Raw genomic sequence first — 72,089 nt, forward strand, 5'->3', positions numbered from 1 at the left:
ATGGGGCATGTCTGGCCCCTGCATCACTCTGGGCCGATGATGGTTCTAGTCAAGGGAAAGGAAGAGATGGTCTGGGTTTCCTATGGGCTGAAGGAAGATCAGCACCCGGTTTTCCCATGGGATTAGATGGGTCACAGTGCAGGAGAATCATACTTGGGGAAAGGGTCATTGCTCCCATTCCTATTGAAGCAGGCTCGGGCTCTTCCCATGTGTAAGAGAGGGGGGCATCAGTCTCTGCTCTCTTGTCAGGCCACAGCGCCCCCTGGTGTCCACAGAATCATAACGTGTATTTGAATCTAATTAGTACTTCAGAATCAGGTTTTTAAATGCAGAACAACCCACTTACTAGCTTTTGCATGGAAGTGAATAATACACAAGTATGCAAATGGGAAATGGCATGTGCACAAAAATAAAAAGTGGAAAAATCATACTGTCAACCTCTTTTAATAATAAATTAAAAACATAATTTAAGAAGAAGTAAAAATGGTTCCATTAAAAAATGAATAAACAGACCAATTTCCTTAGGAAAAAAAGACAATATTATTAGGAACTATTCCATAAAAAGGCATAAGATGTGGTTAACTGCACAAAATACACTAGCAACTTTCAGAGCTCATAGTTTCATAGTTTCATTTGTTTGCACTTCTCTCTCTCTCTCTCTCTCTCTCTATATATATATATATATATAGTATAATAATATATATATTATTATAGAAAGAAATATATATATTCTTATAGAAAGAAATACATACACTTGATATATAAAATACAGAAAAAGGGGGGTGCCTGGGTGGCTCACTTTGTTGAGTGTCTGACTTTGGCTGAGGTCATGATCTCAAGGCTTGGCTCTTGAGTTTGAGCCCCACATCCCGCTCTGACCTGACAGGTCAGAGCCTGGAGCCTGCTTCAGACTCTGTCTCCCTCTATCTTTGCCCCTCTCGTGCTCACGCTCTGTGTCTCCCTCTGTCATAAAGTAAAATTAAAATTTGTTTTAAAAGTACAGAAAAAAGAAAATTGTAGAATATTATGAAATATTGATGCAAATGTTCTAAATATAAGATATCAATAGTAGGAATCCATTATCAGACTAGAATAGTCATATAAAGTGACTTTACGTGATTTATTGCAAATATAGAGTGGGATTCCGTATTAATAAATCTTCTAAGATAAGGCATCATATTAGTAAATAAACAGATGAAAATCCCATGATCTCAGTAGACCTTGAAAGATTCTTTGAAAAATTGAAAGCAAAGTCCTAATAAAAACCACATAAAATGGAAACAGATAGAAGCATTTATATCGTGATAGCACATTCTCTCCTACACATATAGAACTCACTCCCACAACCAGGGAATTAAATAATGGGGTGGTGGAGGGGAGGACATTTCTACAAGGTGAACAGGCTAATGTGACCTAAACACCATTATCATTCAACATCCTTCTGCAAGTAAGTATTAACAATGCAAGTGAATAACAAAAGTCACTGGTTGGATCTCAGCACGGATGGGAACGGACAGGGACTCATTTCAAAAGACCCAAATGTACGAATCAGCCATAGATACTCTGGATTTTGTGACCCTGTTTCTGCCCTAACGTGACATGGTCACTGTCCTCAGGGTGGCCTGTTTCTGGCACCCAGGAATTTGCGCTCAGTTTGAGAAAATCAGAAAATATCTTGCTCCCCAGGACAGGCTTCAAGGAGAAATTTAAGAGGATGTGGAAAGATTTGTAGACAAATTCTTTGAGGCGGGTGACAGACCTCAGCTGATATCAAACAAAGAAACAGCCGATGGGGCCAAAATGTCATGGCTACACAGCAAGTCCCATTTCTGTGGGGACAGCAGGTTTTTGTCTCACTTCCCCACGGGCCTGGAGCTCTGTGTGAGCTCTCAGACTATCATCCCATGCTGAGCAGTAATAATCAGCCTCGTCCTCAGCCTGGAGCCCAGTGATGGTCAGGGTGCCTGTGCTGCCAGACTTGGAGCCAGAGAATCGTTCAGGAACCCCCGAGGGTCTGCTATCATCCCAAAGGATTATGGTTTTGGGGGTTGTGCCTGGGAGTTGTTGGTACCAGCTCACAAAATTGCTACTGATGTGGGAGCTGCTTCCAGTGCAGGAGATGGTGACCCTCTGGCCCAAGGAACCTGACACCGAGGATGGCTGAGTCAGTACAGACTGGGCCCAGGACCCTGGAAAATGGAGAGACACAGACAGGGTGAAGCAGGGGTCTGGACACAAGAGGGTGGAAGCAGGGCCCACGTGTCCTCCCAGAGCCCCTTTGCCTGTCCCCACATCCAATCACCTGTGCAGTGAGTGAAGAGGGTGAGAAGGACAGGAGACCAGGACATGGTGGAGACCATCACCAGTCCTGTCTGCTGTGCCCCACAGCTGAGTAGACTTCCCCTAATCTCTCCCTTTTTTATCCACTGAGAGAGGGAGGGCCTGTCCATGCAAATGATTCCCCAGTTCTCTGAGCCCTCACTGGACCCGAGTCAGGTGCCTCTGCCCGTGGATGTCAGGGGGTGGGCAGAGGAATGGCTGTGTGGGGCCAGGCTGTGCAGAAGTCACAGTTATGAGTCTCGAGCAGAAGGCACAGGCAGTGCAGGTGACAGGTCTCAGTTCTCATCACTCCTGAACCCTCAGAAATGGGCCCTGTGAGCCCCCTTGTGTCCAGACTCAGAAACATCATTGTGCAAAATGGTAACCAGAGCCCATAAAAGGAGCTCCTGTCCCCCGTTGCTTTGTCCACTGCCCCTTTCCTAGGGCCAGGCCAGGTATCCTTCTGGGTAGCCTCCCATATCCTCAAACCAGACTTTCTGCTCTTGTCAGACTCCTCCAGAAAAGCCAGGCCATGTTCCCCTGTATGTTTCATGGGTCAGGACTGAGGTGGTATTTCTACAAAATGCCACTTAGATCAGAATCATGTCCGGAGCTGTGGTGAGTACCAAAGGACACGTGGCCCCTTCTGTGTAGGATTCTGTGTTCTTTCCTATTATGTGCTTCCTCCCTGGTTTCCAGATCTCTCCTGCTCTGAGGTTCCCACAGGCTGAACAGAAGCTCTCCTTCTGTCCTCAGTGCTGTGGGAAGGAACAACTGTGTGTATTCCTAGGGGCACTGTCCACTAAAAATCTTTGCCATCTGTCACTATGTCTGCTTATTTGAAACAACAGTTCTCCACACAATGTGGTTAGTGATTCCCTCCCAGGATCTGTCCCCCCAGCCCACAGACACAAGTCTGCAGGGGTCCTGTGTGTGGCACTGAACCCAGAGCCCAAGGACAAACCTGCAGGAAGTTCCAAGAGGGAAGGAGTGACCGCAGCAGGTGCTCTGACAGGGATCAAATGACACAGTTTATGTATTAGTCACCACTTAGCCAAGTGTGCACTTTAGAAATGGACAGAAAACATACACAGACACTTCTCTAACGAAGACATCCAGATGGCCAACAGGCACATGGAAAGATGCTCAACGTCGTTCCTCATCAGGGAAATACACATCAAAACCACACTGAGATACCACCTCACACCAGTCAGAGTGGCTGAAATGAACCAATCAGGAGACTATAGATGCTGGAGAGGATGTGGAGACATGGGAACCGTCTTTCACTGAGGGTTGCAAACTGGTGCAGCCACTCTGGAAAACAGTGTGGAGGTTCCTCAAAAAATTAAAAATAGATCTACCTATGACCCAGCAATAGCACTGCTAAGAATTTACCAAAGGGATACAGGAGTGCTGAGGCATAGGGGCACTTGTACCCCAATGTTTATAGCAGCGATTTCAACAATGGCCAAATTACAGAAAGAGCCTAAATATCCACCAAGTACTGAATGGATAAGAAGATGTGGTTTAAGTATACAATGGAATATTACTTGGCAATGAGAAAGAAAGAAATCTGGCCATTTGCAGCAATGTGGATGGAACTGGAGGGTATTAGGCAAAGTGAAATAGGTCAGTCAGAGAAAGACTGATATCATATGTTTTCACTCTTATGTGGATCCTGAGAAACTTAACAGAAGACCATGAGGGAGGAGAAGAAAAAAAAAAGTTTGAGGGAGAGAACTCGAGGGAGAGAGCCAAACCATAAGAGACTCTGAAACACTGAGAATATACTGAGGGTTGATGGGGGGGGGGAGGAAGGGGAAGGTGGGTGATGGGTATTGAGAAGGGCACCTGCTGGGATGAGCACTGGGTGTTGTATGGAAACCAATTTGACAGTAAATTTCATATTGAAAAAAATACAACAAAATAATTTTAAAAAATAAATGGGTGTATGCTTCTGTGTAAAAAAATTCTCTCAGTGACATGATTGACACTCAATGACAATGTTCTTATGAAAATGCAGATAAAATCACTAGGATACTTTTCACAGATCTGTATTTACTACAGAGAAAAATAGATAGAAATTGTGGGAACAATGTGGAAGGGATGCATTCTCTTGGAGGTTGAATAGGAGTCGATAAAGTTTTTCAAAAATCATGTTTTCTTTGTCATTAGTATAGCATGGTGGAATTTTTCTGCAGGTAGGAGAGCCCAGCATGATGTCCAGTGAAATCCCATGAGGGAACTATTTCTATGAATTCCAGAACCATCTCTGTGATGCAATTACCAAGCACTGAGGGAGCTTCCAGGAAAAGCGATTTGGGGTCAGACTTGTCTCTGGGGTGAACACAGCTCTACTTCTGTTCTTTGTGTCCAGCATATTCAGGATAGAAAAAAAGCTCATTCAGAAATCCATGAGTAGAGGAATGAATTTTTAATATCTGAGGCCAAGTGGGCTGAAAACTTTCTGTCAAAGATTCCATATGTGAGTGGTGGAGAGATGGCGATAAGGGGAACTGTGTCCCTGAGGTCACTGTCACTGTGGCCCTTGGTTGGGACAGAAGAATTTTCAGCAGAGATCCAGATTGGTGCAGGTGTTGCTGGGAAGACTGAAGCAGTGATCCCCACATGTCCTCATGTACCTTGAGCTCCGTGGGAGCATCAGTGAAGCTGCTGTTCCAGAATCAATGAACTGATCAGTCTTGGGGGCTGGCTGGATCCCAGAGATTGTCGGGGACTGAGCTACCCATGGAACAGAGAGTCTCCTTGGGATTCCCGAGCATCAGCCTTGTCCCAGGAGAGGAGGTGTTCAGAGCATGTGCTTGTTGCCCTTGTGACAAGACCCCAGTCACACTGGATGTTGCTGGTGTTTCTGATGATGGGGATTCTGCCTCCTGGGATTCTGTCCCTGGTGGTACTGTTTGAGTACATGTTGACTATGATTTCTGGAGAGAAAGAGAAGCTGGGAAACTGAAGAATCTAGGACACTATACATTCAGAGGAGAGATGTGTGTGTGTGTGTGTGTGTGTGTGTGTGTGCATCTGCGTGTGTGTCTGTGTATGTGTAAGATAGACAGAGAAAGAGAGAGAGAGGAGAGAGAGAGAGAATATGCTCCATGTATCCTCAGGAAGTCTTTCCTTCAGAGGCCAACTACGTAGACAAGTGTACCCCTGTCCCTCTAATGTCCTCTCTCCGCTCCTTGAGTGTTGTTCTCCATGCAAATCCATCGCTGGGGCTGGCTCTCTAAAGAGCCTCCTGTGTTCTGGAGCTTGGAGCTAAAGAAGGCTAGTGTCTTGAAGGTCACTTCCCTTGCACAAGGATGGAATTTACACAAGGAAGAGGAATTTGGTGCAGATTAGTTCTGATAGGAATTCCATTGAATCACGAATTTGGATCTTGGGGATGGGTCTTCAGTCCATTTTCACCCCAACAGATACATATCCCGCATGTGTGGGTTCAGGTCTCAGGAAGCACAAGACAGGGGTGACAACACAGTCCCTTCCTCTTGCCCTTCACAGCACAGCCACACCCCACTATGCCTCCAAGGTCCCTGGATGCCTCCTTGGTGGTGACCATGAAAGAGTGCCTTTTTTATTTAGGAAAAAGGCTAATACGTGAGACCTCAATGATTGGAACAAAAATGTGTGGCTGCGTTAGTCTCCTGATGGCGTCGGAAACAAATATTCTCAAAAACAGGAAAATTTGTCATGTCTTGAACTATGTAGCCCATCCTTCCTTTTTTGGCTATGTCAACAGTTACCTTTTGTGGAACCTCAGTAAGTTTGAAGGGGGAAAAGTCATTGTACTAATGGCTTTTGTGGGCAAATACTCAAAAGATGAATGAACCTTCATTTGTCACAAACACAATAATGTTGTCGTCAAATTACAGAGATTTACTGAGACCGGTGAGCATGGAAACTATAAACAGAGATGAGAGCAAGAATCAGATGATGAGGGGATTTCCTGCCAGTCCAATATCTGTGACTTCTCCTCCCTAGAGATGAACCCTAGAGAGAGGAAATTACTGTAAGATTCTACTTCTCTCTGAAATCCTAACATAGAGATGGGGTTGAGACCTGAAGAGCCATGCGGAGAGACTGAAGGCCTGAGGGATGCAGGAGCAGAAGGGAGAAGAGGAGCCTGTGTTGGGAGGGGGAGGGGATGAGGTGAGTCTGAAGACGTTGTGACTCACTTTTTGTCAGATGGGTGAAAGAGAAAATTGTGTCTATGACCAAGGTGCTTATTAACATATCGAGTATAGATGTGTTGTCAGTAACACAAGAGTCACAGTTTACAGCCTGAGATTTGTGGATGAACATGACTATCTAGTTCACTTTGTCCAGTTGAGACAATCGAACTGTGTGATCTTAGAAACTATATAAGAGTCCCTGCGCCCTGGATCCTGACACAGTTTCTGAAATTCTTGTCATTTCCTAAGTGACAAGAGCACTAGAAGCATCTTAGTTCTAATGACATGACTCTGGCTGGGTTTCTGGATGGCTCCTGGATGGGGCTGGTCCCCAGAAAGACCAAGCCTTGATCAGAGCCTGCAATTATTCACCCCCTCATACTTGAGACAGGGAGGGAAGACTGACAGTGCAGTTAATGTCCAATCACGTCTACCCAATTCCTCACTAAAATGCCAAAGTACAGGGTTTGAAGAGCTTCCGGTTTGGTGAACACATCCACTCCCAGAACAGATGCACCTCAACTCCACAGGGACTGAAGCTCTGGTGCTCAAGACGCTCCCAGACCTAGCACTAGGTGTCTCTTCATTACTTGTTTACTTGACCCCTTCATCATATCTTTAATGAGCTGACAATAGGAGTCAGTGTCTCCCTCAGTTCTGTGAGTTGAACTGGCAAATTAATGGAACTCGAGGAGGGAGTCGTGGAAACCTTCGACGTGTAGCCATGTTGGACAGAGGGTACAGGCCATCTACTAGTTGTTGTTGGCATCAAAATGGGGAGCAGCCTCCTGGTGCTGAGCCCTTCCCCTGTGGATCTGACACTATCTCCCCGCAGATAAACTAAGCGTTAAATTCAGTTAAACTGTAGGACACTCACTGTGTATCCCAAAGAATTTCTAGATGTGGGAAAACAGATACAAAACATATAGTTGATGAACATGAGTGTGTGAAGTGAATATTCTGCGAGTAGTAAAGGAGATATGACTAGAGGGAGAGCCAGAGATTTTGGTCGTAAAATACTTGTTCTTGTTAAGTTTCTCCAAACCCAAGGGCATGTGCAGTTGGGCTCCATTCCCTGATTCGCGTGGGATCCTGGGACACATGTGCTGTCTCAGGCAAGAGCATCATCTGTGTGTCAGTCCTTCCTCCTCAAGGACAGCTCTCACCATAGAGGTGTCTCCCCTATTGGAGCCTCCACAGAAGCTTCCCAATAACAGAAGCTCAGATACAAGGTCTGTGGACCCAGGGGTTTTTGACTCACTTTCTCCATATCTGAGTCACTGTGAGTAGCCAAAGCTTCTCCCACTGCCATGAGCTGTAGCACAGGAAGAGTCAGCCTCGTCCTCAGGCTACGGCCCAGAGAGGAGCAGAAGCCCTGCATTGGCCAAGGCATCTTTGGACCCAGAGAAGCGGCTGGAAACCCCAGGGCCCTGGTGCTTATCTGAGTCTGAGTAGAATCTCAGTAGATACGTGGGAAAGGTCCCTAGTTTCTGCTGGTACCAGTATATATGGTAGCCGCCAACACTGTAGCCACTGCTCAGGGTGCAGGTGAGTCTGGCTGTTGTTCCCAGAGATGCAGAGAGGGAGGGTGGCTGAGTAGGACAGGCTGGGACAGGGAACCGGCAAACACAGACACCCTTTACGGATTTGGCTAGAAATGGAAACCAAAATTCAGGATTCTGAGCAGAGGGAGGGTGTTGTGGGGAGCACCCTGTGTCCATATGGCTTGTCCCTACCTGTGCAGTGAAGGAGGAGTAGGAGGAGGAGCAGCGCCCAGGCCATGGTGACAGAACCAAGGTCCCCACACTGGGCTGGGCCGCCCCAGGCCTCCTTTTCTCCTCCACCCTCTGGCACAAGAGGGGCTGTGCAAACAAATGAGGTCCATCCAGTGACTGCCCAGCCCCACCCTGAGCCCTGGTGCTGGAGCTCAGCTCACACCACACACTGGGGATGATGGGGGTGGAACTCCTGCCCGGGGAGCCCTGGGAGGTAGCACCTGCTGCGACACCACAAAGCCTCCAGGTCTGGTCTCCTTTGAGTGATTGGTCCTCGCTGACCAGCTGTGTAGGGACCACAGGGCTGTCCCACAGCGCATCCTATTAATCTCACATGGAAAAAGGAAAAATGAAGAAAAACAACTTGTAAGTGGTACATCTTAGTAAGAATACATTAAATACGTAATTTCTTAGAAGTTACAAAACTGGCTGTCCTAGAAATACATTGAGTGAATAGACCAATATCAATATAAAAATGGAAAATGGCGGGTCGGAGGGAAGATGGCGGCGTAGGAGGACGCTGGGCTCACCGCCCGTACTCCTGATCACTTAGATTCCACCTACACCTGCCTAAATAACACAGAAAACCGCCAGAGAATTATCAGAATGGAGTCTTCGGAGCCAAGCGCAGACGAGAGGCCCAGGGAAGAGGGTAGGAAGGGCGGCGAGGCGGTGCATGCTCCACGGACTGGCGGGAGGGAGCTGGGGTGGAGGGGAGGCTCCCCGGCCAAGCAGAGCCCCCGAGTCTGGCTGACAAAAGCGGAGGGGCCTGACGGACTGTGTTCCAACAGCAAGTGCGACTTAGCGTCTGGGAGGTCATAAGTTAACAGCTCTGCTCAGAAAGCGGGAAGGCTGGAGGACAAAGGGAGGGAGAGCTGCTGAGCCCCCGGGCGACAGAGCTCAGCTTGGCGGGAAACAAAGGCGCTCGCCAGCGCCATCTCCCCCGCCCATCCCCCAGCCAAAATCCCAAAGGGAACCAGTTCCTGCCAGGGAACTTGCTCGCTGCTCCGCGCAAACACCCAACTCTGTGCTTCTGCGGAGCCAAACCTCTGGCAGCGGATCTGACTCCCTCCCGCTGCCACAGGGCCCCTCCTGAAGTGGATCACCTAAGGAGAAGCGAGCTAAGCCTGCCCCTCCTGCCCCCGTGCACCTTGCCTACCCACCCCAGCTAACGCCAGATCCCCAGCACCACAAGCCTGGCAGTGTGCAAGTAGCCCAGATGGGCCACGCCACCCCACAGTGAATCCCGCCCCTAGGAGAGGGGAAGAGAAGGCACACACCAGTCTGACTGTGGCCCCAGCGGTGGGCTGGGGGCAGACATCAGGTCGGACTGCGGCCCCGCCCACCCACTCCAGTTATACACCACAGCACAGGGGAAGTGCCCTGCAGGTCCACACCACTCCAGGGACTATCCAAAATGACCAAACGGAAGAATTCCCCTCAAAAGAATCTCCAGGAAATAACAACAGCTAATGAACTGATCAAAAAGGATTTAAATAATATAACAGAAAGTGAATTTAGAATAATAGTCATAAAATTAATCGCTGGGCTTGAAAACAGTATACAGGACAGCAGAGAATCTCTTGCCACAGAGATCAAGGGACTAAGGAACAGTCACGAGGAGCTGAAAAGCACTTTAAATGAAATGCAAAACAAAATGGAAACGACAACAGCTCAGATTGAAGAGGCAGAGGAGAGAATAGGTGAACTAGAAGATAAAGTTATGGAAAAAGAGGAAGCTGAGAGAAAGAGAGATAAAAAAATCCAGGAGTATGAGGGGAAAATTAGAGAACTAAGTGATACACTAAAAAGAAATAATATATGCATAATTGGTATCCCAGAGGAGGAAGAGAGAGGGAAAGGTACTGAAGGGGTATTTGAAGAAATTATAGCTGAGAACTTCCCTGAACTGGGGAAGGAAAAAGGCATTGAAATCCAAGAGGCACAGAACTCCCTTCAGACGTAACTTGAATCGATCTTCTGCACGACATATCATAGTGAGACTGGCAAAATACAAGGATAAAGAGAAAATTCTGAAAGCAGCAAGGGATAAACGTGCCCTCACATATAAAGGGAGACCTATAAGACTCGTGACTGATCTCTCTTTTGAAACTTGGCAGGCCAGAAAGGCTTGGCACGATATCTTCAGTGTGCTAAACAGAAAAAATATGCAACCGAGAATCCTTTATCCAGCAAGTCTGTCATTTAGAATAGAAGGAGTGATAAAGGTCTTCCCAAACAAACAAAAACTGAAGGAATTTGTCACCACTAAACCAGCCCTATAAGAGATCCTAAGGGGGATCCTGTGAGACAAAGTACCAGAGACATAACTACAAGCATAAAATATACAGACATCACAATGACTCTAAACCCGTATCTTTCTATAATAACACTGAATGTAAATGGATTAAATGCGCCAACCAAAAGACATAGGGTAACAGAATGGATAAAAAAACAAGACCCATCTATTTGCTGTCTACAAGAGACTCATTTTAGATCTGAGGACACCTTTAGATTGAGAGTGAGGGGATGGAGAACTATTTATCATGCTACTGGAAGCCAAAAGAAAGCTGGAGTAACCATACTTATATCAGACAAACTAGACTTTAAATTAAAGGCTGTAACAAGAGATGAAGAAGGGCAATATATAATAATCACAGGGTCTATCCATCAGGAAGAGCTAACAATTATAAATGTCTATGCGCCGAATACTGGAGCCCCCAGATATATAAAACAATTACTCATAAACATAAGCAACCTTATTGATAAGAATGTGGTCATTGCAGGAGAGTTTAACACCCCACTTACAGAAATGGATAGATCATCTAGACACACAGTCAATAAAGAAACAAGGGCCCTGAATGATACATTGGATCAGATGGACTTGACAGATATATTTAGAACTCTGCATCCCAAAGCAACAGAATATACTTTCTTCTCGAGTGCACATGGAACATTCTCCAAGATAGATCATAGACTGGGTCACAAAACAGCCCTTCATAAGTTTACAAGAATTGAAATTATACCATGCATACTTTCAGACCACAATGCTATGAAGCTTGGAATCAACCACAAGAAAAAGTCTGGAAAACCTCCAAAAGCATGGAGGTTAAAGAACACCCTACTAACGAATGAGTGGGTCAACGAGGCAATTAGAGAAGAAATTAAAAAATATATGGAAACAAACGAAAATGAAAATACAACAATCCAAACGCTTTGGGACGCAGCGAAGGCAGTCCCGAGAGGAAAATACATTGCAAACCAGGCCTATCTCAAGAAACAAGAAAAATCCCAAATACAAAATCTAACAGCACACCTAAAGGAAATAGAAACAGAACAGCAAAGGCAGCTTAAGCCCAGCAGAAGAAGAGAAATAATAAAGATCAGAGCAGAAATAAACAATATAGAATCTAAAAAAACTGTAGAGCAGATCAACGAAACCAAGAGTTGGTTTTTTGAAAAAATAAACAAAATTGACAAACCTCTAGCCAGGCTTCTCAAAAAGAAAAGGGAGATGACCCAAATAGATAAAATCATGAATGAAAATGGAATGATTACAACCAATCCCTCAGAGATACAAACAATTATCAGGGAATACTATGAAAAATTATATGCCAACAAATTGGACAACCTGGAAGAAATGGACAAATTCCTAAACACCCACACTCTTCCAAAACTCAATCAGGAGGAAATAGAAAGCTTGAACAGACCCATAACCAGTGAAGAAATTGAATCGTTATCAAAAATCTCCCAACAAATAAGAGTCCAGGACCAGATGGCTTCCCAGGGGAGTTCTACAAGACGTTCAAAGCAGAGATAATGCCTATCCTTCTCAAGCTATTCCAAAAAATAGAAAGGGAAGGAAAACTTCCAGACTCATTCTATGAAGCCAGTATTACTTTGATTCCTAAACCAGACAGAGACCCAGTAAAAAAAGAGAACTACAGGCCAATATCCCTGATGAATATGGATGCAAAAATTCTCAATAAGATACTACAAATAGAATTCAACCGCATATAAAAAGAATTATTCACCATGATCAAGTGGGATTCATTCCTGGGATGCAGGGCTGGTTCAACATTCGCAAATCAATCAACGTGATACATCACATTAACAAAAAAAAAGAGAAGAACCATATGATCCTGTCAATCGATGCAGAAAAGGCCTTTGACAAAATCCAGCACCCTTTCTTAAAAAAAACCCTTGAGAAAGTCGGGATAGAAGGAACATACTTAAAGATCATAAAAGCCATTTATGAAAAGCCCACAGCTAACATCATCCTCAACGGGGAAAAACTGAGAGCCTTTTCCCTGAGATCAGGAACACGACAGGGATGCCCACTCTCACCGCTGTTGTTTAACATAGTGCTGGAAGTTCTAGCATCAGCAATCAGACAACAAAAGGAAATCAAAGGCATCAAAATTGGCAAAGATGAAGTCAAGCTTTCGCTTTTTGCAGATGACATGACATTATACATGGAAAATCCGATAGACTCCATCAAAAGTCTGCTAGAACAGATACATGAATTCAGCAAAGTTGCAGGATACAAAATCAATGTACAGAAATCAGTTGCATTCTTATACATTAACAATGAAGCAACAGAAAGACAAATAAAGAAACTGATCCCATTCACAACTGCACCAAGAAGCATAAAATACCTAGGAATAAATCTAACCAAAGATGTAAAAGATCTGTATGCTGAAAACTATAGAAAGCTTATGAAAGTAATTGAAGAAGATATAAAGAAATGGAAAGACATTCCCTGCTCATGGATTGGAAGAATAAATATTGTCAAAATGTCAATACTACCCAAAGCTATCTACACATTCAATGCAATCCCAATCAAAATTGCACCAGCATTCTTCTCGAAACTAGAACAAGCAATTCTCAAATTCATATGGAACCACAAAAGGGCCCAAATAGCCAAAGTAATTGTGAAGAAGACCAAAGCAGGAGGCATCACAATCCCAGACTTTAGCTTCTACTACAAAGCTGTCATCATCAAGACAGCATGGTATTGGCATAAAAACAGACACATAGACCAATGGAATAGAATAGAAACCCCAGAACTAGACCCACAAACGTATGGCCAACTCATCTTTGACAAAGCAGGAAAGAACATCCAATGGAAAAAAGACAGTCTCTTTAACAAATGGTGCTGGGAGAACTGGACAGCAACATGCAGAAGGTTGAAACTAGACCAGTTTCTCACACCATTCACAAAAATAAACTCAAAATGGATAAAGGACCTGAATGTGAGACAGGAAACCATCAAAACCTTAGAGGAGAAAGCAGGAAAAGACCTCTCTGACCTCAGCCGTAGCAATCTCTTACTCGACACATCCCCAAAGGCAAGGGAATTAAAAACAAAAGCGAATTACTGGGACCTTATGAAGACAAAAAGCTTCTGCACAGCAAAGGAAACAACCAACAAAACTAAAAGGCAACCAACGGAATGGGAAAAGATATTTGCAAATGACATATCGGACAAAGGGCTAGTATCCAAAATCTATAAAGAGCTCACCAAACTCCACACCCGAAAAACAAATAATCCAGTGAAGAAATGGGCAGAAAACATGAATAGACACTTCTCTAAAGAAGACATCCGGATGGCCAACAGGCACATGAAAAGATGTTCAACGTCGCTCCTCATCAGGGAACTACAAATCACAACCACACTCAGATATCACCTCACGCCAGTCAGAGTGGCCAAAATGAACAAATCAGGAGACTATAGATGCTGGAGAGGATGTGGAGAAACGGGAACCCTCTTGCACTGTTGGTGGGAATACAAATTGGTGCAGCCGCTCTGGAAAGCAGTGTGGAGGTTCCTCAGATAATTAAAAATAGACCTACCCTATGACCCAGCAATAGCACTGCTAGGAATTTACCCAAGGGATACAGGAGTACTGATGCATAGGGGCACTTGTACCCCAATGTTTATAGCAGCACTCTCAACAATAGCCAAATTATGGAAAGAGCCTAAATGTCCATCAACTGATGAATGGATAAAGAAATTGTGGTTTATATACACAATGGAATACTACGTGGCAATGAGAAAAAATGAAATATGGCCTTTTGTAGCAACGTGGATGGAACTGGAGAGTGTGATGCTAAGTGAAATAAGCCATACAGAGAAAGACAGATACCATATGGTTTCACTCTTATGTGGATCCTGAGAAACGTAACAGAAACCCATGGGGGAGGGGAAGGAAAAAAAAACGAGGTTAGAGTGAGAGAGAGCCAAAGCATAAGAGACTGTTAAAAACTGAGAACAAACTGAGGGTTGATGGGGGGTGGGAGGGAGGGTAGAGTGGTTGATGGGTATTGAGGAGGGCACCTTTTGGGATGAGCACTGGGTGTTGTATGGAAACCAATTTGACAGTAAATGTCATCTATTAAAAAAATTTAAAAAAATGGAAAATGTTATTACAGAACCACTCCACAGAAATACATTAGGTACAGACGTTTTCACAAGGGACATCTAACAAAACCTCAGAATTTAGATGATTCCAATTTATTTGCTTCATATTTTTTCATAATATAGCACGGTATTGAATATTTCTTACTTCTTTTAAAAACGTTATAAAACTCATAAATACACTTTCAAAATACCTTTCAGAAAAAGGAAAAGAATAGAACAGTATCATGAAATATTGATAGAAATATTGGGTACAAAATATTGACAAGGAGACCTCAATACCATATTTACAAATTGATAGTATCATTAAGTGTGATTGATTCCAATGATACAAATTGGGTTACATAATAAGAAAGAGTTTTATATTATACACCATATTATTACATCAAGAGATATGACCATATTGCCCCAATTGGTCTCAAAAGGGCCTTTCACTAGATTTAACACCATATCCTAATAAAACCCACATAAAACTACAAACAGATACATGTATAATGTGGTAAAACACACACTCTCACACACACGGATGATGTAGTCCTGAGGCCCACATACGGGTTCCTGCAGTAGTGAGGAGACGATTTCCACAAAGATCAAGAACAGGTAAAGGAGATCTTCACTTCTTTTATTTTCAAATTATTCCTCAATAGCTAGAAAATGTAATTAAAAAGCCAAAATCAATGTTTATTATTTAGCATTGATGGCAAAGGACAAGTGGTCATTCTTGAATATCCAGATGGACGTCATGGCCTTAGGTAGGCCTGTGTTGCTTTGGCCGTGATGGCAGAGAACTCCTCAGTGAAGACTAGTCGCTGACTGTGACTAGTGCTGGTGACACTAAGTAACAGAGACAAGATGGGTGGAACAAGGGCAGCAGAGAGAGGTCTTGCCCCACTTGACTGGGTGAAGAGCCCTGTGCAAGGTGTGGGGCAGTGACCCCGGATCTCCCGGATCAGGGTGGGGGGATCTCCCACTTGTCCTGGGTAAGGCCTGCCTTCACCTGTGCAGCGAGTGGGGAGGGTGAGTAGTAGAGAAGCCCAGGTCATGGTAGATACCCAGCTCTATTGTGCAGACTGAGCTCCCCATAGTATATTTATGGCTACAGAAACTTCCATGGGGGTGGACTGGCTGCACTCAAGTGAACCCTTTCTGTCTGTCTGTCCAGATTCCATGCCCGGGGCTTTCACAAGTGGGAGCACACAGAGGAGGCGTTAATGAACTAATACAGCGATAGAGGTGGTCTGGGTGGTGATAATCCCCAGGTCCTGGCAGGTCCTCATCATCTTGTGAGCACACTGATGCCTGAAACCCTGAAGGCCCTGTATGGTGTCCCTGCTGGCAGGTGACAAACAGGATTAGCCAGCCTTTCCCCACATACCCTCAAACACCAAACCATTCCCCCCAAAACAAATATTCCAGTGAAGAAATGGGCAAAAGACATGAATAGACACTTTTCCAAAGAAGACATCCCGACAGTTAAAGACACATGAAAAAAGTTTCTACATCACCCATCATCAAAGAAATACAAATTGAAACCACAATGAGATAGTATCTCACACCAGTCAGAAGGGCTAACATTAACAACTCAGGCAAAAACAGATATTGGCAAGGATGCGGAGAAAAAGGATCTCACTTGCACTGCTGGTGGGAATGCAAACTGGTGCAGTCACTCTCAAAAACAGTATGGAGGTTCCTCAAAAAACTAAAAATGGAACTACCCATGGATGACGGGCATTGAGGAGGGTACTTGTTGGGATGAGCACTGGGTGTTGTATGCAAACCAATTTGACAATAAGTTATATTTTTTTAAAAAGTGAGTGAGAAAAAAGAAAAAAAAAGTACTACCCTACAACCCAGAAATTGCACTACTAGGTATTTGTCCAAGGGATACAAGTGTGCTGTTTCAAAAGGGCACAGCACCCCAATGTTTCTAGCAGCACTATCAACAATAGCCAAAGTATGGAAAGAGTCCAAATGTTCATCGACAGATGAATGGAAAAAGAAGATGTGGTATATATATATACAATGGAGAAGTACTTGGCAATCAAAGGAATGAAATCTTGCCATTTGCAACTATGGGGATGGAACTGGAGGATATTATGCTAAGTGAGATTAGCCAGTCAGAGAAAGTGAAACATCCTATGACTTCACTCATATGAGCAATTTAAGATACAAAACAGATGAACATAAAGGAAGGATAGCAAAAATAATATAAAAACAATGAGGGAGACAAAACATAAGAGACTCTTACATATAGAGGACAAACTGAGGGTTGCTAGGGGTTGTGGGGGAGGCGTGGGCTAAATGGGTAAGAGGCATTAAGGAAGACACTTGTTGGGATGAGCACTGAGTGGTTACATAGGGGATGAATCACTGGAATCTACTCCTGAAATTATTATTGGACTATATGCTAACTAAATTAGATGCAAATAGACGAATAAAGAAATAAATAATACACTAACACAATACACAAAATACAGTAACGGCCCTCAGAGATCATAGTTTCATTTGTCTACAACCTCGTTCCACATTCACAGACAGAAAATGTATACTGTGATAACACAGAGTCTCCCACACATAGAGAACTCAGTCCCACACCCAGAAAATAAAATGAGATGGGGGTGGGGAGGACCCCCACATTTCTACAAGATGAAAAGGCTAACGTGACCTAAACGCCATGTTATTCAACATCTTTCTGTAAGTAGTAGGCAATGCAAGTGAATAAGAAAATCACTGGTTGGTTCTCAGCATTGATGGGAATGGACAGGGATTCATCACAAAAGGCAAAAAAAAATGTGATTTAGTCATATATCCTCTGGGGCTGGTGCTGCAGGGAGAGAAGACATCATCCCAAAGAGCCAAAAGAACAGTTATTTCTACTGAAGACTAATAAAAGGATTACATAGGTCCGGAAACTTCTAGAAATAGGTAAATGGCCAAGGATGGAGACCCTGGCTTCCTCAGAAGTCAGGTGGGAGCTGAGAACACTGGACCTATGACCGTAGTCCATGAACTTAGAGACCTTGTGTCTCAACCTGATGGGCGAGATGAGCTTTCTGTGTCCTTTGAGACACTTTGTCTAGAAAGGGGCTGCTGTGAGTGACGTTGGGGACAGAAAGGAAGGAGGAGCCCTCACTCCCAGGTGGTGCTGCTGCCTGCAGCGAGGCCCATGGTGGCAGCAGCAGGAGCATCAGAAGCAGAAGTCACAGGCTGAACCTGAGCAGCTGCTGGGGCCTCGCCCTCCCAGCAGATGAGAAAGGGGTTCTGCTTTCAGTTTTCATGGGGCTGGGACTCTGTGTGAGCCCACGATGCTGTCCCAGGAGGGGCAGGGACCAGAAGCCTCCTCCTCAGCCCTCAGGCCTCAGCCCAGGGAAGATTGGAAGCCAGGGTTGCTAGACATGGAGCCAAAGAGGGAATCAGGATCCACAATGGATCCAACTATCATAATAGATGAGGATTTAGGGGCAATTAGTGGGAGCTTTTGTTACCAGGACACATAGCGGACACTCCCTATGTGTCCTGACTCAGACAGAGCTGGATTTGTGTCCCTGTTTCTGCTGTGACCTGTCATGGACCCTGTCCTCAGGGCAGCCTGCCTTTGGCACCCAGGAATTTGTGCTCAGTTTGAGAAAATCACACAGTATATTGATCCGAAAGACAGGCTTCAAGGAGGAATTGCAAAGAATGTGGAAAGACTTTGTAGACATATTGCTTGTGGGGGGTCTCAGACCCCAGTTTGTAAGAAACAAACAAAGAAGCACTTGACTTGGCCAAAAGGTCAGAGCTGCACAGGAAGTCCCATTGCTGTGGGGACAGCAGGTTTTTGTCTCACTTCCCCACAGGCCTGGAGCACTGTGTCAGCACCTTGAGTAACGTCAATAGACAAGCAGTAATAATCAGCCTCGTCCTCAGCCTGGAGCCCAGTGATGGTCAAGGAGCCTGAGGTGCCAGACTTGGAGCCAGAAAATCCACCAAAAACCCTGGAGGGACGTTTGTTATTCTCATAGATGAGGAGTTTAGGGGCCTTTCCTGGAAGCTGTTGGTACCAGTTCACACCAACAATACCAATGTTGCTCCTGCTTCCAGTGCAAGAGATGGTGACCTTCTGGCCCAGGGCCCTAGACACTGAGGTTGGCTGAGTCAGCATAGACTGGGCCTAGGAACCTGGAAGGGGAGAGACAAAGAGAGCGTGATGCTGGGGTCTAGAGACCAGAGGAAAAACCAAGGTCCACGTGTCCTCCCTTGACCACTTTCTCCGTTCCTTCATCTAGTCACCTGTGCAGTGAATGAGGAGGGTGAGGAGAAGAGGGTACCAGGCCATGGTGGAGGTCATCACCGACCCTGCCTTCTGTGGATCCACAGCTGAGCAGATCTCCTCTAATCCCTTCCTTCCCCTTTTCATCCTCTGAGAGAAGGAGGGCCCATCCATGCAAATCAGACCAGCAGCTCTCTGACACTTCACTGACCCTGGGTCAAGTCCCTCGGCTTGAGGATGTCAGGTGGGTTGGACGGAGAGGTGGTTTCTGGGGACACCCCAGGAGTGTGGAAGTCACAGTTTGGAGTCCTGAGCAGAGGGCACAGGCATTGTCCAGGTGCAGGTCCCAGCTCTAGTCATGGCCGACCCTCAGAAGCAGGTGATGTCCACCCCCTGGTGTCCAGGCCCAGACACAGCATATGTGACATGGTGAGCAGATCTCATCAGAGTTCCTGCCTTCCCACTGCTCTGTCCACCATCCCCTTCCTTCGGGACAGGCCAGGTGTCCCTTGTGTGGCCTCCGATCCCCTGAGGACACACTGTGCTCTCCTCTGGCTCTACATAGTGAGTCTGTCCACAGCTTCTTTGGCTATTATTGATGGGGCAGCACTGACGTGGTGACTCTTGTACAATCACACAGATGAGGATTAGGGCCACAGAGCGATGGGTCCACATTGACACATGGCCAGTTCTGTGCAGGAGGCCGACTTCTTCCCCCTTCCCTGCTTCCTCTCTGGTCTGAGAATTTTTCTTTCCCAGAAGCTCCCTCAGCACTGAGGACACAGGGAGACCTTTTGTCCAGGTTGTGGGTAGAAGCCCACATTCCTCGTGTGCATTCCTACAGGGTTCCACACTGAAAATCTTTGTCAGCTGTCACTCTTGCCACCTCACATCGCATACTGGGGACGATGGAGGTTGGCTTCACCCCTGGGGAGACCCCTGCAAGGAAGCACCCGTTGAGACAACGCACATGTCCTTGCTCAAGTGGGGACTCTGCCACACCAGAAGGGACGCAGCTGCTGAGTCTCCCTCAGGAAGTACAGGGCCCAGTCCCCAGTCCCGGGTTCCTTTTAGTGAATGGTCCCTACTGAGGCCCTGTGTAGGGACACCATGGCAGTCCCACAGCGCCCCCTCCGCGCTGAAGGGCACACACCCCACTGTGTTTTCACAGCCCTGAAAGCCCAGCGGGTTTCCTCACTTCTGTTTATTCACACATCATTGAGCTGCATCTTGGATAATGTGACCCTATAGTGCTGCCCATGTTCAATGTAGCATTTTTCAGTCTCCAAAGAAGCCCTAGTCCATAGGATTTGGAGGCATTTACCTCAATTAAATGGTAAATTGCCAGTTCTTTGCAGAAGATACTCCAGTCCTTATGTCCCTCCTCTGGCCTACAATTGAGAATAAATATGTTTATCTCGTGAATATTTGAAAACTCCTGTGCTTTAAAGCAATGGAATCCAGCTACTGTCCATTAAATTGAGTATTATGTTAATCTTCTATATTTTTTGGTAATTTCCTTGGCTTACTACCTTAAGAAGAAAAGGGAACACAATGAATTTATATTTGATGAAGTCGTATTTAACAAGTGTCATTTTTTTTTTGTTTTTCTTTTGTTTTTTCATGGGTTATCCTGACAGTGTCTTGTCTAAACTTTTTTATAAAAACCTAGATCCTGAATTTTTTCTCCTTTTATGTTTACAGCTTTATGTTTACAGTTATTTCTATAATCCTTTCAGTAATTTTTTAATATATATAAAAAAGTGAGTTTTAAGTATGATTCATTTCTCTCTCAGGATATCCAACTGTTCTGTGGCTATTTGTCCAAAAGTCCATCCTTTCTCTTCTGAAAGGCTTCTTCAACTTTGTAAAAGAAAAAAAGTGTTTATCCTTCGTTCTGTGCGTCCGTTTCTGGGTTTTATGTTCTGTTACACTGGCCAGTGTGTCTATCCTCTACCCATACCACCCTGACTTGCTAGGACAGGAACTGAATTACACTTTTATACAATTTGGGAAGAACTGGCATATTTACTATAATGAGTCTTCTAATCCATGAACGGAACTTATCTTTCCTTGTTTTAGATCCACTTTGATTACATTTACCAGCATTGTCCAGATTTCGGCACCTGTGGCCTATATTTGTTTTGTTAAATATGCCCCTAAATAGTTCATCGAGTGGTTTTAAGGGTTTTTTTAAATTATTTTCACCTGTTTATTGCTAGTATGTATACATCTATATGATCTTTCTATGTTGATCTTTATTCTAAAATGTTTCCAAAATTATTTATGACTCTTTGAATTTATATATTTGCATACCTAATTGTAGGTTTCTTTGTAGTTTTCCTGTAGGTCATTCTCTCACCTGAAATGGGACAATTGTCTCTTGTTCTTCTTCATCTGAATGCCTCTCATTGTTTGTCTTGCCTTATGGTTCTGACAGACACATCCAGTCCTATGTGGAACAGCAGTGTTGAGATAGGACATGGTAGCCTTGCTCCCTACCCAAGGTGGGAAAGCTTTCACTGCTTCATCTCTGTGTGTGTTCACTGAAGAGAAGGTGTTTTATAGTTTTCTTTACCAAACTGAAGATGTACTCTTCTATATTGTGTTCTCTGAAAACTTTTATCACTCTCATTCATATACTCATTCATTCTTTTCCATGAGCACAAACAGGTCTTGAGCTGTGCAGGAAGTGGAAGAGAATTCATTCTACCTGAGAGAGTGAGGGAGACACTTTGATCGGTCTTTCTTTTTTAATTTTTTTAATGTCTATACATATTTGAGAGAGAGACAGACGGAACACCAGTGGGGGAAGGGCAGAGAGAGAAGAAGACAGAATGGGAAGTAGCCTGGAGGCTCCGAGGTGTCAGCAGAGAGCCCGACATGGGAGTTGAACTCAGTAGCCATGAGATCATGACCTGAACCGAAGTCAGATATTTAACTGTTGGAGCCACCCAGGGGACCCTGGTGTGGGCCCCTGCTGTCCCTGATTGCTGGCCAAAACCACATGGATTATTCCATTCTATCCCACATGCCTTCACACCCCAAAAACATCCTGTCTTCTGTGACAAAACTAGCACCTCAGTTAGAGGCCCGTGGTTTTCTGGACCCTCGTTACTGAGCTGTTCCTGATGGCTGCCAGGTGCTGGGTCCACAGCTCTGGGCTCACCCGTGTGCTTCATACATGTGCCCACAGCACCCCTTTCTTGCCCCGTTACAGGTGACGAAGCACATGAAAGGCAATGTGAGTATCGCGCCTGGGGGAAGGGAAGGCCCTCTTGACTCCTGCCACTTCCACGGCCCACTCCTCACTACTGGGGGAGATCCCTCACCTCAGGGCCCATCACTAGGCTGCAACCTTCTCACCCCCCCCCCACCGCTCCGTTCCCTACAGCAGCCTCCCCAGATCCTAACCCTCCCTCATTGGTTTACATGAGTGGAGGACAGGGTGACCAGAGACCTGGCCCCTGAGGAATGATGTGTCCTCGGCTGGCACAGCATGCAGACAGAAGCCTGGACCGGCCACATCCCACGGTTTGGGAAGGCTGGGGCGCTCCTACTCCCTCTGACCCCAGGTTCCACTGAGGCAGGGTCAGACCCCCGGGCCCTCCCCTGGATTCCTCTTCTGTCTACTGCTTGTGGGAGTAGGGGAGTCCATCAACAAGGACCACAGGGGAAGGGATTGGAAAGAGGCAGCTCTGCCTTGTCAGAAAGACAGAGGTGGCTCCCTGGGACCCACCACTCACCACAGCTCTTCCAGCAGGACCCGAGCCTGGAACCCTGACCTGAGGAGGAGGGGTCTGATGGGGACACAGTCAACAGCCTCTGCCTGGTCCCCTCCTCACGCTCCCCTCTGGCTCCTTGATCATCTATGCAGCACTGAAACATCATCACAGCACATCAGATTCGGGGTTTCCTGTAAACCCCTCCAACGTTCCAGGTCCACCTCACTGTCTCACCCTTGTTGACTCTCCAGAAACATCTTATTTGTGTTGCTATTCATACTTCTTTCTCCTCTTTCTCTCCCAGGACATTTTCAGCAACATGAGGACATAGATTGTCCCTAGCGCACTCACGCTGTATCTAACGAAGGGTCATGCCTGGCACATACTTGGTGTTCACCAGAGGGTGTGCAGGGAGACATCTCTGTACAATCATCTATCCTGATCAAGAAATGTGTTCAAGGAATCTGCCTGCTTCTGACCCAACGGGGACTCAATTCCCAGGACAGCCTGCCCCCAGGTGTGCAGTAAATCCTGCCCAACGGAAGAAAATCAGACAATGTTTTGCAGAGTAGGGTTGGGTTTACGGGCACAATTTGGGAGAACAAGGACACTTTTTCTAGACAAAATTCCCTAGCCTTGTCTAAGACTCCACTATTAGAAGACAGGAACAAAGAAGCAGCTCCGTCGGCCAAGGGGTGTGAGCTGCACAGGAAGTCCCATTGCTGAGGGGACAGCAGGTTTGGGTACCCCTTCCCCACAGGCCTAGAGCAGTGTGTGAGCTTTGAGATTGTGGCCCCACACTGAGCACCAAAAATCAGCCTCATCCTCAGCCTGGAGGCTAGAGATGCTCACGGAGGCCACGTTCCCTGACCTGGAGCCTAAGAATCTGGACAGGACCCCCGCAGGCCGAGCACTGCTACCATAGATGACAACGTTGGGGACACTGCCTGGGAGCTGCTGGTACCAGGACACACCTACAGCCCCAACATTGCTGCTGCTTCCCGTGCAGGAGATGGTAACAGTCTTATTCACAGGCTTGGACACTGCAGATGGCTGAGTCACCACCGACTGGGCCCAGGACTCTGCAAGTCAGAAGAGAGACACGGAGTGAGAGAGAGGGGTCAGTGGACAGGGCCCATACATGATTCCACAGTCCTCTCATCTCCAGCCCTGATCCCAGCCTCCAGCCTCCTGTGCAGTGAGCCAGCAGTGTGAGCAGGAAAGGAGCCCAGGCCATGGTGGACACCCCTGCTCAGCAGTGTGTCCTCAGTGTCCCTCAGCCGGGCTCCCAGAGTCTCTCTTATTGCCTCCAGCAGCCCAAGGGGAGGGAGAGACATTTCATGCAAACCAGCCCCCTCCCCCTGGCTGGCCAGCCCCAGCCTGAACCCTGAAGCTGACCCTTGTCTGGAAATCTCACCCCAGGAGGGGATGGAGCGAAAGCTGTGGGGCCTGACCTGGGGCTCCCCAAGGGCCTGTGAGCACCCAGAGGCTAAGCCACAGTGAGAACCAGAGCCAGGTGGCTCCCAGCTGGGATCACAGCACACAAGGTTCAGAGACAAGCCACAGCGCCCCCTGCTGCCCAAGACCCAGACATGCCCATATATATGGTCTTGCCCACAAAATACTTAAAAACATCAATAGACTTTATGATTTATTGTCACAGAAGAATTCAGTGGAAATTCCAGAGTTCCCAAATACACCAACCCCCTCCACCACCTTATCTTTCCCATCATCCAACTCTAGCCTGAGTGTGGTCACTTGTTATACACCATGAAGCAACACTGACAAGTCATTGTCACCCAAAGTCTATATTTACAACAGCAAAGCTCACTCTTGACGTTGTTCACTCAATAGGTTCAAGAGCTATACGCTGATATATGTCCATTTTAGAACCACAAAGAACACTTCCACTCCCACAGAAAACCACTGTGCTCCAGCTGTGCATCCCTCCCGATGCTCAACCCCTTGCAACCACTGATGCTTTTATTGTCTAAATAGATTTGTCTTTTTGGAGAATGTTACATCCTTGGAGTCACACAGCGTGCAGCCATTACACATTGGCTGCTTTCATTTAGCAACATGCAACAAAATGTCCTCTGTGTCTTTTTATGTCTTGGTGCCTCATATCTTTGTAGCTCTGATCAATATTCTATCTTTGGGGTTTACTTACCTGTCAACTCCTGAAAGCATTTCGGTTGGCTGCTGCCAGGTGTGGGCAGTTATGCATAAAGCCGCTGTCAACATACTTGTGTAGGGTTTTTTTGTACACATTGTTGTTAAATCTTTTAGGTAAATGCAAAGATACATGATCCCTGGATTTTAAAGCATGACAATGATCCTGAGTTTTGTTTCTTTGTTTTTTGTTTTTTGGGTTAAAAATTTTTTTTTCTATTTACATCCAAGTTAGTTAGCAATAATCATGATTTCGGGAGTAGGATCCAGTGGTTCATCCCTATATAGAACAAGTCGTGTTCATCCCCACAAATGTCTTCTTAATGCCCCTTGTCCATTTAGCCTATTCCCCCTCCCACAACACCTCCAGCAACCCTCAGGTTGTTCTCTATTTTAAGAGCCTCTTATGTTTTGTACCCCTCCCTGTTTTTATATTATGTTTGCTTCCCTTCCCTTGTGTTCATCTGTTTTTTATCTTAAATTCCACATATGAGTGAAGTCATATTATATTGGTCTTTTTCTGACTAATTTCGCTTACCATACTACCCTCAAGTTCCAGCAAAGTTTGTTGCAAATGGCAAGAATTCAGAAAATGTTCAGTTTTAAAAGAAATTGCCAAAATCTTTTCCAAAGTAGCTGTACCATCCTGAATTCCCCTGACCAATGAAATAGAGTTCCGTTGCTCCACATCCTGGCCAGACGTTGGTGTCATCCTGGTTTTGATTTTGGCCATTCTAATGGGTATGTAATACTATGTCATTGCTGTGTTTTTGTGCAATTTCTTACTGACATATGACGTTGAACAGCTTTTCTCAAGCTTATTTATATCACGTGAATATCACCTTTGTTGAGATAATCTGCAGTTTTTGGATTGACATTGTTTCCTTACTATTGAGAAGTCTTATATTTTAAATTAAAAAAAAGAAAACCAAATAGTACTCTCCTTAAATCACCTTCCATTTGCAGTAGAAAGGAATACGTATAAAGAAGACTATGCCCCAAATTTCCTCCTTATTGCAATCCTTTGTTGGATGCAAATATATGTCATATGAATTTTGTGACTTCCCTGAAATAAGAAGACATGTATCCAAACGGAGTCTTTACTCCCCCTCACGGATGGTGAACATCCTTCTTGTACCTAAGGGCTCTCAAAACACCCTGAACAGAGCTTCAGGGTAGATGGAAGAGCCATTCTCCAGCCTACATGCTTGTAAGGATCAGACTCTCCCCGTCCCCATCACTTTCTGAGCAGCAGTAACTGCAATGGAGACGTTGTCCACAGAGATGATGGGGGTGACCCTCACAGGGTCATCAGCTACTCAAGACGAAAAATGAATAAAGGTGAAAAGGGAGAACTTTTGTTGTAACACAGCAGCAACGAGTTCATCCCCTGTTATGGTGAGTCTGGGACTGGGAAGGCCTTTTACATTCTGAGAAGGGGTCAGAGGGAAAAATCATGGAACCACCCATCAGTCAGCCAGTGCATGTAGGCTTCCTTTGGAAAAGTTAGTGATCTTGACTATTCCCATTCAACAGGTTTCCTTCTAGTTCTGTCGATTTCTTTCTTCATTCTGCAGAAGCTTTTTATTTTGATGTAGCCCCAATAGTTTATTTTTTCGTTGATTTCCCTTGCCTGAGGAGATACCCCTAGAATAATGTTGTTACAGCCAATGTCAGAGAGATAACTGCCTGTTCTCTCTAGAATTGTTATGGTTTCAGGCCTCACATTCAGGTCGTTAATCCACTTTGTGTTCGTTTTTGTGTATGGGGGAAGAAAGTGGTCTGGTTTCACTCTGTTACATGTAGCTGTCCAGATTTCCCAGCACCATTTGTTGACAAGACTGTCTTTTTCCCATTCCGTATACTTGCCTCCTTTGTCATACATTGATTGGTCATATAATCTTGGACTAATTTCTGGGATTTTTATTCTGTTTCATTTTTTTTGTCTGTTTTTGTGCCATTACCATGCGGTTTCGATTACTATAGTCTTCTAATATAAATGGAAATCTGGAATGGTGATACCTCCAGTTTTGGTTTTCTTTTTCAAGACTGTTTCACTCTTTGGGAACTTTTGTGGTTCCATACAAATTTTAGACTGTTTGTTCTAGTTCTGTGAAAAAGGCTTTTGGCATTTTGATAGGAATTGCCTTAAATCTGTAGATTGATTTGGGTAGTATAAATAATTTAACAATATTTGTTCTACCAATCCATGAGCAGGGATGTTTGTTCATTTCTTGTGTCATCCTCAATTTCTTTCATCAATCCTTTATAGTTTTCATAGTAAAAGTCTTTCACCCCTTCGGTTAAGTTTATTTTTGGGTATCTTATTATTCTCGGTTCAATCTTCAATGAGATTGATTTCTTAATTTCTCTTCCTGTGGCTTCATCATCAGTGTATAGAAATGCAACAGAGTTCTGTACATTGATTTTGTATCCTGTGACGTTACTGAATTTATTTGTCGTTTCTGACAGTTTTTTGGTAGAATCTTTAGAATTTTATATATGTAGGCAGGCCGATCAGAGAAGATGGCCACGTAGGAGGATGCTGGGCTCACCGCGTCCTGCTGATCACTTAGATTCCCCCCACATCTGCCTAAATAACCCAGAAAACCGCCAGAAGGCTAGCAGAATGGACTCTCTGGAGTCAAGCATAGACAAGAGGCCCATGGAAGAGGGTAGGAAGGGTGGAGAGGCAGTGTGCCCTATGCAAACTGGTGAGAGGGAGCTGGGGCGGTGGAGGGGCAGCCAGCCCACCCAGCAAGACAGGGCCCCAGAGTCTGGCTTGCAAATTGGAGGGGCCGGATTCCATGAGTTCTGACAGCCAGCAGGACTTGACATCTAGAATGTTAAAAGTCAACAGCCCTGCTCTCGGCCAGTGGGGAGGGCAGGAAGACACCAAGAGGGAGAGTTGTTGAGCCCCGGCAGACAGAGTTCAGCTCCCGGGGAACAAAGGCTCTGGCCACCGCCATCTCCCTCTCCCATCCCCAGCCGAACCCCTAATGGAACCAGTTCCTGTCACCAAACTTGCTTGGACCGTGCAAACACCCAATGTTGTGCTTCTGTGGATCCATCCCTTTGATGAGTCTGCCTGCTTCCCTCCTGGTGTTGCAGGGACCCTCCTGCAGGGGACCACCGACAGCAAACCGAGCTGAGCCTGTCCCTTCCGCCCTGGCGCACTTTTCGGATGCACCCAGGCTAATACGCCAGATCCCATCTAAGCAACACCACTAGCCTGGCAGTGTGCAAGTAGCCCAGTCAGGGGCCACACCACTCCACAGTGAGTCCTGTCCCTGAGAGAAGGGCAGATAAGGTACACATCAGTCTGACTGTGGCCCCAGGGGTGGGCTGGGGGCAGACATCAGGTCTGACTGTGGCCCTGCCCACCAAACAGGTTACTCCAGACAGCACAGAGGAAGAGCCCTGCAGTTCCACACCACTCCAGGGACTATCCAAAATGATGAAATGGAAGAATTCTCCTCAAAAGAAACTCCAGGTAGGAGCGGTAGCTAACAAATTGATCAAAAACTGTTTCAGCAATATAACGAAACATGAATTTAAAATAATAGTCATAAAATTAATCGCTGGACTTGAAAAAGGTATACAGGACAGCAGAGAATCTATTGCTACAGAGATCAGGGGACTAAGAACCAGTCATGAGGAGCTAAAAAGTGCTATAAATGAGGTGCAAAGTAATATGCAGGTGACCACAGCTCGGAATGAAGAGGCACAGAGGAGAATAGGTGAATTAAAGGATAAAATTATGGAAAAAGAAGAAGCTGAGAAAAAGAGAGATAAAAAAAAAATCCAGGAGTGTGAGGGGGAGAATTAGAGAACTAAGTGATGCAATGAAACACAACAATCTCCGTATAATAGGAATTCCAGAAGAGGAAGAGAGAGAGAAAGGGGCTGAAGGGGTACTTGAACAAAACATAGCTGAGAACTTCCCTGACCTGGGGAAGGAAAAAGGCACTGAAATCCAAGAGGCACAGAGAACTCCCTTCAGACGTAATTTGAATCGATCTTCTGCACGACGTATCATAGCGAAACTGGCAAAATACAAGGATAAAGACAAAATTCTGAAAGTAGCTCGGGATAAACACACTCTAATATATAAAGGGAGTCCAATAAGACTACTGATGGATCTATCTACTGAACCTTGGCAGGCCAGAAAGGAATGGCAGGAAATCTTCAATGTGATGAATAGAAAAATATACAGCTGAGAATCCTTTATCCAGCAAGTCTGTCATTCAGACAAGAAGGAGAGACAAAGGTCTTCCCAAACAAACAAAAGCTGAAGGAATTCATCACCACTAAACCAGCCCTACAAGAGATCCTAAGGGGGATTCTGTGAGCGAAAAGTTGCAAGGACCACAAAGTACCAGACACATCACTCCAAGCATGAAATCTACAGATATCACAATGACTCTAAACCCATATCTTTCTGTAATGACATTGAATGTAAATGGACTAAATGCTCCAACCAAAAGACATAGGGTATCAGAATGGATAGAAAAACAAAACCCATCTATCTGCTGTCTACAAGAAACTCATTTTAGACCTGAGGACACCTTCAGATTGAAAGTGAATGGATGGAGACTATCTGTCATGCCACTGGAAGTCAAAACAAAGCTGGAGTAGCCATGCTTATATCAGACAAACTAGACTTTAAATTAAAGGCTGTAACAAGAGATGAAGAAGGGCATTATATAACAATGACAGGGTCTCTCCATCAGGAAGAGCTAACAATTATAAATGGCCATGCACTGAAGACAGGAGCCCTCAAATATATAAAACAATTCATCACAAACATAAGCAAACTTATATTTTTAAACTTTATTTATTTTTGAGACAGAGAGAGACAGAGCATGTATGGGGGAGGGTCAGAGACAGAGCGAGACACAGAATCTGAAACAGGCTCCAAGCTCTGAGTGGTCAGCACAGAGCCCGACGCGGGGTTCGAACTCACGGACGGCGAGATGACCTGAGCTGAAGTCAGATGCTTAACTGAATGAGCCAACCAAGCGCCCCAAGCAAACTTTTTGATAAGAATGTGGCAGTTGCAGGGGACTTTATTACCCCCCTTACAACAATGGATAGATCATCTAGTCACAGGATCAATAAAGAAACAAGGGCACTGAATGACACACTAGATCAGATGGACTTAACAAATATATTTAGAACTCTGCATCCCAAAGCAACAGAATATACTTTCTACTCAAGTGCACATGGATCATTCTCCAAAATAGATCACATACTGGGTCACAAAATGGCCCTTCATAAGTATAAAAGAATTCAGATCATACCATGCATACTTTCAGACCATAAGGCTATGAAGCTTGAAATCCACCACAGGAAAAATTCTGGAAAACCTCCGAAAGCACGGAGGATAAAGATCACCCTACTAAAGAATCCCTAGGAATAAACCTAACCAAAGACGTACAAGATCTGTATGCTAAAAACTATAGAAAGCTTATGAAGAAAATTGAAGAAGATATAAAGAAATGGGAAAACATTCCATGCTCAGGGACTGGAAGAACAAATATTGTTAAAATGTCAATACTATCCAAAGCTATCCACACATTGAATGCAATCCCAATCACAATTGCACCAGCATTCTTCTCAAAGCTAAAGCAAGCAATCCTAAAATTTGTATGGAACCACAAAAGGCCCCGAATAGCCAAAGTAATTGTGAAGAAGAAGACCAAAGCGGGAGGCATCACAATCCCAGACTTTAGCCTCTACTAAAAAGCTGTAATCATGCAGACAGCATGGTATTGGCATAAAAACAGACACTTAGACCAATGGAATAGAATAGAAACCCCAGAATTAGACCCACAAAAGTATGGCTAACTGATCTTTGACAAAGCAGGAAAGAATATCCAGTGGAAAAAAGACAGTCTCTTTATAAATGCTGGGACAACTGCACAGCAACATGCAGACGGAGGAAACTAAACCACTTTCTTACACCATTCACAAAAACAAACTCAAAATGGATAAAGGACCTGAATGTGAGACAGGAAACCATCAAAACCCTAGAGGAGAAAGCAGGAAAAAACCTCTCTGACCTCAGCCGCAGCAACTTCTTACTTGACACATCCCCAAGGCAAGGGAATTAAAGGCAAAAGTGAACTATTGGGACCGCATCAAGATAAAAAACTTCTGCACAGCAAAGGAAACAATCAACAAAACTAAAAGGCAACCAATGGAATGGGAAAAGATATTTGCAAATGACATATCGAACAAAGGGCTAGTATCCAAAATCTATAAACAGCTCACCAAACTCCACACCCGAAAAACAAATAATCCAGTGAAGAAATGGGCAGAAAACATGAATAGACACTTCTCTAAAGAAGACATCCAGATGGCCAACAGGCACATGGAAAGATGCTCAATGTCGTTCCTCATCAGGGAAATACAAATCAAAACCACACTCAGATACCACCTCACGCCAGTCAGGGTGACTAAAATGAACCAATCAGGAGACTATAGATGCTGGCGAGGATGTGGAGAAACGGGAACCCTTTTGCACTGTTGGTGGGAATGCAAACTGGTGCAGCCACTATGGAAAAGAGTGTGGAGCTTCCTCAAAAAATTAAAAATAGATCGACCCTATGACGCTGCAATAACACTGCTAGGAATTTACCCAAGGGATACAGGAGTGCTGATGCTTAGGGGCACTTGTACCCTAATGTTTATAGCAACACGTTCAACAATAGCCAAATCATGGAAAGAGCCTAAATGTCCATCAACTGATGGATGGATAAAGAAATTGTGGTTTATATACACAGTGGAATATGATGTGGCATGAGAAAGAATAAATTACGGCCTTTTGTAGCCATGTGGATGAAACTGGAGAGAGTTATGCTAAGTGAAATAAGTCATGCAGAGAAAGACAGATACCATATGTTTTCATTCTTAGGTGGATCCTGAGAAACTTAACAGAAACCCATGGGGGAGGGGAAGAAAAAAAAAGAGGTTAGAGAGGGAGGGAGCCAAAACATAAGAGACTCTTAAAAATTGAGAACAAACTGAGGGTTGATGGGGGTGAGAGGGAGGAGAGGGTGGGTGATGGGTATTGAGGAGGGCACCTGTTGTGATTGGCACTGGATGGTGTATGGAAACCAACTTGACCATAAATTTCATATTTAAAAAAATACATAAAATAATATTTGACATGTAAAAAAAAAGTCATTTGAGGCTGAAATCTTTAAGGGCAGAATGACTTTTCCTGGGGCTTCTGCCTGGCTCAGTAGGTTAAGTGTCCGACTTTCCCTCAGGTCACACTCACTGTTCATGACTTTGAGCCCCGCTTCAGGTTCTGTGCTGACAGCTCAGAGCCTGGAACCGGTTTCAGATTCTGTGTCTCCCTCTGTCTGCCCCTCCCTTGTTCATGCTCTCCCTCTCTCTCTGTCTCTCTCTCAAAAAATAAATAAACATTAACAAATTCTTTGAAAAATGAATGACTTCTCTTACATCCTAGAGTGATTCCTAGGAAGTAAACTCTTCTTTAATGACCCTGTGTTTTTCCTGCAATGCACCCCACATTACTGTGGCAACAGACAGGAGATGACGGTATAGGTTCATGAACTAATTAGTGGAAGGGGAGGAAGGAAAAAGGGAAGAGTGGAATTTGGGAAAAGAAATGACCCTAGACCTGGAGATATAACATGACATTAATGAATAGAGAAAGAACATCAAGGATGGACACTGGCAAAGAGTGTTCCAAGTGTGGGAAAAACAGGAGAGTTCATTTCTGACACTTTTTTTTAAACTTTTTTAAATGTTTATTTATTTTTGAGAGAGAGAGAGAGCAAGGGAGGGGCAGAGAGAGGGAGACAGAATCCCAGGCAGGCTCCATGCTGTCAGCACAGAGCTTGACGTGGGGCTTGAACCCATGAACCATGAGATCATGACCTGAGCCAAAACCAAGAGTTGGACGCCTAAATAACTGAGCCACCCAGGCGCCCCTTCTGACTCTTAATAGTAAGCTTTGTGTCTTTCAGAGGAAGAGTCACAGTGACATTGGAATCAGGCAGACGGTGATCTGACTCCCTGTGACCAGGACCCTGGGAAGTGGGGACATTCAGCAATGACACAGAGGTGACTGAGGGAGCCTGAGAGCAGGAGTAGCCCCATATGGAGTGTGTGGAATAAAAGGAGTGGTTCCTGTCCTGGCCCCTGAGTCTGTTCCTCACCCGACAGAGTGAGAGCAAAAGAAAAGGTCTCTGGTGCGTGGTGGTCTAGAAATGGTCACCATTAAAGTTTCTGGAAAACTTTGTACCTTCTAGCAACCTCTGGGAATAAGAGGCCATCAGAGTAGGAATATGTTTTCTGCTTTCTACTTCTCATGGGACTGTTTGCATTTCAGGTCAGAACCTCGTGCCTCTGAGGGTGTGTTGGGCTGCAGTTGATCTGATGCAGGGGCATCTGAATGGTCTGGGGGCTGAGCTGTAGTTTTATGAGACATAAAGACCCTGGCCTGTGTCCCCTGTGCAGATGGTCCATAGTCCGTGCTCTGAACTGAACAACACGGAGGATGGAGGGAAGATGATACAGGCGGCTGGGACTTCTTTGGCAAAGCTTCCATCATTTTCTTCTACCTGGACCCCAACTCTCCCAACTACATGGTTAGTCAGTGAGTCCAGGTCCCACCAGACAGTCACTGTGTTACCCAAAGCAATAGGTGTCCCTTCCCTGGTTGCCATGATGGTGTCAGGGCAGAGGGTGGGGTGGCTTGATCCAGTCATCCTCAAATCTGGGGTTTCTTACCAGTGGGTCCATAAAGGCCAGTCTCTGTCATCCAGACGTTATGTTGTGAGGACATTACCTGGGACTGCAGACACATTTTCCCCATGTGGGAAATCAGTGTGAGACAGAATACATTTGGTTTATGTGTCCTCTTTCTTGCCCAAGACGGTGTCATCTCTCTGAGCATGGGGACCCTCCCTGTCATTTCTGTACTGTGATCTGAGCCCCGAGCCCACATAGGTCATGTAGTGAGGGTTCTCTCAATGCCACGCATGTAGAGCATGTGGATAGTTGACTATCCTGAGTCAGATACAGCTATGCTCTGTGTCGCTGGTTCTGTCCTGGTGCTTTGATATGGACTGAACTGTGTCCCCGTAGATTCCTATATGGAAACCCACACTGTGACTTCATAGACTTTATAGAAGAGGTAGACACAGCATGGGTGAGCACACGTGGAAATGCCACGTGAGGACCCAGGACAAATGTAACCATTTGCAAGCCAAGGAGAGAGACCTCAGGGGACATCAAACCTGCCACCACCTTGAACTTGGACATTTAGCCTCCAAAAGTGTGAGAAAATAAGTATCTTTTGATTTGCTCACCCACTGGGTGGTATTATGTTATGGCAGCCCCAGCAGGCAGGCACAATCCTCAAGGACTCTGTCCCCAGGGCAACCGGCCACAGCATCCAGGAATTTCTGCTCAGTTCACGTCAAACAGAAAATGTGCTCCTACAAGGACAGGGTTTGGTGTCTCAATTGAGAGGACAAGGACACATACTCCAGAGAAAGTTCACTGGTTTGGGTTTCAGACTTCCGTTTTAGGGAAGCAGCTGCGTTGGCAGATGGTGGGGGCTGCACATGGAAAGTGCATCACTGTGGGGACAGCAGGTTTTTGTCTCACTTCCCCACGGGCCTGAAGCACTGTGTCAGTACGTTGAATAATGTCAGCAGACAGGCAGTAATAATCAGCCTCGTCCTCAGCCTGGAGCCCAGTGATGGTCAGGGTGCCTGTGCTGCCAGACTTGGAGCCAGAGAACCGATCAGAGACCCTGAGGGTCGATTGCTATTACGATAGATGAGGAGTTTGGGAGCAGTTCCTGAGAGTTGTTGGTACCAGTTTACATAATTGCCACCGATGTTGGAGCTGCTTCCAGTGCAGGAGATGGTGACCCTCTGGCCCAAGGAGCCTGACACCGAGGGTGGCTGAGTCAGTACAGACTGGGCCCAGGACCCTGGAAAATGAAGAGATACAGACAGGGTAAAGCCGGGGTCTGGACACAAGAGGGTGGAAGCAGGGCCCACGTGTCCTCCCAGAGCCCCTTCCCCTGTCCCCACATCCAATCACCTGTGTAGTGAGCAAGGAGGGTGAGAAGGACCGGAGACCAAGCCATGGTGGAGACCATCACCGATCCTGTCTTCTGTGCCCCACAGCTGAGCAGACCTCCCCTAATCTGTCCCTTTTCATCCACTGAGAGAGGGCGGGCCTGTCCATGCAAATGATACCCCAGCTCTCTGACCCCTCACTGAACCCGAGTTAGGTGCCTCCGCCCGTGGATGTCAGGGGGTGGGCAGAGGAATGGCTGCGTGGGGCCAGGCTGTGCAGAAGTCACAGTTGAGTCTCGAGCAGAAGGCACAGGCAGTGCAGGTGGCAGGTCTCAGGTCTCATCACCCCTGAACCCTCAGAAATGGGCCCTGTGAGCCCCCTTGTGTCCAGACTCAGAAACATCATTGTGGAAAATGGTAACCAGAGCCCATAAAAGGAGCTCCTGTCCCCCGTTGCTTTGTCCACTGCCCCTTTCCTAGGGCCAGGCCAGGTATCCTCCTGGGTAGCCTCCCATATCCTCAAACCAGACTTTCTGCTCTTGTCAGACTCCTCCAGAAAAGCCAGGCCATGTTTCCCTGTATGTTTCATGGGTCAGGACTGAGGTGGTATTTCTACAAAAATGCCACTTAGATCAGAGTCATGTCCGGAGCTGTGACGAGTACCAAAGGACACGTGGCCCCTTCTGTGTAGGATTCTGTGTTCTTTCCTATTATGTGCTTCCTCCCTGGTTTCCAGATCTCTCCTGCTCTGAGGTTCCCACAGGCTGAACAGAAGCTCTCCTTCTGTCCTCAGTGCTGTGGGAAGGAACAACTGTGTGTATTCCTAGGGGCACTGTCCACTAAAAATCTTTGCCATCTGTCACTATGTCTGCTTATTTGAGACAACAGTTCTCCACACACTGTGGTTAGTGATTCCCTCCCAGGATCTGTCCCCCCAGCACACAGACACAAGTCTGCAGGGGTCCTGTGTGTGGCACTGAACCCAGAGCCCAAGGACAAACCTGCAGGAAGTTCCAAGAGGGAAGGAGTCACCGCAGCAGTTGCTCTGACAGGGTTCCAGTGACACTGTTTATGTGTTAGTCACCACTTAGCCAATTGTGCACTTTAGAAATGGACAGAAAACATGAACAGACACTTGTCTAACGAAGACATCCAGATGGCCAACAGGCACATGGACGATGGTTAAAATCACTCCTCACCAGGGAAATACAAAGCAAAACCCCACTGAGATACCACCTCACACCAGTCAGAGTGGCTGAAATGAACCAATCAGGAGACTATAGATGCTGGAGAGGATGTGGAGAAACAGGAATCCTCCTGCACTGAGGGTTGCAAACTGGTGCAGCCGGTCTGGAAAACAGTGGGGAGGTTCCTCAAAAAATTAAAAATAGATCTACCCTATGACCCAGCAATAGCACTGCTAAGAATTTACCCAAGGGATACAGGAGTGCTGATGCATAGGGGCATTTGTACCCCAATGTTTATAGCAGCACTTTCAACAATAGCCAAATATGGAAAGAGCCTAAATGTCCACCAACTGCTGAATGGATAAAGAAGATGTGGTTTATATATACAATGGAGTACTACTTGTCAACGAGAAAGAATGAAATCTGGCCATTTGCAGCAATGTGGATGGAACTGGAGGGTATTATGTAAAGGGAAATACTTTAGTGTATGTATGAAATACTTTAGTGTATGTATGAAATACATAAAGCGTAAAGTCAGTCAGAGAAAGACAGATATCATCTGTTTTCACTCTTATGTGGATCCTGAGAATTGTAACAGAAGACCATGGGGGAGGGGAAGGAAAAAAAGAAGTTCGAGAGGGAGAGAGCCAAATCATAAGAGACTCTTCAAAACTGAGAATAAACTGAGGGTTGATGGGAGGCTGGGAGGAAGGAGAGGATAGGTGATGGGTATTGAGGAGGGCACCTGTTGGAATGAGTACTGGGTGTTGATGGAAACCAATCTGAAAATAATTTTCATATTAAAAATAATAATAATAATAATAATAATAATAATAAAATAAATGGGCATGTGCTTCTGTATACAAAATTTCTCTCAGTAACATAGATTGAAACATTCTTGAAATTGGTTGAAATGTTCTTATGAAAATGCAGATAGAATCACTAGATTGTATTTATCTATTACAAATCACAGATCTGTATTTATTGCAGAGAAAAATAAATAGAAATTGTGGGAACAATGGAGAAAGGAATCCCTTTGTTGGAAGTTGAAGGAGTCGATAAAGTGTTTCGAAAATCATGTTTTCTTTGTCATTAGTATAGCATGGTGGAAATTTTCTGCAAGTAGGAGAGCCCGACATGATGCTCAGTGAAATCCCATGAGGGGCCTATTTCTATGAATTCCAGAACCATCTCTATAATGCAATTACCAAACACTGAGAGAGCTTCCAGGAAAGAGCGATTTGGGGTCAGACTTGTCTCTGGTGTGAACACAGCTCTACCTCTGTTCTTTGTGTCCAGCATATTCAGGATAGAAAAAAGCTCATTCACACATCCATGAGTAGAGGAATGAACTTCTATCATCTGAGGCCAACGGGGCTGAAAACTTTCTGTCAGAGGTTCCATATGTGAGTGGTGGAGAGATGGCAATAAGGGGAACTGTGTCCCTGAGGTCACTGTCACTGTGGCCCTTGATTGGGACAGAAGAATTTTCAGCAGATGTCCAGAATGGTGCAGGTGTCATTGGGAAGACTGAAGCAGTGACAGCCCCGTTCTGAGAGCATGCACAGATTTTGTCGCGTGTCCTCATGTACCTTGAGCTCCCTGGGAGCACCAGTGAAGCTGCTGTCCCAGAATCAATGAACTGATCAGCCTTGGGGGTTGGCTGGATCCCAGAGATTGTTGGGGACTGAGCTGCCCATGGGGACAAAGAGTCTCCTTTGGATTCCCAAGCATCTGCCTTGTCCCAGGAGAGCAGGTGTTCAGAGCGTGTGCTGGTTGCACTTGTGACAGGACCCCAGTCACACTGGATGTTGCTGGTGTTTCCTGATGATGGGGATTCTGCCTCCTGGGATTCTGATCCTGGGAGTACTGGTTGAGTACATGTTGACCATGATTTCTGGAGACAAAGGGAAGCTAGGAAACTGAAGACTCTAGGACACTATACACTCAAAGGAGAGTTGTGTGTGTGTGTGTGTGCGTATGTTTGTGTCTATCTGCGTGTGTGTCTGTGTTTGTGTAAGACAGAGAAAGAGAGGGAGAGAGACAGAGAAACAGAGAGAGAAAGAGAGAATATGCTCCATGTATCCTCAGGAAGTCTTTCCTTCAGAGGCCAACTATGTAGACAAGTGTACCCCTGTCCCTCTAAGGTCCTCTCTCCGCTCCCTGAGTGTGGTTCTCCACGCAAATCCATCACTGGGGCTGGCTCTTTAAAGAGCCTCCTGTGTTCTGGAGCTAAAGAAGGCTAGTGTCTTGAAGGTCACTTCCCTTGCACAAGGATGGAATGTACACAAGGGTGAGGAATTTGGTGCAGATTAGTTCTGATAGGAATTCCATTGAATCATGAATTTGGACCTTGGGGATGGGTCTTCAGTCCATTTTCACCCCAACAGATACATATCCCACATGTGTGGGTTCAGGTCTCAGGAAGCACAAGACAGGGGTGACAACACAGTCCCTTCCTCTTGCCCTTCACAGCACAGCCACCCTCCACTGTGCCCCCAAGGTCCCTGGATGCCTCCTTGGCAGTGACCATGAAAGAGTGCCTTTTTTATTTAGGAAAAAGGCTATTGCATGAGACTTCAATGATTGGAACAAATGTGTGGCTGCGTTAGTCTCCTGATGGCGTCGGAAACAAATATTCTCAAAAACAGGAAAATTTGTCATGTCTTGAACTATGTAGCCTATCCTTCCTTTGTTGGCTAGATCAACAGTTACCTTTTGTGGAACCTCAGTAAGTTTGAAGGGGGAAAAGTCATTGTACTAATGGCTTTTGTGGGCAAATACTCAAAGGCTGAATGAACCTTCATTTGTCACAAACACAATAATGTTGTTGTCATATTACAGAGATTTACTGAGACCGGTGAGCATGGAAACTATAAGCAGAGATGAGAGCAAGAATCAGATGATGAGGGAATTTCCTGCCAGTCCAATATCTGTCACTTCTCCTCCTTAGAGATGAACCCTAGAGAGTGGAAATTACTGTAAGATTTTACTTCTCTCTGAAATCCTAACATAGAGATGGGGTTCAGACCTGAAGAGCCATGGGGAGAGACTAAAGGCCTGAGGGAGGCAGGAGCAGAAGGGAGAAGAGGAGCCTGTGTTGGGAGGGGGAGGGGGTGAGGTGAGTCTGAAGAAGTTGTGACTCACTTTTTGTCAGATGGGTGAAAGAGAAAATTGTGTCTATGACCAAAGTGCTTATTAACATATCGAGTATGGATGTGTCGTCAGTAACACAAGAGTCACAGTTTACAGCCTGAGATTTGTGGATGAACATGACTGTCTAGTTCACCTTGTCCAGTTGAGACAATACTACTGTGTGATCTTAGAAACTATATAGGAGTCCCTGCACCCTGGATCCTGACACAGAGTTTCTGAAATTCTTGTCATTTCCTAAGTGACAAGAGCACTAGAAGCATCTTAGTTCTAATGACGTGACTCTGGGTGGGCTCCTGGATGGCTCCTGGGTGGGGCTGGTCACCAGAAAGACCAAGCCTTGATCAGAGCCTGCGAATATTCACCCCCTCATACTTGAGACAGGGAGGGAAGACTGACAGTGCAGTTAATGTCCAATCACGTCTACCCGAATCCTCAATAAAAATGCCAAAGTACAGGGTTTGAAGAGCTTCCGGTTTGGCGAACACATCCACTCTCAGAACGGATGCACCTCAACTGCACGGGGACCGAAGATCTGGTGCTCGAGACGCTCCCAGACTTGACACTAGGTGTCTCTTCATTACTTGTTCACCTGTCCCCTTCATATCTTTAATGAGCTGACAAAAGGAGTCAGTGTCTCCCTGAGTTCTGTGAGTTGATCTGGCACCTTAATGGACCTGAGGAGGGAGTCGTGGGAACCTTTGACGTGTAGCCATGTTGGACAGAGGGTGCCGGCAATCTACTAGTTGTTGGTGGCATCAAAATGGGGAGCAGCCTCCTGGTGCTGAGCCCTTCACCTGTGGATCTGACACTATCTCTGAGCAGATAAACTAAGCCTTAAATTCAGGTAAATTGTAGGACACTCACCGTGTGTCCCACAGTATTTCTAGATATGGGAAAACAGATACAAAACGTATAATTGGTGAACATGAGTGTGTGAAGTGAATATTTTGTGAGTAGTAAAGGAGATATAACTAGAGGGAGAGACAGAGATTTTGGTCGTAAAATAGTTGTTCTTGTTACTTTTCTCCAGACCCCGGGGCATGTGCAGTTGGGCTCCATTCCCTGATTCGCCTGGGCTCTTGGGACACGTGTGCTGTCTCAGGCAAGAGGATCATCTGTGTGTCCGTCCTTCCTCCTCAAGGACAGCTGTCACCATAGAGGACTCTCCCCTACAGGAGCCTCCACAGAAGCTTCCCAATAACAGAGGCTCAGACACAAGGTCTGTGGACCCAGGGGTTTTTGTCTCACTTTCTCCGTATCTGAGTCACTGTGAGTAGCCAAAGCTGCTCCCACTGCCATGACCTGTAGCACAGGAAGAGTCAGCCTCATCCTCAGGCTGTGGCCCAGAGAGGAGCAGAAGCCCTGCATTGGCCAAGGCATCTTTGGACCCAGAGAAGTGGCTGGGGATCCCAGGGCCCTGGTGCTTAGTTGAGTCTGAGTAGTAGTACAGGAGATAGAGGAGGGCTCAGTGGCTTCTGCTGGAACCAATGTATGTAATAACTGCCAACACTGAAGCCACTGCTCAAGGTGCAGATGTCTGGCAATTGTTCCCAGAGATGCAGACAGGGAGAGCGGCTGGGTCAGCACAGGCTGGGAGATACCTGTGGATCTCCCAGGGAGATACCCTTTGGGGATGCAGCTGGAAATGGTAACCAAAATTCAGGATTCTGAGCAGAGGTGGAGTGATTTGGGGACCACCCTGTGAGCATAAGGCCTGTCCCTACCTGGGCAGTGAGGGAGGACCAGGAGGAAGAGCAGAGTCCAGGCCATGGTGACACAACCCCTGCTCCCCACACTGGGCTGGGCCGCCCCAGGCCTCCTTTTCTCCTCCACCCTCTGGCACAGGAGGGGCTGTGCATGCAAATGAGGTCCATCCAGTGCCTGCCCAGCCCCTCCCTGAGCCCTGGTGCTGGAGCTCAGCTCACACCACACACTGGGGAGGATGGGGGTGGAACTCCTGCCCGGGGAAGCCCTGGGAGGTAGCACCTGCTGCGACACCACAAAGCCTCAAGGTCTGGTCTCCTTTGAGTGACTGGTCCTCGCTGACCAGCTGTGTAGGGACCACAGGGCTGTCCCACAGCGCATCCTGTTAATCTCACATCGAAAAATGAAAAATGAATAAAAAGAACTTGTAAGTGGTACATCTTAAAGAATACATTAAATACATAGTTTCTTAGAAGTTACAAAATTGGCTGTCCTAGAAATACATTGACTGAATAGACCAGTTCCAATAAAAACATGGAAAAGGGTATTATAGAAGCACTCCACAGAAATACATTAGGTACAGACGTTTTCACAAGGGACATCTAACAAAACTTCAGAATTTAGACGATTCCACTTATTTACTTCATATGTTTTCATAATTTAACACGGTATTGAATATCTCTTACTTCTTTTAAAAATGTTATAAAACTCATAAATACACCTTCAAAATAGCTTTTACAAAAAGGAAAATAGTAGAATAGTATCATGAAATATTGATAGACTTGTTGGGTACAAAATATTAACAAAGAGACCTCAATACCATATTAATAAATTGAAATACTATCATTAAGTGTGATTTTTTCCAATTATACAAATTGGGTTACATAATAAGAAAGAGTTTTATATTACACACCATATTATTACCTCATGAGATATGACCATATTGCCCCAATTGGTCCTAAAAGGGCCTTTCACCACATTTAACACCATATCCTAATAACACCCACATAAAAATACAATCAGATACATCTATAATATGGTAAAACACACACTCTCGCACACACGGATGATGTAGTCCTAAGGCCCACATCTTACTTCCTGCCGTAGTGAGGAGACGATTTCCACAAAGATCAAGAATAGGTAAAGGAGACCTTAACTTCTATTATTTTTAAATTATTCCTCAATAGTTAGGAAATGTAATTAAAAAGTCAAAATCAATGATTAATACTTAGCATTGATGGCAAAAGACAAGTGGTCATTCTTGAATATCCAGATGGACGTCATGGCCTTAGGTAGGCCTGTGTTGCTTTGGCCGTGATGGCAGAGATCTCCTCAGTGAGGACTAGTCGCTGACTGCGACTAGTACTGGTGACACTAAGTAACAGAGACAAGATGGGTGGAACAAGGGCAGCAGAGAGAGGTCTTGTCCCACTTGACTGGGTGAAGAGCTCTGTGCAAGGTGTGGGCAGTGACCCTGGATCTGAAGTGATTATTTCCTCTCACTCTGGCTGCATTCTACATGAAGTCAGTCATCACATTTATGGGGCTTCTGCCCCAGACCCACAATAGTACATATTGCAGAGGTTTTCAGTGCAGAAACTGGGGCCCTTGGCTCAAGTGACCCGTTCACCAACAGATGGATTCTGAGTCTGATGTCACTGCACCTGCTCCTTGATGAGCTGAGGAAAGGGCAGGTCCTGTGTGATCTCAGGGACTCCTTTTGTAAAATCTGGCAAAGGCTTCCTGTTTAAAGGTTTGAAGGAGAGACTCCAGGACATGGTGGAGACCCCACAGAGCTCTGTCTTCTGAGGTTCCATGCAGGGATTCTGCCCACAAGCTCTCTTATCTTCTGGGCAGACTCTCCTGAGAGCCCACTTCCTCCTTGGAAATACATTCTAGCTGGTCATTGTCTATCAGCCTCAAACGTACAAGATGCCATAGAGAAAAAGGACATGATCCACATTTGACTCTATGTGGTAAAGCATCCAGATCCAGGAGGTCACAGAGCAATAGGAGCTCACAGGTGGAAGCTGGTCACACATCAGTGAGGATACAGTTTGCCTCCTGCCCCTCCCACCAGCTGAGTGGTGTCCCAGTTGTCTGGCTCAGCCCCTCCACTCTGCAGGCCCCTGCCACACTGCTCCCCTGTTGCCCTCAGCACCATGTCCTCCGGCTGCTGTGGTCCCCTCTACACTCCAAGCAGAATGTTCATTTAGGCAGCAGTCTTACTGACGTCATGACCCAAGAGAGTGGAGTAAGAAAGGGGCTTTCTAGGTCTCTTAATGGAATGATGACACTCTCGCATTTGGAAATGTATCTCAGTGGAAAACTCTGATTTATTTCAAGATGTCCATCTCTGCCCAAAATATCCCTGGAACGCACAGTGTGTCTTGTGTTTGCAGGCACTGCATGTGGTAAATGTAAAGACGGTGAAGGGGTGTCATTGGGGCACATATGGAGACAGTGCCCAAGTTCATGTGGGGTGTGCATGGAAATTTGGGACAAAGAACTTCCAACAGAACTGTGGTACATACGGTGGGGACTATATGGTGAGTCAAGTGGTGTCCCTGCAGAGAGCTGGGGGACCCGTAGGTCAGAGGTCAGGGCATGTGCCAAGGCCAGAAAAAGAGAGGAGGCTGGTTGCAGGTGACTCTAGTGAATATCCACTCAGAGCCAAACTGATGGACCAATGTGCACATGAATCCAACATCTCCAAATGGAATTGGAAGGGAAACTCGGAAAATAAACATACCTACACGAAACCCTGAAATGGTTTTTACTCATTGTGAAAGCACATATATTGATATGCCACAATTATAGTCACAACAATGCAACCCATGTTTACTTGCTAATTCTACAGGACCAGCCTGTAGACACTTCCATGGGGGTGGAATTTCTGCACTCAAGTGAACCCTTGCTGTCTGTCTATCCAGCTTCCCTGCCCAGGGCTTTCACAAGTGGGAGCACACAGAGGAGGAGTTAATGAACTAACCCAGAGATACAGGTGGTCTGGGTGCTGATGATCCCCAGGCCCTGGCAGGTCAACATCGTCTAGTGAGCACATTGATGCCTGAAACCCTGGAGGCCCTGAATGGTGTCCCTGATAGCAGGGGACAAACAGGATTGTCCCAGCCTTTCCCACATGCCCTCAAACACCAAACCATCCCCCCAAAAAACAAATATTCCAGTGAAGAAATGGGCAAAAGACATGAATAGACACTTTTCCAAAGAAGACATCCAGATGGTTAAAGACACATGAAAAAAGGTTCTACATCACCCGTCATCAAAGAAATACAAACTAAAACCACAATGAGACATCATCTCACACCAGCCAGAATGGCTAAGATTAACAACTCAGGCAAAAACAGATATTGGCAAGGATGCAGAGGAAAAGGATCTCAGTTGCACTGCTGGTGGGAATGCAAACTGGCACAGTAACTCTCAAAAACCGTATGGCGGTTCCTCAAAAAACTAAAAATGGAACTACCCATGGATGATAGGCATTGAGGAGGGCACTTGTTGGGATGAGCACTGGGTATTGTATGTACAGAAAAGAAAAAGTACTACCCTACAACCCAGAAATTGCACTACTAGGTATTTGTCCAAGGGATACAAGTGTGCTGTTTCAAAGGGGCACAGGCACCCCAATGTTTCTAGCAGCACTATCAACAATAGCCAAAGTATGGAAAGAGTCCAAATGTTCATTGACAGATGAATGGATGAAGAAGATGTGATATATATATATATATATATATATATATATATATACACACATACACAATGGAGTATTCCTTGGCAATCAAAAGAATGAAGTCTTGCCTTTTGCAACCATGTGGATGAAACTAGAGTGTAGTATGCTAAGTGAAATTAGCCAGGGAGAGAAAGAGAAATATTATATGACTTCACTCATATGAGCAATTTAAGATACAAAATAGATGAACATAAGGGAAGGGTAGCAAAATTAATATAAAACAAAGAGGGAGACAAACCATAAGAGACTCTTACATATAGAGAACAAACTGAGGGTTGCTGGCGGGGTTGTGGGGGGGTGTGGGCTAAATGGGTAAGAGGCATTAAGGAAGACACTTGTTGGAATGAGCACTGGGTGTTATACATAGGGGATGAATCACTGGAATCTACTCCTGAAATTATTATTGGATTATACGGTAACTAATTTAGATGCAAATAGACAAATAAATAAGTAAATAATAATACACTAGCAAAATACACAAAATACGGTAACAGCCTTCAGAGATCATAGTTTCAGTTGTCTACAACCCCCTCCGCATTCACAGACAGAAAATGTATACTGAGATAACACACAGTCTCCCACACACATAGAACTCAGTCCCACACCCAGAAAATTAGATAATGAGATGAGGGTGGGGAGGATATTTCAACAAGATGAAAAGGCTAAAGTGACCTAAACACCATTAATATTCACCATCTTTCTGTAAGTGTTAGGCAATGCAAGTGAATAAGAAAAACCACTGCTTGGATCTCAGCATTGATGGGAATGGACAGGGATTCATTTCAAAAGGCAAAAAAAAAATTGTGATTTAGTCATATATACTCTGGAGCTGGTGCTGCAGTGAGAGAAGACATCATCCCAAAGAGCCAAAAGAACAGTTATTTCTACTGAAGACTAATAAGAGGATTACATAGGTCTGGAAACTTCTAGAAATAGGTAAATGGCAAAGGATGGAGACCCTGGCTTCCTCAGAAGTCAGGTGGGAGCTGAGAACACTGGACCTACGACCCCCCGTCCATGAACTTAGAGAGCTTGTGTCACAACCTGATGGGCGAGATGAGCTTTCTGTGTGCTTTGAGAACTTTTGTCTAGGAAGGGGCTGCTGCCAGTGTCTTTGGGGACAGAAGGGAAGGAGGAGCCCTCACTCCCAGGTGGTGCTGCTGCCTGCAGCGAGGCCCATGGTGGCAGCAGCAGGAGCATCAGAAGCAGAAGTCACAGACTGAACCTGAGCAGCTGCTGGGGTCTCGCCCTCCCAGCAGATGAGAAAGGGGTTCTGCTTTCAGTTTTCATGGGGCTGGGACTCTGTGTGAGCCCACGATGCTGTCCCAGGAGGGGCAGGGACCAGAAGCCTCCTCCTCAGCCCTCAGCCCTTAGCCCAGGGAAGATCTGGGAGCCAGAGTTGCTAAACATGGAGCCAAAGAGGGAATCTGGATCCACAATGGATCCAACTATCATAATAGATGAGGATTTAGGGGCAATTAGTGGGAGCTTTTGTTACCAGGACACATAGCGGACACTCCCGATGTGTCCTGACTCAGACAGAGCTGGATTTGTCCCTGTTTCTGCTGTGACCTGTCATGGACCCTGTCCTCAGGGAAGCCAGCCTTTGGCATCCAGGAATGTGCTCAGTTTGAGAAAATCACACAGTATATTGATCCGAAAGACAGGCTTCAAGGAGGAATTGCAAAGAATGTGGAAAGACTTTGTAGACATATTGCTTGTGAAGGGTCTCAGACCCCAGCTTGCACAAAAAAACAAAGAAGCACTTGACTTGGCCAAAAAGTCAGAGCTACACAGGAAGTCCCATTGCTGTGGGGACAGCAGGTTTTTGTCTCACTTCCCCACAGGCCTGGAGCACTGTGTCAGCACCTTGAGTAACGTCAACAGACAGGCAGTAATAATCAGCCTCGTCCTCAGCCTCGAGCCCAGTGATGGTCAAGGAGCCTGTGTTGCCAGACGTGGAGCCAGAAAATCTGTCAGGGACCCCTGAGAGTCGATCGCTACTACCATACATGAGGAGTTTAGGGGCCTTTCCTGGAAGCTGTTGGTACCAGTTCACACCAGCAATACCGATGTTGCTCCTGCTTCCAGTACAAGAGATGGTGACCTTCTGGCCCAGGCCCCCAGACACTGAGGGCGGCTGAGTCAGCACAGACTGGGCCCAGGAACCTGGAAGGGGAGAGACATAGAGAGGGGGATGCTGGGATCTAGACACCAGAGGAGAATCCAAGGCCCACGTGTCCTCCCTGGACCACTTCCTCTGTTCCCTCATCTAGTCACCTGTGCAGTGGATGAGAAGGGTGAGGAGAAGAGGGAACCAGGCCATGGTGGAGGTCATCACCGACCCTGCCTTCTGTGGATTCACAGCTGAGCAGATCTCCTCTAATCCCTTCCTTCCCCTTTTCATCCTCTGAGAGAAGGAGGGCCCATCCATGCAAATCAGACCAGCAGCTCTCTGACACTTCACTGACCCTGGGTCAAGTCCCTCTGCCTGAGGATGTCAGGTGGGTTGGACGGGGAGGTGGTCTCTGGGGCCATGCCAGGAGAGGGGAGGTCACAGTTTGGAGTCCTGAGCAGAGGACACAGGCATTGTCCAGGTGCAGGTCCCAGCTCTGATCATGGCCGACCCTCAGAAGCAGGTGACGACCACCCCCTGGTGTCCAGGCCCAGACACAGCATATGTGACATGGTGAGCAGATCTCATCAGAGTTCCTGCCTTCCCACTGCTCTGTCCACCATCCCCTTCCTTCGGGACAGGCCAGGTGTCCCCTGTGTGGCCTCCGATCCCCTGAGGACACACTGTGCTCTCCTCTGGCTCTGCATAGTGAGTCTGTCCACAGCTTCCTTGGCTATTATTGACGGGGCAGGACTGACTTGGTGACTCTTGTACAACCACACAGATGAGGATCAGGGCCACAGAGCGATGGGTCCACATTGACACATGGCCAGTTCTGTGCAGGAGGCCAATTTCTTCCCCCTTCCCTGCTTCCTCTCTGGTCTGAGAGTTTTCCTTTCCCAGAAGCTCCCTCAGACCTGAGGACACAGGGAGACCTTTTGTCCAGGTTGTGGGTAGAAGCCCACATTCCTCGTGTGCATTCCTACAGGGTTCCACACTGAAAATCTTTGTCAGCTGTCACTCTTGCCACCTCACATCGCATACTGGGGATGATGGAGGTTGGCTTCACCCCTGGGGAGACCCCTGCAAGGAAGCACCCGTTGAGACAACGCACATGTCCTTGCTCAAGTGAGGACTCTGCCACACCAGAAGGGACACAGCTGCTGAGTCTCCCTCAGGAAGTAGAGGGCCCAGTCCCTAGTCCCAGGTTCCTTTTAGTGAATGGTCCCCACTGAGGCCCTGTGTAGGGAGACAGGGCAGTCCCACAGCGCCCCCTCCGCGTTGAAGTGCACACACCCCACTGTGTCCCACAACCCTGAGAGCCCAGGGGGTTTCCTCGCTTCTATTTATTCACACATCATTGAGCTGAACCTTGGATAATGTGATCCTGTAGTGCTGCCCGTGATCAAGGTAGCATTTTTCACTCTCCAAAGAAGCCCTAGTCCATAGGATTTGGAAGCTTTTACCTCAATTAAATGGTAAGTTGCCAGTTCTTTGCAGAAGATACTCCAGACCTCATGTCCCTCTTCTGGCCTACAATTGAGAATATGTCTATCTCGTGAATGTTTGAAAACTCCTGTACATTAAAGCAATGGATTCCAGCCTCTGTCATTGGAATTGAGTATTATGTTAATCTTCTATATTTTTAGGTATTTTCCTTGGCTTACTACATTAAAAAGAAAAGGAAATAACAATGAATTTATATTTGATGAAGTCCTACTTAGCAAGTGTCATTTTTTGTTTTTCTTGTTTTGTTTTTTCATGGGTTAGCCTGACAGTGTCTTATTTAAACATTTTTATGGAAACCCTAGATCCTGAATATTTTCTCCTTTATTATGTTTGTAGCTTTATGTTTTACAGTCATGTCTATAATCCTTTTAGTGATTTTTTAATATATATAAAGTCAGTTTTAAGTATGATTCATTTCTCTCTCAGTATATCCAATTTTTCTGTGGCCATTTGTCCAAAAGTCCATCCTTTCTCCTCTGAAAGGCTTCTTCTACTTTGTAAAAGAAAAAAAGTGTTTATCCTTCATTCTGTGGGTCCATTTCTGGGTTTTATGTTCTGTTATCTTAGCCAATGTGTCTATCCTCTATTCATACCACCCTCACTTGCTAGGACAGGAACTGAATTACACTTTTATACAATTTGGGAAGAACTGGCATATTTATTATAATGAGTCTTCTAATCCATGAACGGAACTTATCTTTCCTTGTTTTAGATCCACTTTGATTACATTTACCAGCATTGTCCAGATTTCAGCACCTGTGGCCTATGCTTGTTTTGTTAAATATGCCCCTAAATAGTTCATCGAGTGGTTTTAAGGTTTTTTTTATTTTAACCTGTTTATTGCTGGTATGTATACATCTATATGATCTTTCTATGTTGATCTTTATTCTAAAGTGTTTCCAAAATTATTTATGACTCTTTGAATTTATATATTTGCATACTTAATTGTAGCTTCCTTTGTAGTTTTCCTGTAGGTCATTCTCTCACATGAAATGGGACAATTGTCTCTTGTTCTTCTTTATCTGAATGCCTCTCATTGTTTGTCTTGCCTTATGGTTCTGACAGACACATCCAGTCCTATGTGGAACAGCAGTGTTGAGATAGGACATGGTGGCCTTGCTCCCTACCCGAGGTGGGAAAGCTTTCAGTGCTTCATCTCTGTGTGTGTTCACCAAAGGGAAGGTGTTTTATAGTTTTCTTTACCAAACTGAAGATGTAATCTTCTATATTGTGTTCTCTGAAAACTTTTATCACTCTCATTCATATACCCATTCATTCCTTTCCATGAGCACAAATAGGTCTTGAGCTGTGCAGGAAGTGGAAGAGAATTCATTCTACCTGAGAGAGTGAGGGAGACGCTTTCATCGGTCTTTCTTTTTTAATTTTTTTAATGTTTATACATATTTGAGAGAGAGACAGATGGAACCCAAGTGAGGGAAGGGCAGAGAGAGAGGAAGACAGAATGGGAAGCAGGCTGGAGGCTCCGAGGTGTCAGCAGAGAGCCCGACATGGGAGTTGAACTCAGTAGCCATGAGATCATGACCTGAACCGAAGTCAGATATTTAACTGACAGAGCCACCCAGGGGCCCTTCAGCTGTCATTTAATACTTTGGCTATTATCGCAACTGATTTATTTCTACTTCTCCTTTGGTGTCAAGGAGACAAGGCAGGAGGCCTGGTGAGACAGATACCACTCCCTCTTGTCCAATATGAGGGTGGGTGAGAGGATACTTATGACATGGAAGAAATGGCATTTTCTTTCTCCCTTTTCTTGCTGGTTTCTTCACTTCCTTAGACTCCCTGCCCTCCTCACTTTCTTAAAATCCTGGGTCATCATTACCATGATCACAATCCATCCCACATACCCCTCGAGGTTTAGTCCCACCCACCTCACTGACCACCCACCCCCTCAAATCCACATACTGCTCCCTCTCCAGCTGAGTCCCCCAGCTGACTGGCTGCAGGTGCACATGGCCGTGATGGCTGCTCCCGCTGTGAATGTATGAGACTCTCTCCAGGGCATCCCAAGTCAGACACCCTGTGATCCTTCATTTCTCACATTCCTCTCTGTAGTCCATTGTTAGGGCTGTCCTTATCTACAGTGCACAGTCAGACTTCTTCAATCTCCTTGAAGTGAGAAAGTATCTTCCACCCAGACTCCACACTGGAAAATAGAAGCTAGAATGTAAGTTTCATGGCGTCACCCACTAATTGTTAACAGGCTCATGTTTTGTTTTCTTATTGACAACAAAAGAAGATGTTCACTGTGGGGCATAAGCGTAGGAGTCTCCTGGGCTTACACCAAGGGGCTAACAGGGCATAAAGAAATACAACGCCATAGAATGCTCACAACTGAGTGCTGGAAGCCGAGCTCTCCCAGCCTGAGTGGCAGACCCCGGGCTGTGGACGGATTGGTGACTGCAGGGCGGCCCGCCGACAGTGAAGCTTCTTGTACTCCTGCTTTTATGTAACTTGGCCTTAAAAGTACCTGGGGTATTGTCTGTTGGGGAATTGCGCTCGGCAGGCCCTCTGGGAAAAGAACCATTAGGGAAGAAATTAAGGTTCCGCAAGAAATTGTCTGGCCTTATGGTTAGCCTTTGCCATCCCCTATGGAGACTCCTCTACTTGCAGGAAGGATAGCCTCATGCGTTTGCCAGCAAAGAGGGCCTGTAAGGAGAGACATACGGATCTGAAAGCCTCACTCCGGCAACTAAGGAGTGTATCTCTGGGCACAGGTGACTTCAACCCCTAGGCCCACCTGGCCCCCCGGAGGCATTCCAGATGATGGCTGAACCTAGTTGGTTAAGCTACAGAATGGTTCATTGGTTCCTAGGTGCATTGTCTCACTGAGAATGTATGAGGCATGGGTTTCTAAGGCTTTTTCAGCCCCTTTCTGGCACCTCGGACCGAGGCAAACACATTGTTCTTCTGGCTTCACGTGGTTAGGAGGTCATGTCCCTATAACTGTTCCAATTGAGATGTTAAGAAATGGAGGGCCTTTCACGAGAACAGCAAAGCAAATCCTTTGTAGATTATAGACAAATGCAGATGCATAATGGAATAATGTAAGAAATTAATTTATAATCAAAGGGTATGCGGGAAAGTTAGGGCAAAATCACCATGTTATTTCTTAAAGGTTGTTTACACATAGGAACATTTTCAAAATTAGGTAATGTTAGAAAAACATAGTTGACGTATGCCACAAAGAAATCACTAGGATATGTAATGCCACATTTACTGCAATAAATTGGCCAGCTCAACACACTGCTGTTGTCTGTGTCCATTTTTATTTTTTGTTTCTACTTTAGTTTTTTATTTTATTTCTGTTTTATTTTCACTTTTTCGCCAATGCCGTTCATCCTTCGGGAACCCCTGGATCTCCTGAAGCTGCACTCCGGCAACTGAGTTTGGGCAAACCAGATTGGCACCCCAAGACTAGGGGGATGTAAAGGCATCCCAAGAATAGGGAGGTGCAAAGGCACCCCAGAATAGAAAGGGGTTGCAGAGCCCCCAGAATAGAGAGGGAGGGGAAAAGTCCTAAAATAAGAACAGGCACAAAGTCTCCCCATACAAAGGTATATGAGGTAAGCCAGATTAGGCCTTCAGGGCAGAAGCACTCTCCAACTTAGTACTATAGCAGAAAAGCTGCTTTCACTGGAGGAAAGGACCAAATTAGATAAACAGGTAAATTGAGCTACAAATAGCTACAGCTATTTTCACTGCAGGCAAAGCATCCCAGAGCAGAGATGGTTAACAAAAGAAAAGGTGCCTTGTTAACCCTGAGGTTGTTCCCCCTGTCTGCCTTACCCCTTAGGCTGGCTCAGATAAACAGACATGGTGCCGGTGCCATTAACAACCATGGTAACAACCATCTGTCCATCTGCCCGGTAACAGGATTTTGTTGTATATTGACCAAAACCCCAAACACTGTATATCTTCAAAATCCCTTTTCCCTCACGTCCCCAAGTGAATGTTCACAATTTCCTTGTCTCTTTGTGCACGCCCATCAAATCTGTAAGCCTTCCGATCTTGATAAACACAGGGCAAGGGCCCTTATTTGGGGCTCTTGTCTTTTCCTGGACATTAGCCATCTCTCGCTTTTCATCCAGCATCCCGCTCTCTTGTTCGACAAGAGAGAATTCTAGACGTAGAGTCTCGACAGTTCACCATTTCAAATATGCTTTCACATTCTTCGGGACAGTTTACAATTCCCTTAATATATACATTTCACACATCTCAGCGTAACAGCTCTCCCTCTGGTCTCTCCGGTGAACTTGTTTCAAGCATAGTCTCTCTTTGTGCGCTGACCTAAGACCCTTGATCTGCAACAGAACTACCCTACTTTCTTGCGATTTGCAGGCCACTGTCCCTGAGGAAGGAGTGAAGGACTGACATTTCCCAGAGGTGAAGGCCTGACCACATTTGGAGCAGCTGCCAATGATGTCACCAGATCTGGCACTGCCAGGCTCATGTCCACAGAGAACTAGCCACGTGGACACTTGCTTCTCCCCCATGAAGAGCCGCCACGATTCCCTGCACCTTCCCGTACGAAAGTATAGGACTTCTCCGAGACAGAGAACATGATCTTTGAGACATTTGTCCACATCTCCCCAGGCTGCTGGCTTCCTGAGGAAGTACCCATTCCTTTCCCATCATCCCTTGTCTCTCAAGTATTGAATGAATTTCTAGTGGCAAACAGCAGAGCCTGAATTTGGAACCAGCTCTCTGTTCAATAATATTAGCATCTTGACATTGTTGGCAATATGATAAGAATCCTTTTTGTTTTTAGCATATAACAAGGTCTCATTATTACTGAAATTATTATTGAAATAATTAATACAAACTTTATTTTACACATGTCTCATGACTTTCCTGAATTACCTTATTAGGGCCATATTTTTTAATGTTTATGTATTTTTTCAGAGAGAGAGCGCGAGAGGGCAGGGTTGAGGCAGAGAGAGATGGGATGAAGGATCCAAAGCAGGCTCCTTGCTGACAGCAGACAGGTGGACTTGGGAATTGAAATCACAAACCAGGAGATCATGACATGAGCTGAGGTCAGACATTTAACTGACTAAGCCACACAGGACTGCTTGTTAGCACAATGTTTTTAAACTAAATACCCTGAGCCATCTGAAAGCAGAACTGAAGGGGTCCCCAGGTGGGAAAAAAATCTCTGTATATAAAGAGGAGACAGCTTTCCTGCCCCAAGAGCACTCATTTGAGGCCCCCAGCTATTTTCTGTGGTCTGTGCCCTGCAGGTTCTACTTGCCCAGCACCCATACCGAGCACTTTCCTGGGAGGAAAAGAAAAAAGAAATGCAACAAGGTCAGGAGTTCAGGGTTTGAGGAGAACAAAGGGGATGCCAACCTACCAGTATCCACCAGGCCAGGAAATAGCCTGAGTGCTTCAGAGACAGTGACCCAGAGGAAAAGTCCCAGTGCAGGAACAAAAGTAAACTTTTCCCTAAAGCATATGCTTGAGTTGTTTTTGCAAGATTGAAACCTTGCCCCACAGGTTAATGAGGTTAAAACAGTCACCAGCAGGACCCCACTGACACTCCTTCTTTTCACAGGAAGTTCATCTATTTCAGAGGCAAACAGCAGAAAGAGCCTGGGAGCCTAGACCAGTTTTATCACCTGCAACAGCTCCACCAGTGTAGGTGGAACAGGGAGTGTCCTCCAGGGACCTCTGCCTCTTTATAATGTTAAGTCTCTGCCCCAAGAGGAGGACAAGCTTCATTAACCTACCACATGATGGGGACACAAGCTCTTGTTCTCCATATTCCTGCACAACCTCATGCCCACTCTTGCATAAGATGACAAAACTCCATTTTCTGGGTATCCATCCTAACCCTGAACAAAAGGAACCCACTCGCCTCCACTCAGGGAGTCACAGCTTTGATAATTCTTGTCCCTGATCCCCATATCTGTGGCAAATAAAGTTTCCTTTGTGTGACAGCATCTGCTGAAGCCTCTGCCTGTACCTCACCAAGGAGTGAACTCAAAGTAGCTCCAACACTTCTAAGTAATATATTTCATCCCTTAACTTGGAAACCTGCCTTCTTCTCTCTACTCTCTACCTGTGGTTTTAGTGACATTTAAGTCTATTAATAAGAAATTTCAGACAAATATTAAGTAACAGTTTTCTTAAAATTATCTTTGTCTGCTCATTTTCACCCTTTAGATCAAAGTAAGTTAGAAAAAAATGAAATAATTTTAAAGGTATCTGTTGTTAAGAATCCCTGGTGGCCTCGTGCCCAGGCTCACACCACAAATCATGAGCGTCAGTGGAAAGAGAAGTCAGTTCCCAAAAAGGCTGGGTGACAGAAGGGGAAAGCTAGCCGTGGATCTGAACCACCATCACTCGAAAAAGCCCCTGAGAGTGAAGACACAGGACAGCAAGTGGAGAGACCCAAGCCCTGACCACAGGACGGGCATCCAGGGCGAGCAATAGTGAAACAGGAGGTCTCAGATGCAGTGCTGTGGGCAGATGGGAGAGAAAGCCAAGTCAGGAGGGATGCTCTGGAAACATCTCACGAAGGAAAAAGAGTGGGGAGGAGACATGTAGAGTCTGCCAGGCATGAGGGAATGGGAAAAAGAGAAAGGCCACAGAGCCCACACCCCACCACAAGGAAAGGAAAAATGTATGAGACAAAAACTTGAAATATGGACCGTAACACATAATATTATTCTTCATAATAATAAACAACACCGGCTAAACTATTGAACAAAGTTGCAGTATGCAGAAATCTACAAAATAAAAAATGAAAATGGGGGACAATAGCCATCAGAAAATAAACGTTTTAAAAAAGAATCTGTGATTACACACCATCATGGAAAATAATTATTTTATTTCGACAGTCTCTATTAAAATTGCAGCCATCTAGATAGATCCGCGTGTCCTCGGCACAAGATGAACACGTCTCTAGAGGAAACGATGAAACGTTCCCTATATTTAAATATGGTGCCAGTGATGTTCCTACAACAATGCACATGCTGATGACACTGAATGGTGCGCTTCCGGGGACACGTGGTCTGTGACTCGGCCCCTGTGAAATGTGCACAACAGGAAAATCACTGCAGACAGAAAGGAATTTTTGGCTCCAAAGGGCTGAGCGCAGGGGGGCCATGGACTCATTGCTGGGGGGTCAGGGATTTTTTCTGCAGGTGATGGAAATGTTGTCAATTTGATCCTGATGATGTTTCCCAAACTCAGGAAACATACTACAGACCACTGAATCGTACCATTTAAATGACTGCACTTTATGCCTGTAAATTATCTTAAGAGATTTGTCTTATTTTCAGAAGAAAACAACATGAGGTGAAGCTACTGTCACTGACTCTTCATAGTTGTTCTGTGCTCAGAGAGTCAGACCCTCAGACCCTCTGGGGTGTCCACGGTCTCCCTGTTTATTTGTCACTGGCATTGACCATGGGAAACTGGAGCACATTGCTGTATCATTTGCCCACGGGCTTAGAGCACTGTCAGTAATGACTAGCCTCGTCCTCAGGCCGCAGGCCCGAGATGATCAGAGAGGCCTTGTTCTCGAGAACCCAGCTGGGATCCTGGAGGGCCTAGTGCTTCTGAGCATCTCAACTTTGGGGACACGGTGGGGAATCTGTGGGTACCAGCACACATAATACGACCCAACATTGTTGCTGATTCCAGTGCAGGTGAGGGTGACCTTCTAGCCCACAGACCCTGATGAAGAGGCTTCCTGTGTCAACACAGACAGTGCCCAGGACCCAGCAACACAGCAGTGGAGACACAGGTCAGTATCAGGTTATTACTCACAGTGTGTTCTCAAAATGGGGAAAACAAGCAACTTAGGGGTCCTCGGAAGCAATTCTTCCGCTTTCCACAGCCAGTAACCTGAGCAGAGAGCAAGGAAGGTGAGGAGGGGAGGGGTCCAGGCCAGGGTGGAGATACCCCAGGCTGTGGTCCTGAGCCCTCAAGGGAGAGACCTGCACAAAGCCTCTCTTATCCTCTCCCTTCCTGGAAGAGAGAGAGGAAGCCTTCTTGTAAATCTCTCCCTCCCCTGGGACTGAATGTGGTGACAGCTGAGTGTGGGGTGGGACTTGGGAAACTCCTCTAGGCACAGTTTTGCAGGGGACCCAAGGCAGGGCTCCAGGCCTGGGTGCTCAGCTGGGGCCCCTGCCCCCACATACACCCCTCAGGGACAGGCCCACACCGCCCCCTGCTGTCTCAGTGTCCAGCCACACCCATGACTGGAAGGGACATCCTGGAGCTGTGAGAGAGAGACCAGGGCACTAAGGACTTCAGTCAGCCTGGCATACTGTCCACCCCCACACAAGGGTCAGATCTTCTCCTCCCTCAGGGCTTCTTCCTGTGCTGCAGGTGCCACCACACCTCAGTCCTTGCTGCAGTCACAGGGCCTCCTCAGCATGAATTACCCTGGGCTCCTCCCACTACTTAGAGACTTGTGTTGTTGGGGCCAAGACTCGTGGACCGCTCGGGGATGATGTTTCTGCCCAGTGAACACAAGAGCCGAGAGCATGCACGCCCCTCCACAGCCTCTTTTGGGAGCCCTGAGGGGACAGCCCAGTTTTCTCATCTCACTTCCCATTCTGGCGGGCCAGTCCCCATTACCCTCTGCACTGACCTCGATGAGGTAGATCAATGACGGTGCATGGCTATAGATCATGTGAGTATATTCTATCTCTATCATCTATCAAACTTTGTATTACCTATAATTGGTATGGTGTCGGCCCAAAAAGAGACACATATATCAATGCTCCAGATTCAAAAGGCCAGAAATAGGGTGGCTCAGTCGGTTGGGTGTCAGACTCTTGATTTCAGTTCGGGTCATGATCTTCACTTCTGTGATTGAGCCCTGAGCCGGGTTCTGAGCCTGCTTGGGATTCTCTGTCCCTCTCTCTCTGCTCCTTCTTCTCTCTCTCCCTCTCTCTCTCTTTCTCTTAAAATAAATAAATAAAGCTAAAAGTACCCAAATAATATAAATAAAAAGACCAGAAATAAGTGCAAGTTCCCCTTGACAAGCACAGAGAATGTAGACTGAAAATGAGGCCTTTCCTCAGTCTGTGGAGGAGAGCACACATGGATTTTGCAAGGAATTCAGACAAGAATAAGCATGAATCATATAGCAGATGCCTCATAGGAGGACCTCGGTCCTCAAGGATGTTCCCTGATACATTTTAGGAAAGAAAGCTGGAGTTTCTGGACCCCCTGTAGCAGGCACACGGATCCCCGTGCCATGGGCTGCAGCGTGCACCCACGTGGTCATTCCGGGGTAATAAGCACAGCCTAACGAACGATCCCACCTGGGTCAGGCCACATCCGCAAAGAGCCCCCATGGGAGCTGCCCTCTGCCCTCTGCTTCTTCCTGCATTGTCATGAGCTCCTGGGGCTCTGGCTTCTCTGTACACCCAGCTGACCCATTCCCTTCCTGGGTGCACAGTTACTGTTTGGGATGATAAAAAGCTTTGAGAAATGGAGAGTCGTGATGGTCACCCAACATGGCGAATATATTTCATATCTCTGAATTGCACAAGAAAGTGATGAAAAGAGTAAATTTCCTGTTGTGTGTATTTTCATAATTAAAAATTACTAGATGAAAATCCAACTTATGTTAAGGAAGTTGCACTCACACCAATCTCTTTCCCATCTTTATATGTGTTACCCTATTCTAACTCATCCTCATCACTAAAAATTGACAGGGATTTTATTATCTTTTTCCTGTAGGTTCCACATGTAAATGAGATAAAAAAAGCATTTGCCTTTCTGTGTAGGCCTTATTTCTCTCAGGGTCATGTCCTGCAGGTTCGTCCATGTTGTCACAAATGACAAGACGTTCTCCTGGAAAGGCTTATGGGATCGACTTCCTTTATGCAACATAGCACCCCGCAGCCCCTCTACTGCATGGATCATGGACAACCCCGATGCGGCAGGAGAGGAGAGGAAGACACAGTCCATTCTTCTGGGCTGCAGAAACCAGCCACATGCTGCCCATGGGCCCTGATGGTGTCAGCTGTAGGGAAGTCACGTCAGTGAAATCTCCCAAGCAGACTAAAAATTTTGCTGCACTGGTGGCACTCCCACCTGTTCCTCACAAGCCCCATGGAGAAGTTTGCTGACTGGCACACACAGTTTCTCCCAGGGGCAGTCACCCTCTCCCGACATCACAAATGAAGGGCAGGTACCCAGCCAGTGGGCCAGGCCAGCTCTGCCCCTGTGATTCTTAGTGTCTCCTCACTGGGACACAGAGCTACTCAGTCAGCCCTGAACACAGGAGCCTGGAGGGAAGGGAGGGCCTCTGCTCTCACCCCTGGAGGAACACAGGCCATGCTGTGGAGGACTGTCTGCCGCGGGCACGGTCTGTAGACTCTGACCAGAAACCTAAGGCAAGTTGATGGACCCTTGTGAAGAGAAAAAAAGCCAAATCCACAGGCTCTAATTTTTACGTGTGAACCACTAGGCAAAATTTCTGCATCATTATAACTTTTCTGTTGTCTTTGGTTTGCTTTATTGTTGTTGTCATTTTTCTTTCTTTTTTTTTCTTTTTTTCGTAGAGTTCACACAGCTTTGATAGGAAACTGGGAAGAAGGACATTCAGATCCAGTAGCTACACCCAAGTACAGTAATTGTGCATTCAAGTTATATTAGACTTCAGAGAATCAGAGTACAGTGGTCTAAGCAGGCTGGGTATTTGTCCCACTTCCCCATGTGTCTGTGTCACTGTGACCAGCACTACTAGGCCAGATTGCACAGTAATAGTCAGCCTCGTCCTCAGGCTGCAGCCCAGAGATGAGCAAAAGCCCTGCATTGGCTGAGGCATCTTTGGACCCGGAGAAGCGGCTGGGGATCCCGGGGCCCCGATGCTTATCTGAGGCTGAGTAGTAGTACAGCAGATACCGGGGAGGGCTCCGTGCCATCTGCTGGAACCAGTATATGTTATAGCTTCCAACACTGATGTCACTGCTCAGAGTGCAAGTGAGTCTGGCTGTTGTTCCCAGAGATGCAGAGAGGGAGGCTGGCTGAGTCACAACAGGCCGGGACAGGGAACCTGCAAACACAGACACAGCAGAGGGAAGAGAAGGAACAACGCAAGTGGGATTAGGGAGCTGAGCCACAAGGGTTTCACTCTGGCTGTAGGCCCACCCTGGGACACTGGGTCCCGTCCCTACCTGTGCAGTGGCAGAGGAGCACGACGAGGACAGGGATCCAGGCCATGGTGACACACGCCCTTCCTACACCACAGAGTCGGGGCTGGGCTGCCCTGGGCCTCTCTTATCCCCAGTCCACAGAGATCAAAAGGAGGGGCTGCTCATGCAAATGGGACCCACCTCTCCTGCTCGCTCCTGTGCACTTAGAGGTCTGCAGCCCGTTGACAGGAAGACTATGTGATGCACTAGTTTCCCCCTGGGTGGGCCTGGAAGAAGCAGCTGTTGGGACCACACACAGGCCCAGGTTCAGGGACTCCTTTAGGAGCAGAGAAGTCACCTGCCCTGTCCCCACTGGAAACAAGGGGTCCAGTCCTGGGGCTTTCTACTCTGGAGGGCTACTCAGCAGGGAGCCCCCTTCCTGTAGAAAGCCACAGACCTTGTCACCTGCCCCCTGCTGGTGTCTGGGTGAACCTCTCCTTTCCCAATGCAGGCTTCCCTGGTGCCTGTGTTTCCACCACCTGAGAGTGACCCTCCAGGGAAAGAGAAAGGTCCTGCTCTATATCAGGCATCATCCATGGATGGGGTCTGATGAGAGGGACACATGCAATCCTGACTCAGTACAACCTGTGAACTTTATGGAGCTGAGGACAAGACACACAGGAGAGGGAAGAGAAACCATCTGTCCCAGTGGTACAACTCAGGCGATGCATGCTGGCTCTGGGTGCCGGATGTGGACAGGAGCTCACCTAGGGGACACACACTCACACAGGAGGACACGTAATGTGGGCATGCCGGGTCCCTCCTGAGCAGGGGAGACAAGACACAGCAAACCCTGATGAGGGTGCTGCAGGTGGGGGGACAGAGCAGGGCTGGGCATCCAGCAGGGACCACTGCAAGGCCATCTTGTGACCTCACCTCCGTGTTCTGGGAGACTTGCAATCCTGTCTGTGCAAATCATCAAGAGCACCTGCTAGACACAAGGAGAGGGAACCTGCCAGCTGAGGAATTGGGGTAGCACCCGCACACTCTGTTGGACACGGGATGCACAGTGACCCAGGGCCTGGAGCTGGGGTCTGGGTCCCTGCCCCTCATCCCCCCTATTCACTGCTGCAGACTCTTCACAGTGGATTCTGACACTAACACATATGCATGGAAGTTTCACCCATGTGTTTTGTGGCCTGATTACTCATGTCTTTCTCCTGCGTCCTATTCCATGTGTGGACATACAGATATTGTTTAACCATTCTAAAGGGTGCGTTGGTCACTTTCGAGTCTTGGCAATCATAAACAAGACAGCAACAAACATTTAGGTGCATATTCTAGTTGCACACAAGAACCTCATTTAGAGTAATCCGTAGGACTGTTCTTTTTGCATTATATCCTTAAGGCTTTGTTTGCCGTGGAAGACACTGCCAAGGAATCTTCCCAAGTGATGGGGCTTTTCGCACTCCCACCAGCAGTGAATGAGAGTTCCTGCTGCCCCACATCCTCGGTAGTATTGCTGCTGTCACTGTATTGAACTTTAGCCATGGTCACGGGAGGCCTCTGGTACATCCTTGTTCAATTTGTAATACCACAATGACATATGAAGTTGGAAATCACTTTGCATGTGTAATAGTCATTTTGTCTATCTTCCTTGTTAAGGGATCTGTTCAGATCTGCTCATTGGGAAGGCACTGCCCAGCACCAGGGAATTCAGGAGTTCAGCAGAGCTCTATGTCAGCAAAAAGGGAGAAAGTGAGTATGGAGTCTGACACAGGACTCGATCCCAACACCTTGGGATCATGACCTGAGCTGAAATAAAAGGGTTGGATGCTCAACCAACTGAGCCACCCAGGTGACCCTCAACAGTTTATTTTTAAGTAACATCTGAACCTAAAGTGGGGCTTGAACTCATGAACCCAAGGTCAAGAGTTGCATGCTCTAACCACTGAGACAGCCAGGCTCTCCTTCACTGAGTCATTTGTAACTCTGAACAAGCTAGTTTGCCTTCAAAAACATGAACACAGGGTGAATAAGGATCACTCTGAAGATATAACTGAAGGAAGGGATATGGCACTCTCAGATCATCTTATTCCCAGACAACAAATAATTTTTTGGAAGATCTGACAACAAAAGTCACTCCTGGAACCTCTTGACAGGGGATGCCACCAGGTCTAGAGAGTGGAGGGAGATTTTCTCTCACTTCCCTATGGATCTAAAGCACTGTGTAAGCATTGGTACTATCTTGGCATATAGGACACTAAGAGTCACTTCCTTGCACACGAGATTCCAGAGACGTCAGAACATATGCATTGGTCAAAACATCTTTGGATCCAGAAAACGACAGGGCACTGGGATCTCTGGTGTGGTATTTGACCCTGCCTTGAATCGCAGGAGATATCACGGAGGGTTCCATGGCTTCTACTGGCACCATTATGCATATTTCTTAAAACAACAATGATGTCACTTCTTAGGGTGAAAATGAGTCTATTTGATTCTTCAGAGATGCGGAGAAGGAGGGTGTCTGAGTCAGCACAAGCTGGCAGAAAGAACTTGCAAACACAGACACTCATGGGTGATGGGGCAGGGATGGAGGTGAAGCTGCTTGGAGGTCTGATCCAAAGGTGTGGACATAGGCTCAGAGGCTGCTTTGGGTCACCGAGGACCGTCCTTACCTGTGTAGTAAGAAGAGAACACAAGGAGAAGAGGTTACACCATGGTGGTCACAGTCCTACTGAGAACCCATGGCTAGAGCTAGGCTGTCCCAGGCATTTCTTATCTCCTTCAGTGGCTCTGGGAGATGCGGTTGTACTTAGGGTTGCATTTTCTTTCTTGATAGTATCTTTGGGTGTACAAAAATAGGAACTTTTGAGAAGCCCAATTGATGATCATCCCCCCCTTTTTTGGGTGTTTCTTATGATATCCTATGTGAAGAATCTCTTGCCAAGCTCAAAAATCATGGGGATTTCCTTCTTGTTTTCTTCTAAGATCTTTATAGTTTTAGCTCTAAAATTTAGATCTTTGATCCATTTTACATCCATTTTTGTTTATAGTGTGTGGTAAGAGTCTAACTTCATACTTTTGTGTGTGGATATCTAGTTGGCCCAGCACCATTGGTTGGAGAGACCTTTTTTTTTCAGAGTATATTCTCTGAGCACCCTTTTGAAAATCAATTGACCATAGATGAATGATTCATTTCTGGCCTCTGAGATATGTTTTACTTATCCCTATGTCTATCCTTAGGCGGGTACCACATTCATGTTGACTATAGCTTCATAAGTGAGTTTTAGTGAGTTTTGAAATCTAAAAAAAATTTTTTTAATGTTTATATATTTTTGAGAGAGAGAGAGATGGACACGGAGTGCAAGCAGGGAAGGAGCGGAGATACAGGGACACACAGAATCTGAAGCAGGCTCCAGGCTCCGAGCTTTCAGCACAGAGCCCAATGTGGGGCTCGAACTCATGTGAGAACATGACCTGAGCAGAAGTTGGATGCCAAACCAACTGAGCCACGCAGGTGCCCCAGTGAGTTTTGAAAACTAGAATTGTCAGTCCTGAAAATGTGTTCTTCTTCAGGATTTTTTGCATGTTCTGAGTCCCTGTAATTCCACAGAAATTTTAAGATCATCTTTTCTTAGAGTGCAAAATAGGCATGTGGGCATTTGATAGGGATCGCATTTAATCTACTAATTGCTACAGAGAGTATAGCTTCTTAACAATTGTAATTCTTTATGTTTTGTAAGGTAAATAAGATAAAATAGTAAAACATTTAAGTATGAACCATCTGTTTATCTACTTTTGTCTTAGTACAGAAAAACTATAAAGATAAATGTGGGGCCATTAGTAAACTTGGGTTGTTATTTATTTAAATATTTTATTATGTTTCTAGAAATTGTGAAAGGCAGTCATAAATTTGCTAATCTAAAGAATACTGGCATAGCAAACAGTTCACAGTTGCTTCCTATTTAATTTTCACTAGAAAACTAAGGTCTCTAGAGTTAGGAATTCTAATAAATATAACTTAGGCTACTAAAAACAATTAGGAAAACACCTATGTGCTCCGGGAAAGTAAGACATGTGTTTTTTGAGGGGAAAAGTATGAAAAAAGGGAATACATTTTGTGTTGAAGGAAAAGAAAAATAATATTGTCCTAACATGAGTCCGGTTATTCAAAGAATCCTTAGATCGAGATCTAAATGTATAAAAGAAAGCTGTAGTAGGATTTTGGAAAAGAAACCTGGAAAATAATTTTAAGTGTGGTCAGTACTGGTTAAATTTTAAAGATATTCAGTAAATAAATGAGGTTTCATATCAAAATACATGGAAGAAAAATCAAAATTGTGTTTTCTCTGGGTTAAAAGGTCAAAATTTTCTTGAACTATTGGTCTGCTCTTATTAAAAATGGAAACAAAAGGTTTACTCACTTTTAACCTTATCTGCCTAGAATACAAGCACTCTGTTTTACCAAAATACTTCCTATGCTTATCAGAAATATCATTCATTGAAAACAAATTATTTATAATATTTCAGAAGTCTTACATGTTGCTTATAACTAGGTAACTTTCTCTACTTGCCTTTAAAATGTGTTTGTGTTGTGTGTCACAGGAATAAACACATTTTCTTGTCAATTGCATCGTAATGAACTCTACTCACGTCTTTGGCCATGACCACTTTTACGGCTTCTCATGTACAGTGACCATGTTACTCCCATGCTCCTGCAATGTGTTTCATCGTCAAGGATATTCATGGAGAGGACTTTTGACAACCTTCCTTTACAACATGTTTAGGTTCTGTGTCCTCTCTCTTCTCCCAGACACTGTCAACTCCCTGAACATGGGGACCCTTCCTGTCATGTCCACAGGGACCCACATCCATAGAGTCATTTGTGGCACACCCTAGGTGTTCAGGAAGTGCTATGGATGCACATTATCTGGGCAGCACTGTATCAACACTCAGACATACCTGGACTCTTTGTTCCTGGCTCTGTCCTGACCTGTCATGGGCTCAGTCGCCAGGGCAGCTGGCCCCTGATGCCCAGGAATTTCTCCTCGGTAGGAGAATCTCCTACAATGTCTTCCAACCGGGGACAGGCTTGGGGGCCTGAAGTTAATAGAATATGGATTATTTGCTAACCAAAGTTCCTTGACATTGTTCTCACACTACAGTTTACCCCAAACAAAGGAAGCAGCTGACTTGACCAAAGGGAGGGCTGCAAGAGGACCCCCGTTGCTGGGGAAACAGCAGATTTTTGTCTCACTTCCCCAAAGGACTGGGCACTGCATAAGCAATGAGTTTCTTGTCCCACGCTGAGCCGTGATCATCAGCCTCGTCGTCCGCCTGGAGCCCAGGGATGGTCAAGGAGCCTGTATTGCCAGACTTGGAGCCAGAGAACCGGTCTGGGACCCCCGAAGGCCAAGTGTTCTCATGGAGAATGGCTTTAAGGGTCATTCCTGGGAGCTGTTGGTACCAAAACACACAATAACCGGCCCCAGTGTTGGCTGGGCTTCCAGTGCAGGAAATGGTGAGCGTCTGGCCCAGGGACCCAGACACTGAAGATGGCTGAGTCAGCACAGACTGGGCCAAGGACCCTGGAAGAAGAAGAGATAGAGAGGGTGAGGCTGGGGTCTAGAGACAAGAGGAGGAAGCAGGGCCCCTTCCCCTGTCTCTGCACCCAGTCACCTGTGCAGTGAGTAAGTACGATGAAGAAGAGAGAGACCCAGGCCATGGTGGAGGCCCGTTCCTCATGACTGCTCCTGCCCTCTGTGACCCCACAGCTGAGCAGACCTTCCCTAACCCCTCCTTCCCCTCTTCATCCTCTGAGAGAGGGAGGGACCATCCATGCATGAGACCCCCAGCTCTCTGACCCTTCACAGGCCCCGGTTGGTCCCTCATCCTGAGGAGGTCAGGGGTGGGCAGGGCAGGGGCTGTGTGGGGCCAGGGGGTGGGGAGGTCCCAGATGGGAGCCCTGAGCTGAAGGCAAAGGCAGTGCCAGGTGGCAGATTCAAGTCTCAATAACCCTGACCCCTCAGAACCAGGCCCTGAGTGACCCCTAGTGTCCAGTCACAGACACGCCATTGTGTGACATGGTGACCAGAGCCCATCAGAGAGACAGCTCCAGCCTCCCCACTGCTCCCTTGCTCCTTCATGGTCAAGACTGAGCCGGTATCTCTGGGACACACTCCTTTGAGATCATGATCAAGTTCAGAACAGTGACAGGACTCCATGGACAGGTGTTCCCTTCTGTCCAGGAGGCTGGCCATTCCTCTTATGGGATTCCTCCCTGGTTTCCGGAACTCCCCTTCCACTCGTGTTCACACAGCCCTGAGGACTTGGGGAGCACTCCTTTCCGGGTTGTGTAGAAGCCCTCGTGTCTGTTCCTAGAAGGGTTAAGTCCTAAAAGCCTCGGTCATCTGTCACTATTTCCACCAGCTTAGAAAACAGTCCTCAACACACTGTGGGCACGGAATCCCTCCTATTATCTGTTCTGTAAACACATAGACCCAACTCTGCAAGAGCCCTGCCAAGTGAGGCTGTGTGTGGCATTGACCTCAGAGCACAAAGGGCAAACCTGCAGGGAGTTCTGGGAGGGAAGGAGTGACAGCTGCAGGTGTTCTGACAGGGACCTCCTTGCAGACTTCATGTGTTAATCACCTATTAGACAACTGTTACCTTAAAACGAATGTGTGTCATTTTTTCCAAAAACTCAGCTCCGAAAGAGTGATTTAAACTCAGTGACAGTTTCAATGGGAAGGTACAGGTTCAATTGCGAGTGTGTTTCCCCGGACCCATGTTTATTGCAGACAGAATATGATTTAAAATAGTGGTTGCCAAATATGTGAAAACATAACGGAAAATACGTGACATTTAGTTCTTGGTTGAATAGGGGCCAATACCTTGCTTAAATCACTTGATTCATTATTGTTATTACTATTATTATTATTTTAATAACAATTCTGCATATTAGGGCTGGTCTAACAGGTAAAGTAGGAAAGCCCAACATGGTTCCCGGGGAAACATCATGAGGAACCTGTTCCAGTGAACTTCACACTGATCTCGCTGGTGGAATGAACAAACACAGAGTTTGCTGCATGGAATGCTAAGGGGTCAGACTCCTCTCAGGGTGGGTAAAGCAATAGTTACTGTGTCTTGTGTTCACCGTGTTCAGGATAGAAAAATTGCTCAGTCAGCCGCCGCTGATTAGAGGAATGAATTGCCACTAGCTAAGACCAATTTGACCCAGAAAATTCTTTCAAAGATCCCATATAGATGCCAGCTGAGGTGGAGATAAGGGGCACTGTGTCTCTGAGGTCACAGGCCCTGTAGCCCTGAGATGTTTCAGCAGATTGAGACAGACGTTTCAGCAGAGGCTTATCCTGGCTGGAGGTGTCTCTGGAGTGTCTGAGGGTGACAGTCCAGCCCTGAGAGGATGCAGAGTGTGCCTCGTGTCCCCGTGGACCTTGAGCTCCAAGGGAGCAGCACTGAGGCTGCTGTCCCAGAATCAATGCACTGATCAGCTTCAGGTGCTACCTGGAGCCCAGACATGGTTGGGGGCTCAGCCGCCCATGGGGACAGAGACTCACCCAGGGATCCCTGCGCATCAGCCTCATCCCAGGAGAGTAGGTGTTCAAAGCAAGTCCTGCCCTGGTGTTAGGACTCCTGTGACACTCACTGTCACTGGGCTTCCTGCTCATGGGGATTCTGTTTCCTCGATTGTGACGCTGATGAAGGCTGGGTGAGCACAGGTTGACAATGACTCCTGGGGAGACAGAGGAACCTGGAAAGTGTCAAGTCCAGGACACTACACACTAGCTCATGCTGGACAAAGCAGGAAAGAGTATCCAATGGGAAGAAGTGTCTTCCACAAATGGTGTGGAGTAAACTGGACAGCAACGTGCAGAAGAACGACTGCACCACTTTCTTATACCATAATCAAAAATGAACTCAACATGGATGAAAGACCCATGGGTGAGATGGGGAACCGTCAAAATCCAAGAGAAGCACGCAGACAGCAACCTTTTGACCTCAGCCATAGCAAATTCTTACTGGAACTGCAGGACACAAGGGCGGGCCTCCCCTCGATAAGCCACTGGGCATGAAGTTTTTTTATTTATTACTTTTTAAAAATGTTTGCGTGTTTACTTACTTTTGAGACAGAGAGCAACAGAGCATCGGTGGGGGAGGGGCAGAGAGAGAGGGAGACACAGAATCTGAAGCAGCTTCCAGGCTCCAAACTGTCAGCACAGAGCCCCACGCAGGGCTCCATCCCACAAACCATGAGACCATGACGGGAGCAGAAATTAGACGCTTAACAGACAGAGCCACCCAGGCATCCTGGCATGACGGTCATTTTGAGTTAAAAAGCAGTGAATGCCCGTACACTCAGGAAAAGCTCTTCATGTCTCTTCAACTGACTAAAAGTTCAGTGGTAGCACCTGTTCTGGGAAGACAGCTGGCACCACAGACAACTGCCCCAGGATATGGATGGGGTGGGGCAGATGGGGCAAAGGGGCAGCAAAGCCTGTTTAGTCACAGTCCTCTGTGTCCCATCGTTTCCCAGGGGCCCTGCACATATTGTTTATGAAACATATACTCTACTCTTCTTCTTCTGTCTGTGAAGTGTATTTCTTTGCATTGAATACTAGACCCCTACCTCATCCATGTAATTCAGAAAAACATAGACCTCATTTTTGCCTGGGTGTCTTTTGAATTTCTAGGTCTATGTTGATTCTCATATGTTCTCTATTAAATTTCTTGTGTGTCACTTCAAACTCCTCAAGGACAGATCTCACCATAGAGGACTCTCCCCTATAGGAGCCTCCACAGAAGCTTCTCAATAAAAGAGGCTCAGAGACAAGGAGTGTGGACCCAGGGTGTTTTGGTCTCACTTCCTCGTTATCTGAGACACTGTGAGTAACCAAAGCTGCTCCCACTGCCATAACCTGTAGCACAGTAATAGTCAGCCTCGTCCTCAGGCTGCGGCCCAGAGATGAGCAGAAGCCCTGCATTGGCCGAGGCATCTTTGGACCCGGAGAAGCGGCTGGGGACCCCAGGGCCCTGGTGCTTATTTGAGTCTGAGTAGAACCTCAGTAGATACCGGGGAGAGGTCCCTTGTTTCTGCTGGTACCAGTATATGTGGTAGCCGCCAATGTTGTAGCCACTGCTCAGGGTGCAGGTGAGTCTGGCTGTTGTTCCCGGAGATGCAGACAGGGAGGACGGCTGGGTCAGCACAGGCTGGGATAGGGAACCTGCAAACACAGACACTCATCACTGATGGAACCTGAAATGCAGGCAAAATGTCCCAGGATGCTGAGCATGGCAAGCACCCTTTGAGATCCCCCTGTGTCCCTGAGGCCAGCCCCTACCTGTCCATTGAGACAGAAGCATGAGGACTAGAAGAGTCCAAGCCATGATGACATAGACCGTAGTACCTACACTGGGCTGGGCTGCCCCGGGCCTCCTTTTCTCCTCCACCCTCTGCCACAGGAGGAGCTGTCCATGCAAATGAAGTCCATCTAGTGACTGCCCAGCCCCTCTCTGAACCCTGGTGCTTCAGCCCAGCTGACGGACACACCCTGGGGACGATGGAGGTTGGCTTCACCACTGGGGAGACCCCTGGGAGGAAGCACCTGCATGCACAACGCACAGGTTCCTGTTCAGGGGACCTTACCACAGCAGAAGGGACACGTGCCGACTTCCCATCAGGGAGCCCAGAGCCCAGTCCCCAGGCCCAGGCTCTGAGCAGTTGTGAAGACACCACAGGGTACTCCCACAGCGCCCCCTCTTGGCTGACAGGCACATACCTCACTGTGTCCAACAGCCCTGAGAGCCCAGCTGGTTTCCTCAGCTCCGTTTGTTCACACATCCTTGAGCTGAATCATGGCCAACGTGATCCCATAGTACCGCCTGTGATGACTGCAGTATTTTGCACTCTTAGAAGGAGTCCTGGTCTCTGTGAGATGCAAACATTACCTCCCGTTAGTGGTAAATTGTTGACATCTGGCAGAAGATGCTTCAGACATCATATGCCTGCACTGGTGTGCGAGGTAGCATCTTTAAACCTTGGGAATGTTTTTCAGCTCCTATGCAATGTAGCGATGGATGCCAACGAGTGCCCAATAAATTGGGGTTTTGTTTTAATCTGCGATTTTTTCGCTCATTTATTGGCTAAGTGATTTATCAAGGAAAGGGAAAACAATGAATTTATCTTTGATGAAGTCCAATGTATCAGGTTTTTTATGGCTTGTGCTAATGGGGTCTTATCTAAACATGTTTATACAAACCCTAGAGCCTGACGACTTTTTCCATTTTTATGTTTTCAACTGTATACTTTACAGTATGTCAATAATCCTTTTAGTGAATTTTTTTATGAAGTCAGAGTTTTCGGTGAGATTCATTTCTCTCGATGGATATCCAGTGGTTCTGTGGACATTTGTTCAAAGGCCATCCTTCCTCCTCTGAAAGGCTTCTGCAACCTTGTCAATAAGGTTTTGTTATCCATAAGTATTTCTTATCCATGCTTTTGTGAGTTTGGTTCTGAGTTTTCTGTTCTGTTACATTGGCCACTGTGTCTACCTTCCATCCACACCACTCTGTCTTGTGATAGGAATTGAATTACACTTCTCTACAAGTTGGGAAGAATTGTCATCTCTACTATATTGACTCTTCTAATCCTTAAACACAACATATCCCTCCACGGTTTTGGATCCATTTTGATCACATTTCCCAGCATTGTCGAGATTTCAGCATCTATGTCCTGTACATGTTTTGTTAAATATTCACCCAAATACTTCATCATGGAGTGGTTTGAAGTGTTATTCTTACATTGTTTTTCACAAGTTTATTGCTCATACAGACGCAACTAAATGATCTTTCTACGTTGATCTTGTGTTCTGCCACCTTCCCGAAATTGCTTATTACCCTTTGAATTCATATATTTACATACATATTCATAGGTCCCTTTGTATTTTTCCCGTATATCATCCTCTGGCCTGAAAGTAGGGACAATTGGCTCTTGTTCTCCTTAGTCTGTATGCCTCTCATTGTTTGACTTGCCTTATGCTTTGGTCAGGCACATCCAGTCCTATGGCTAACAGCAGTGTTGAGACTGGACATGATGACCTTGGTTGCCACCTTGGGGGAAAAGCTTTCAGAGCTTCACCTCAGTTTGTGTTAGCTGTGGTGTTTCATCATTTTCTTTATCAAGCTGAGGATGTGCTCCTCTATTTTCATTCTCTGAGAAATGTTGTCTTTTTCATTCATTCATTCATTCATTCATGCATTCTCATTCTTTGTCATGAATAGGTTTTGCATTGTGTGAAATGCTTTTTCTGTATTGATTGATAAGACCAGGTTTTTTTTAAATAATTTTTAAAATTCAGTGTATTCATTTATTTATTTAGAGAGAGAATGATAGCTTGAGCTGGGGAGGGGGAGAGAGAAGAGGAGAGAAAGGATCTCAAGCAGGTTCCATGTTGTCAGCGTGGAGCCCCATGGAGCACTTGACCTCAGGAACCCTGAGATCATGACCTGAGCTGAAATCAAGAGTCCTATGCTTAACTGAGCCAAATTGGTGCCCCAGGGTTTTTTCTTATTTAGCCTGTTAATATTGGAGATTACATTGACTGATTGTTTAATATAAAACTGGCCTTGCATCCCCACAATACACCCCATTTCATCATTGTGTGTATTTCTTGTGATACATGTATATAACTGAATACTGTTTTTTTAATATTTTCTTTGAAATAGTTTTCTGCTTATTTGTGTGACATATTCCACTTTTTGTCTGTTTTGTGCTAGGGTGCTATTGACACCAACTACTGAATGACAATTTTAGAAAGAATGATTTCTGGGGCACCAGGTGGCACAGCGTACTATTCATGATTTCTGCACACGTTGTGGTCTCACGGTTCATGACATCGAGCCCATCAGAGGGTTCTGTGCTGACAGTGCAGTCTGCTTGGGTTTCTCTCTCTCTTTCCCTCTCTCTCTCTCTCTCTCTCTCTCTCTCAAAAACAAACAAACTTAAAAGAAAAGAAAGAATTCTTACCTTAACTCAATTCAGCATATTGATCCACAAGCAAGGAATATCTATTCATTCATTCCAGTTTTCTCTAATTTCTCTTATGATGCTTTGTAGTTTTCCATATACAAGGCTTTCAATTTTTCCAAAATACATCCTTAAGAATTGCATAATTATATCACTATAAATGGAACTGCTTTTATTTTTATATATTGATGGTTTATTGCCTCTATGTAGACTACCATCTATCTCCTCATTCTGATTTTGTAACCTGAAGCCCAGAATTGAAGCAATCAGACCCAAACCATCTGCGACTGAGCCCTAGAGCTGATTGGGAATCAACACCTTTTGTTCTCTGACATCACCACTGAATATTTTTTTTAGCTCTGAACAACAAAGTTTGTCTTTGAAAACATGAACACGGTGAGAATGGGTCGTCAGTGCAAAAATATAACTGAAGGAAAGGATATGACAGTGTCACATCATCTGTCTCTGGGACAACGGAGGGTCTGTTGAAGATCTGAGCACAGAAGTCACCCCCTGAGCCACCTGAAGGGTAACGTCACCAGACGCAGAGGGTGAAGAGAGATT

At 46.0% G+C, this 72,089-nt stretch overlaps 2 pseudogenes and 6 gene segments (V, D, J or C); all 8 read right to left on the reverse strand.

Annotated features, from left to right (window-relative positions):
• Positions 1-1,689: 1,689 nt before the first annotated feature.
• Positions 1,690-2,378, reverse strand: LOC122232807. The segment is given in 2 exon segments: positions 1,690-2,189; positions 2,303-2,378. Coding segments are annotated over 2 exon segments (438 nt in total).
• Positions 2,379-23,444: 21,066 nt separating this feature from the next.
• Positions 23,445-23,919, reverse strand: LOC122232726. The segment is given in 2 exon segments: positions 23,445-23,764; positions 23,871-23,919. Coding segments are annotated over 2 exon segments (369 nt in total).
• A 2,152-nt stretch (positions 23,920-26,071) lies between these two features.
• On the reverse strand, positions 26,072-35,033 carry LOC122232727 (annotated as a pseudogene).
• Positions 35,034-40,534: 5,501 nt separating this feature from the next.
• On the reverse strand, positions 40,535-41,040 carry LOC122232728 (annotated as a pseudogene).
• Positions 41,041-41,191: 151 nt separating this feature from the next.
• On the reverse strand, positions 41,192-47,085 carry LOC122232729. The segment is given in 3 exon segments: positions 41,192-41,320; positions 46,563-46,894; positions 47,006-47,085. Coding segments are annotated over 3 exon segments (519 nt in total).
• Positions 47,086-58,873: 11,788 nt separating this feature from the next.
• Positions 58,874-59,581, reverse strand: LOC122232808. The segment is given in 2 exon segments: positions 58,874-59,397; positions 59,519-59,581. Coding segments are annotated over 2 exon segments (420 nt in total).
• Positions 59,582-64,415: 4,834 nt separating this feature from the next.
• Positions 64,416-65,593, reverse strand: LOC122232811. The segment is given in 2 exon segments: positions 64,416-65,067; positions 65,159-65,593. Coding segments are annotated over 2 exon segments (381 nt in total).
• Positions 65,594-68,371: 2,778 nt separating this feature from the next.
• LOC122232730 lies at positions 68,372-68,931 on the reverse strand. The segment is given in 2 exon segments: positions 68,372-68,724; positions 68,842-68,931. Coding segments are annotated over 2 exon segments (399 nt in total).
• Between the last annotated feature and the right edge of the window lie 3,158 nt (positions 68,932-72,089).

Source organism: Panthera tigris, chromosome D3 (assembly GCF_018350195.1).
Source record: "Panthera tigris isolate Pti1 chromosome D3, P.tigris_Pti1_mat1.1, whole genome shotgun sequence".
Lineage (NCBI taxonomy): Eukaryota > Metazoa > Chordata > Mammalia > Carnivora > Felidae > Panthera > Panthera tigris.